The sequence below is a fragment of the Sander vitreus genome, chromosome 21, assembly GCF_031162955.1.
Source record: "Sander vitreus isolate 19-12246 chromosome 21, sanVit1, whole genome shotgun sequence".
In the NCBI taxonomy this organism is placed as follows: Eukaryota; Metazoa; Chordata; class Actinopteri; order Perciformes; family Percidae; genus Sander; species Sander vitreus.
Genome location: NC_135875.1, coordinates 23,003,863 through 23,075,951, shown reverse-complemented (window position 1 = coordinate 23,075,951; position 72,089 = coordinate 23,003,863). Strand labels below are relative to the sequence as shown.

Below are 72,089 nucleotides of genomic sequence, written 5' to 3'. Positions count from 1 at the left end.
GTTTTGCCTGTAAAACTACGCTACCGCTCTGCAAAAGGCAGATTAGTGAACATCCGGGCACCCACTGCCAGCGGACTGTTCGGAAATGAATTAAACCACACTACTTCTGTTGAAGCTGCCTGTGAACATCCTAGTTCAGGTCGTGGGCAATTTACATTGAAATCAACCCTAGTCCACCCTGATCAAACCCACCTGGCAACCTGGGTCGCGAAGCCGAGTAGATTGAGGAGGGTTACCCCCTTCAAACAAACAGTCAACCTGGGTATAACCCTGATTGAGCCATTGGTGTGAAAGGGGTATCAGTAAGTATTTTTACTCAAGTACTGCACTTGTCAAAATACCAAAAGAAATACTCAGACATGGAAATCAGCATTCCCTAGAAAATAATGTGGGGAACTGCAGGGATAAATCAATGTTTTGTGAAGCTCAGTCCAGTAAGGTCTTATGACTGGGCACTCCCAAATATATGCCAGTGGTTGGCCTCCTGCCAACGATGTTTGTACTCTCACTGTCTTCTGGTATCCCCTAAATCCTTAAATTCTCCCTCCTTGCTCAACCCTCCTGGTCTATCTCCTGGTTTCATTTATTATTTCTGTGCCTGGTCTAGTCGTATGTTTGATCTCTTCAGCTCTTTTTTATTGTCGGATAGCTGTACCGTGTTATCTTTTCTGAACTTCTGTAGTTCATTAAAAATACATTGTAAGCTAACGTTGGGGTTAGTTCGAAGAGCTGCTTCGGCTGCCTTGCCTCGGAATCATTTTCTAACATGTTCATCGTTATCCCACCTAGTCTAGTAGTAACCCCCTTTGTCATTATTTTGAGGGTTATTTCACAAAACTGTCAGGGAGCTCGAGAATTAGGCTGTCATCCTTTCAGTAACGGAACCGGAAACCTCCGCAAAATTGGTATTGTAACTGAAATTTACCTAACCTAATCGGAAATGTAATCGAATCGTGAGCTTGTGAATTGGAATTGAATCGATTTGGGAAATCATTGGCAAAACCCAGCCATCTAAAGTATATTATCGCACTGTACACCAAGTTATGGACTTACTATTGTAGCAAACTTTCAGATTTTAAGATTGAATCATGTTAACAAAACAAAATATTTATCGCTTTGTGCAGCATCGTACAGTCCAAAAAGAGCATGTGTAGTTGGTTAAGCAGAACCAAAATTTTTCTTTTATTTTAATTTGGAACCGGATTTTGGTTCCCGACCCTACTACCTTTAGTGATGAAGGTGACTTACCAGCCACTGTTGGCCAGAGAAATGGAGATGGAGCTGAGAAGCAGATTGCATTTGGACTCGCTGATGATTGCCTCGCAGTTGGTTCCAGGGTTGATGACCACAAACTCTCGTATACCATACCTGTTACCAGAGACACAGTTACAGCAGAACATTGCAACTAGTTTGAATCTCTTAAGCGTGGTATATGTCAATATTAGGGACGCACCGAATCCAGGACTCGGACGATTATTGGGCTTTTTAACATGGTTTCGGTTAAAATTTCCCCCGGAACTGAACCCTACGCTTGCATGCGCAACGCTGGTTGACGTAATGACGCCACCATTGATTATGGGAAGGTGTTTACGTAGGTGCACCGTTAAATGCCGTAGGCTGTGAGAAAGAGAAAATGGAACTTGTGAGTAGAAAAAGTATTGTTTGGCAGTCAAAAGAAGGTGATTCAAGTCGAGCTACATGTTCAATTTGCAATGCCGATTTGTCTCGTGGTGGCAAGGACTTTAAACAATACACAATATCGCAGCTGTTAAAACATTTGCGTATGAAACATCCGAAAGAATACGAGTTGTGCATGAAGGAATCTACAGACTACGGCCGGCTGCTGCCCGCTAACATTAGCTTTCTAATTTCACCCACCCAACATGCCTTCATCATACACATTGTCACTCATCTGGCGATAGCGATGTGCTTTCCTACAATGTAAAAAGAGCGTGTGAATTCAACATTAAGTTGTTACATTTAACTATTTTACAGGCTGTGGACGTTGTTTACTTCATTAATGCGTTTACTGTTTAATGGACTGAGGATGGAAGTAGGATTCGGTATTCGGATTCGGCAGAATCTTAACCAGTGGATTCGGTATTCGGCCAAACCCCAAATATCTGGATTCGGTGCATCTCTAGTCAATTGTCAGTCATAGTTGACATTAGCTTAATACAGTATTTCATGATACATTTGATGTACTAATCACAAGCCATTGTTTTAATGTGCATGTAGGGGAAAAATAACTTGATAATTACATTGAAATACCATCCCATTTAACGTAATTCATTCAGTTTGAAAACAGTGTTCATGTTAGCCATTTTTTGATTGGAAGGGGGGTTATTTTGTTTTGTCCTAGGCAATCAGTAGTGAATGACATATCCATTCCACTAATTTCCTACTTAAACGACACTGAAGCTGTAATAACACTGCTAGGAGCAGTTTGTACAACATTGTATGGGGCATCCTGGTGGTTGAATGGGTAAGCTATGTTCTAAGTTCCATTCTTGTCGTAAGTCACCTGCCTTTTTTCCCTCTCGTGTTTTTCCTTTCTCTTTACAGTTCAGTACAAAACAAACATCAAAAATATATGCATCAATTAAATGTTGTTCCTTTAAGCTGACTCCCCTTGTCCATATATTCCGTTCATTTTCATGGCTATGTCTCTGTTGCGATTTATTTGGCCTCGCCATAATTAATCTTGCCAACAAAGCACTGATTGAGTGTGCGTACTATTTATTAAGGCTCAGTCCTTACCACAGCGATTCCAACCTTTGGCCCTTTGCTGCATGTACCCCTCTCTCTCTCTCCCTTTTCCTGTGTTCAGCTTTCCAATCCAAAAAAGCCCCCCAAAACATGATCTTCAAAATCAGTAAGCCATGCCCTAAAATAAAGTTGAGGTAAGAGTCACATCTGATTACTGATATGCTGCATTTGAATGATTTTACAGCCACCAGGATTGAATGTAATTAAGAAGGGCTGTAACAGTATGTGCATTCGACTCAAACTGTTTTGGTACAGGACTTTCAGTATGCCACGTCTAAATAAAAGCATATGGTCAAAGTGCTTGAGCTCCGTTACATGTGCCTTTATGTACGCATTTTAGTCAGTCCACTGTGTAGGGTTGGGCACCGAGCTCTGTACTTTTTTTGGGTACCGACCAAATTACGTGGGTATTACAGAGGACAGATTCCCGTTAAGCGAAACGGCGCCAAATTTCGGCACCTGAGAGCGCACAAGTACGGGCTTATCTGTCCTCTCTGCACGTTAAAGGAGAGCAGGGCTCCGACACACACACGCACTCGAAAATGTTGTTCTAAGTAAATAGGATAAATAGGTTTGGCATTATTATATATTACAACTGAAATTATTTATTTGTTATTACAGTGGGAAAGTAGAAAAAAAAAGGTACCATTGAGTACCGGAACTGAATTTAAGGTACAGGTATCGGTACCGATAAACATGTGCATGTGCCTGGCCTGTATAAAAGAGCAAGCTACTCAGAATTATCGACAGGTCAGAGTTAGAAGTGAAAAAGATTAACTGTCAATTCTGTTCTTGGACGCAAGCACACCTGGCTGTAGATAATTAAAAAAAATGTATATATCTTATAATTCTTTAATTTTTCTTTAACTTGGTTTTAATTTTAAATTATTATGCTTCGTTTTATGTCTGCAACCATGTTATTTGTGCCGCTGTCTGTCTTGGCCACTCTTTCAATGAGTCTTTATTCTTTGTTAGATAAAAGGTTAAATTTAATTTAAAAAATTTAAAAAACAGTAGGGCATTACTAACATTGGTTATATTTCAGTGTCTTAACTGTTACAGTAAGAATTATGGCCAATAAATAAATTAATGTTACATTACAAATATACATTTTCTGCATTTTTTTGTTGTACCGAAAACATACCAAACTGTGAATTCTGTTATGGTCAAACCCCCATTTTCTGCGTAACCTGATTTTTCTTTGCATGAAACATATAAATGGCCGAACTCACCATCTGACAAGGCAGTGGGCTCGAGGAGGAAAATCATTGTTCATACACAGAAGGTCCTGCATTGCCAAGGGAAAGGTATCTGGACACAAGAACAAGAGTTATGTCAAACACTTATTGTTAGAGGGATGACTTGTGTGTATTTTCTCACCTGTTAACTTTTGCCTATTATTGTTATTAAAAACAGTCAACATTCACTCTAATATAAGCATGAGGTAAATAAGAAAAGCAAGGAGGCTAACAGGGAATGTTGTGTGAGGAAAATAGTGAACTGTGTGCTGAAACCAAATAATGAAACTAAGGAGTTTTTAAAAAAGGAAGGAAAGTAAAAAACTGTAAAAAGTTCTTTATTTCTCATTACACTCCATTAGAATGACTAACAAGCAGTAGTATTATTGATGTAGCTAGGTATATTTTTGACTCGTCTGAAATCCTTTTTCACCATAAGAAAAAGAACATGAGAATACACAACCATAAACATTAAGATAAAGTGCAACTGCTAAAACACTGCCAATAGCTTGTCATCAGGTAAGCTACATATAATGGCACATTCAGACATAACTGTACCTTCCTCAAGCTTGTCCTTCCCATTGTCCTTCTCACATTCTTGTTTCAGGAAGTAATGAGTTATGTAGAACTTAAAGTCAGCAAAATTAATATCCTGAGACTTCTCCTCCCAGGTGCCACTAGTGTATTCACCCTGTGTTCAAATAATGAAGCATCATAACAGTTAAGAACGTACTGGCAGCATACTGCTCACTGGTGTTATTCAGCTGAATATTTGAGGCTTAATGACAGTAGAATACCTTCTCAGGGGCCAAATGTCCTGAAGAGTTCCCAATCAGCTTCCAGTCATTTATCACTTCCTCGACTCTGGACACAAAGCTTCAAGTAGACAAAATTAGTTTAGCTGTCAGCAGCAGGCAGTGTTCATATATATATAAAAAATATAATCTATATGTTTTATGTAATATATATGTATATGAAATGTCATGAAGTAGCAATTACAAGACTCTGCAGAGCGGTCTACTTTACTGAATTCAAGCGAACAGTCATCCACTCTCTCTCCCCTTTGAGAGTGCAAATGTAACAGTAATTGACAACCAAATAACGTAGTACAGCATTTTCTCCTCATGCAGAGCAGAATGACAAATAAGAGCGAAAGCCTTGACGGTGGACTTTCCATGGAAACCACAGTCCTGTAAAATGACAGTAGCCTTGAAAATAGAAGAAGCTTATGCACCCTTTGGTCCGTCTGCTTCACTCCCCACTGCAGGAGATGTTGTATTCACGTAACACACCGTCATTGTCCCACTAACATTTTTCCTCCATTAGCCCACTAGCCAGTAGATCAGAGTTTTAGTGGCCCCATGTATAATTTTACTGGCCTGGAAAAAGTGGGGACAAATCTAAGTTTAGTCAGTTTAGTTGGAATTGCACTCTAATAATTCCTAGTTATTATACAGTAATGCTATTATACAGTTAATTTAGGTGTAAGGCCAGAATTAGGCTATATTTACACTGTGTCAAGGCCATGACACTGCTGCCTTTACTCACTCTTTGTAAACTCACAATGTGATTAATCGCAAATGAATCAAACCTTTTTTAATCCGTTCTAAATGTATTTAAAAAAGGGATACATTTTTGAGTTTTTATAAGGTGAACTGTATTTTGTGTGTATACTAGGACATGTTTTCATGCTTTAATGTTCAAAAAACACTATCTTTCTCATACTGCCCATGGCTGCTGCACCTGTATTCACCCTCTGAGATGCTCTGTTGGAGTGCCTGTCTCTTTAAGCCCCCTCCCTAAAAAGCCCAGTCTGCTCTGATTGGCCAGTGTGTTTCCTGGAATCTCCACTCCAGTTTGGTTTGACTAGTAGCAGCTGGAGCTACTGCAAGGGAGTATATAGCAGGCTATAGACTTTGTACTGTGAAAAATAATAAAGGCTTCTAAACCAAATACTACACAAACTGACATGTCCCAGCAGTAATGTGACCCAAAATTGGGGAGAAATGACCAACATTGGCTGCCAAGATGACATCTTATACAGCATGTAGCTACTGTAGTTAGCAGTGGACACTAATATAGCAGCACTTTCTACAGTCACACAGATATAGGCTTTTAAACCAAGTACTTTATAATTGAAAATGTTTCAGAAATACTGGTGCTAAACTATTGCATATACATGCATACTTCAGCTGTGCGTACATGGATATTTCACTTGTGCATACATATATACTTCACTTGCACACGCATGCATAACATATGAGTATGTGTTTAAGTATGTGTACTGTATGTGCATTGGGTTGTACTTATTTATCCCAACTTTGTGACGTTAACTTGAAGTTTGTACAACAAGGTGCCAATAACATTAATAAAGAAGTTGAGACAGGTGGAGGCAAAATGCATTATGGCAGCCAATAATGCAGCTCAGGTAAAGACGTCTCAGGAGTTATGAGCAAGCAAAGAAACAGCTTTACCTGAGCTGCATTGACTGCCATAATGGACTGCCTCCTGAGTCCTATGTTTATGCATTGCACAGTTATGCAAGTAATAAACACAGGTAAGTAATTAATAAATAAGTCACTATGTCAGCAAATTTACCAATGGTCTTGGACGAAAAAAGGTTTTTTTCTCGAACACGGCATGTAATTTTGTCGACGATCCCGTTGATGAAGAAGCTGTATTACTTCGCAGATAGTTAAACACACGTCAGGTTGTTTTTTTTTTACAACATTGGTGAGCATATTAGTACAGCCACTGTATACAGAGCCGTCATAAAAGTGTGCCTCGCTCTGAATTATTATTATTATTTTTTTTTTTTTTTTTTTAAAGGTTTTTGTAGCGTTCCCTGGACACAAACCAGCCATTAAAAAAAAAATACATGATTTCAAATTATAATTCTGTTAATGACATGGTGCTGCAACCTCAGAATGGGATTAGTAGCTTACTTCTTCGCCCGAAGGATTGCACCTTGATGAAATTACAGGTGTAATATAGGGCCCTATGATTTCCGCGATGCAGAAAACAGACGGAATCGCGGAATCTACACATGAAAATGGAATTCTGTTATACACGCGAAATCGCACGGAATTTGCATATATTTTAAACAATTTTTTATTTATTTTTTTACTTCCTTCTCATTTTTCAGTTTTAAACAACAAGCGTAGAAAGAATGACTTCAGTGCCGTTATCACACTCAACCATTTTAGTGTGAGATAATTCTGCAACACCACAACCTACACACACATTGACACACAGTCCTAAGACAAAGTTAGAGCTAGTTATCTAGACTTGCAGCCCAGTTATGGCCATTTAATTGAACTCATGTAACTTATTTTTGGCCAGAGATTTGTTGAAGGTTTGGCTGAATTTTGAATGTTCTTTGCTGAATATATTAACAGTTTAAATAAAAAAGCTGAATTGTGAGTTTGTGTCACTGAGTTTTTAATGGTCAATACTGCTTAGAAGTGGGGGAAAAAAAGCAAATCCAAATATTCCGAAAAAGCTAAAAATAAATCAGAAAAAACGGAATTTGAAAACAAAATAAAACGGATTGTCTTTGTTTCTCAAAGGCAGAGCAGGATACCCTGGTCTCGGTTTACACCTATCGCCATTTCTAGCCACTGGGGGACCATAGGCAGGCTGGGGGAACTCATATTAATGTTAAAAAACTGTTGACCTGCAGTGTTCATGCCATGGGACCTTTAACGAAATATGTTCAAACCAAGCCCCCAGGAAGAGCGCCATGTCTTAAAGCCACCATGGGCTTAGCGGATAAGGGTGGAACTGCACCCCATGGCCCAGAAATACTTTTCACATAGACTTTAGATAGCGAAAGAAACTTCTATATTTCAGCGAATGATTTTTTTTTGGGGTACATCAACTTACCAGCCCGAACACTTAAAAGGGTCCTTGTTTCCCATTTACATGCTGTGATTTGTATAGTCACAGCGTGTACAAATAACAAGGTCACATGAGACACAGCCATCTTCTAACCGTATATAAACTGGGAACTATAGTCTCAGAAAGGCGAAGCATTTCTACTCTCTGCTCGAGGCTTCTCAGGTGCTGCAAGCATATCACTCTGCCCAAGTAGCAGAAGTAGCTCCATTCATGCTGCCTCATTATAGTGGTGGTGCACAGCTTAACTCTGAGTCAACCTACTCTGAGTTGATTGAACCAACTCAAATCAGCTGTTCTGGAACGATAACTCCATCTCAGGGTAATATAAATCAACTTAGAGTTCAGGGTTAGACTCAGCGTTTGTTAAACCTCCTTCCTGAAACGGGGCCCTGAAGTTACCTCGGTAACCCCAAATCTTGCTTCGTAGTACGGGCCTCAGCTCGACGCGATCTTGCAATGATTATATTTTTTTACATTTCTTTTTTCGTAGATGGCTGTGATGTAGTGCTTACCATTATATTCATTCATTCATTCATTCATTATATTCGCCATAGTAGATATGAGATGCGACCTAAAAAATCACCAGTAATATGTTTATGAATGTGATTGTGTGACGAATCTGGTGACGGAGGCCACACCTGCTGCTGTTAGGTAAACACAACATACGGAAACCAGTTAGTTTGAAATCCAGCAGGAACACATCTCCGTACTAGCTGCTGTACTGATTACTCGTAATAATAAGTATAACTTATTGTGTATTTTAGCTTAAACTAGTAATTTTAGTTAACAGAATGACAAAAAATCTTACCGTTCCCAGTCCGACGCGGTGGTGAAATCGGTGATCTCAAACACCTCTGACTCGGGCTGCAAGAGAAAGAAACAGGTTAAGATTAAACATATATTCGGTTATGCGGTTATGAGATGCGCGTTTAGACAACAACGCTGACATCCTGCACCGAATTACTTAGCTAAATTAACTCACATCACTGTCGGCAGCCATGTCGATGTTTTGTTGTTGTTGTTCTTCTTCGTCCACTTCCTGCATCATTTTTCCGGCAGCTTAGCAAGCCCACAGGCACAGCGCCATGTATTAAAGCAACCATGGGCTTAGCGGCCAACTGTGGAATTGCAACCCTCTGGCCCAGATAGACTTTTTCCATAGACTTTGCATGGCGAAAGAAACGTCTATATTTCAGCGGATAAGCTGTGTGTGTGTGTGTGTGTGTGTGTGTGTGTGTGTGTGTGTGTGTGTGTGTGTGTGTGTGTGTGTGTGTGTGTGTGTGTGTGTGTGTGTGTGTGTGCTGGATGAAAACACAGTTTGAGGACTTGCCGCTTTTGCAGAGATGAGTAAGCTTTATATTTGCTTCATGAAATTGTTAATGAAATGTTGTATTGTTCTGTAAACTGAAGTAGAAGAAGAAACTGGCTTGTATTACTGTTTTTATGTGGAAAATAAACCTCAGTTTTTTATGTGCTAGTGGAAAATAAAACCCAGTTTGAGACCTTATTATATAGTTTTTTTTTTAAATAAAAACGTTGAATGTTAATTTATTGTGGTTTATAGTGATAATATAAATAGACTGTCAATGATAGTGACATATTCGCTAGCTTTTATTTTGAAGGCTGACTGCACTGAATAACAGTCCGATGAATTGTATTATGCTGCGTTCATGCTACCTGGGAATAACAGGGACCGCCCCCGTGATTACGTTGTTTTTCCGACTGCCAGCGTTCACATGGTCGGGATGCGTGTTCTTCTTCTTCTGTTATATTGGCGTTTGGCATTACAACTTGTTGCATGACTGCCACCAACTGTTGGCCGTAGCCTAGAGCGGGTGTGTGAAAACATGGAGGCCATAATAACAAAAGATTTGCTGCTGTTTTCTTATATAAGCATAGAAACAGCACATGGACAGGTGTTTGTTTGTGTTATCTGCAGGACAACCAACGGGAAAGGACACAGATAAGGTGTTGTTTTTTTATAAATGGGCCTATTTATGAATAATTTGAAACATGTTATGTTTCTTGGCAGAGGCATTTGTCCACAATAAACAGTTTATTGTCATTGAAATATGTTAAGTGAACCAAAGTCTCCTACATCAAACGTCAGTTGTCAACAACGCGTCACCAACTGGGAAACTCGGTTAGCAAAATCTGGCCCGAGTTTCCCACCTCTGATTCCCACAGGAAGGGACGTGAATGGTGACGTTTTCACTCGGAAAATGTTTTTCCGATGTCTATGAATGCAGCAACAATGCCCAAGTGTTGACGCCTGTGCAGTTTGCCCATATTGACTCATTATGCCCGTGATGACGTTGGTACGTCTAGCGGATCCAATCTAGCATCTACCCGTGGCAGTGGCGGAGCCCACGTGACACAGATACAGGAAACTACTCTGAGTGGGGTTCCAGCAGCAGTGGCAGCAAAAACTGTCCTGTCCTGATAGTAGTGTCCTGAGGAGTGTCCCAGGACAGTCAGACAGTCAGTGTCTGGGAGTCACAGGACAGTGTACAGGACAGTGTCTGACTGTCCCGGGACAGTCATGGGAGTCACAGGACAGTATCTGACTGTTCCGGGACAGTGTCTGACTGTCCCGGGACACTCCTCAGGACACTACTAACAGGACAGGACAGTTTTTGCTGCCACTGCTTCTCTGGTATCACTGCCCACTACGTTCTTCTTCTTCTTCTTCTTCTTCTTCTTCTTCTTCTTCTTCTTCTTTTTTCTAGGATTCCAGCAGTGTTGACGCTGCTAAGCGTATTACTGTAGCCTGACAAGCCAGACTCACATCAAGATGTTGGGTCTGGGAACTCACCATTGGCAGAGTGGGGCGAGATAAACGGTTGTCTTTCAAATTCCCTCTGCATGCAATAGAATAGCGCTACAACCAACCAGAGCAACGCTAGTTGATAGATTAAACTTTTGCCGTATCCAGTCGGCAAAACTCCGAACACATCTTCCTTTTTTAAGAATGACTTCAGTGCCGTTCTTTGTTCTTTTCTCAACAAAAAAGCTTAACTCCAAGTCTTCCAGAGTCGCAACCAAAGCCGATTCGAAAGACCACTGTTCGCCAGCAGCAGCAGCCATCTTCTTTGTTTTCAAGTAGCAGGGAATTCACGTGGAACCGTCGCAACTCTGCCGTCATTATGTTAAGCCCGCCCACCGACGTATACATGATGTGATTGGCCTGACTAAAGTTTGGTTTTTCCAGCTCGCAAGCCAACGAAGAGTTGCTAGACTGACCCTGGCTGCAAATTACATTTGCTGCCGCTAGGGTGCATCTAAATTTCTAGGCTAGTATTACTGCCCTCCACAGGTCAACGTTTGAACTAGATTCTTACATACATTCCTGCATCATGCAGGAATTGAAGAACAGCCTTGGATATCAGTTGGTGTTTCTCACTGTGACCAAATAAAGATAAAACAGAAAAAGCCTCAACACCAAGCCCTGTCAGTCTAACAAACAATACCTTTCTTTCTGCACTATACTTTTAACATTCTAGAAAAACATGCTTCACTGTCTCAAAACATCCACATTCACACAATCCAGAAACATGTTTTCCCACAATGCACAAATTATAATTTAACCCACAGTGACCCATCCTCAAACTACACAGTTTAACTGAGTCTTTACGGGACAGAGATGTACAGAAGCATATTTTCCTAAATTCAGGTTGTATAGAAAAGCAGTGGGTACCCCTGATTTCTTTTTCCCACCCTCTCTGCCATTCTTTTGTTACACCATCTTTAATTTTTTCTCTCAGTTCCAGTCTCCCCAAAGACAGATGAATATCCACTAATGTTCTTAAACTCTCCTTTGCAATGAGGTCCACCTGCTCATTCCCCCTCACCCCAGCGTGCTAGGGAACCCAATTCTAAAAAACACACACAAGAGATAATCATTTAGAATGTCTGGCTGTCTGGAGCAAAATCTACTGGAGAGTAGATTTTACTACTCTTAAAGTTTCTAGAGCAGCTGCAGAATCAAAACAGATGATGACTTCTCTGAGAACCTCAATCCAGTAGTGAGAACAGAGCTTCTATTAGAAATGCGTCAGCCAACCCAAACTGCTCCACACACACCCCAAACCCGGCTCTCCCACTAACTGGATCTATAGATCCATCTGTAAAAACAATCAAAGTGCTCTTACCAATTGACTTAAGATATTCCATTATTCTTGGAGTCATCTCCCGCTTATGTTTTTCCTGAAGAAAAGCAAGCTCTATATTCAATTCAGGCAGGACCCAATAGGGCATAGGTAGCCATCTTGTATGCTCTACAATACCTCCCTGTTCCATTTCCAGCTTCCTAGCCCACTGATTTATATTGACAAAACGTGTATTATATTTATTACCTTCAGCAAACTCTTTTAGCAGACAACTAGCTGGGAAGGTATGATTACACCCACTAAGTTTTACCCAGTACTGTAACCCTAACTTAATGCGCCTTAAGGGCATTTCTCCCATTTCAATAAGCAATGCAGGAATTGGGAATGTCCTGTAAGCACCACAATAGAGCCTCAGTGCCTTAGCCTGCAGGATAGCTATCTTCTTAAGCACTGACTGAGCAGCAGAACCATAAATAAAACACCAATAATCGTGGCCGGCTTTTTCTAGAGGGGACCCATACATTTGCAATCCTAAATTAGGTAACTTTCTTTTGTAACCAAAAATCATGAATTTAGACTTTTTTTTTTAGACTTTAAAGCCCCTTTTTTCTGCCCCAATTTTCTACAGAAACTAAAGCCTTTTGCATAAACTCGGCATTTCTACCTCGTTTCCAAATAGCTCCATCATTTGGTAATAGAGATTGCCCAAACCCTTTTCCAATGTTACTAAATATATAATTTAATTCTCTTCATTATCATTTTATAATTTCATAAGACTGGACTTATGACACTTTCTTGTGGAGTACAATTGTCCATTTTGACAGTTTTTGAGTTATGTCCACCCACTTGTACTTGTATTGTTCTATTCATAAAGATATATTTAATCCAATTAAACATTCTGCCTCTTATTTCCAGCTCCTACATTTTAATCATTAGTCCCTCCTTCCATAAACAATCATAACTTATCTCAATGTCCCAAAATACACTTACCACTATTTCTTTATTAATAAATGCCTTCTTAATGTCTTAATCTAAAACTGCTATTGACTGCATTGTTGATCTTCCATTTCTAAAACCATTTTGAAAGTCAGCAAATAGTCCTTTACTTTCTAAAAAGTAAACTTATCTATTTTTTAACATTCTTCATGATTTTACAAAACACTGATGTTGCAATGGGTCGATATGTGCTGGGATCAGATGCATCTTTGCCTGGTTTCAAAATAGGGATTATAACTGCATGTTTCCATTCTACTGGCAAACAACCTCTTTACATTGCTCTTGATTCCTAAATTATCGGAACTATGCACTGTTTGAAAAACCTCAACAAAATTGTCAAATTATACCTGTGAACCATCAAGGGAAACTGTATAATAATAAAAAACAAATGGGAAAACGAATTGGCATGCAACATATCTCCAGTGGGCTGGGAACAAATGTGCATAAATATCTATAAAACAACTAACTCAAACTGTTGGAAAGAATATGTGTGGAAGATTATAACTAGGTATTTTAAAACACCCCAAATTCAAAGTATGTACAAAGCAAACTCTCTCTTTTGGTTATGCAGGGTTATAAGTAGTTTCTGGGCAAATTCTATTAAAAACTGTCAAAAATATTTGACATTTCTATAAATAAAGACCCACTAATTGCCAATGATAAAGCAAATTACAAGGAACTGGATGAAAGATGACAACTTGATTAACTCAAAATAAAGGGATCTTGTAAATGAAATACATGGAATGGAAAAAATAACTATGAGAATTAGAAACCAAGTTCATGTCTTTGAAGAAGGATGGAAAAAATGGGTGAGGTACACAACGTACAGTTCTAATCATCTCTCTGTTAGTAGTGACAATTAAGAGAACAAGGGGTTATCAGTGGTATTGGTATCTTTCCCTTGCAGATAGAATGGGTGTGTAAATACATATGTAGGCATGTTTTACCACAGACTCACATGTATATGTATATACCTATGTGTAAGCGTAACTACACGTGAGTGTGGGTGTACAGTATATCCCTAAAACTGGGTAGCTGTTGTAAAAGTGTCCTTTGACTTGAACATAGCATGCTACCATATGCAGATTTTACAAAGTGATACCTAGGTAATCAGCTATTGATATTTATTTTATTTTAAGTACTGTTTATTTACTTATTTATTTATTTAATTAATGATTTTATGTCATTAAAATATATAAAATGTATGTCATTTATTGTTTCTGTATAATTTGTAACTTTTCAGGTAAGAATTGCTTCACACAAGACATTTTTCAGCTGCTTCAACCACAATTTTGATGTTATCGGATTTCCTAGATTTCCTCTACTAACTCTTTTAGCTGCCTCTGCATAGGAAACCTTGTGCTGTTCACTTACAGTCTGAACCTGTTGGGCCTGAACTAAATGTTTGCATCCTCTGAACGCTGCTGAATGATCCCACATCTACTTCACGTTTAGCCCGACAGAGCCCGCCACAAGTCCAAACTTCCGAGGACCCACCCTTTAATAGCATTCACACGCTACTATTGGCCAGGCGTCCATGCTTACGCAAGGTAACGGAACTCGATTTCTTCAGGTCCTATCCCCTGACCAGTTGGCTATCCTAACCAACTACTCGAGGTCAATGCCTAACACCAACCAATCGGGCTGCTTCGTAGGGTGGGACTTGCGTGGGATCTATTATAACGCCTGCCCCCCACAACTCAAAACCTTAAGTCAAGCTTTGTTCTTCTACTGATTTGCACAAACACATTTGCAGCGTGGGCAATAACCTGGCTGACAATAGCCTATTAACATTATTTTGTCTTAGAGGTAAATTTGGAGTACTTTATTTAAAAAGACTATTCTTTGAGAATTTGTTCAACTGTGGGATGGTATCTCAGTTGGTGTTTTTTTAGTTTGCCACTTAGTAACGGTAAATTTTTTTCATTTTATGTTATTTTTTTATTCAAGTATTGCAAAACATTGTGCACAGAAGTACAAATATCAGATGATCACATTGAAAAAATATCATTATAGCACTTAAAAATTCTAACAGATATGACAAAAAATAAGACAACTAACAAATATTTGCGCTTTGGGAAATAAGCAGACACGTTTGATGCCTAACCAGCGTCTCTGCCTCAGGGTAAAGCCCGAGGTGGTTGGATGCTGAAGTCCCTCGGGAGTATTGCTGGCTTGGTTTTCATCGTTGGTTTCGAAAATACATGTCTCCATACAAAGAAAGTGACAACAGTTTGACTGTCTCTGGGAGTCCGGTTGCAGCAGCTGTTTGGGCATCTTTCCCGGGGCGGTCAGATGCCCATGTCAGAGTCCCTCGGGCGTATTGCTGGCTGTCGGTTCACGCACCCAGGGAAAATAAGTTTCCAAATAAAAGTCGGCTATCAGACGGAAAAAGACACTTTCCTGCCGAACCGGTGTCTCTCTGCCTCGGGGATAAAGCAGATGCTGGAGTCCTTCGGCTGGCTTGTCGGTTTGCACGCCCAGGAAAAAATAAGTCCTGTGAAGCTGGCCGTTGGCAAAACATTACATTACATTACATTTCCCCAACATGAAAGTGAAACAAAGTGAAGTTGAGAAACCTGTTGCATAGCTCCCATAGTTCAAGATAACAGGCATGAGGTTCCAGTAGTTGCTGCTTACATTCTGCTGCTTACATTTGAGCTGTGAGTGACTGGTAACAACAACAACAAAAAAGTCCTGAGGCACTGAGTTAGTTGGTTGACGGCATACAGTGTTTCCCTCTTCCATTAAGAGCTTCGGGGAGAATTACATTGACAGAAAGGCAGAAGTGGCTGTTAGTTGGTTTAGCACACAGCAGTTAGCCTTCTGGTATCCACATGATATGGAAAGCCAGCAGGGACATATACTGTGGCTGTGGTATTTCTCTGTCTTTAGAAGATGGGCATGCATTGTGTTTGGGGAAAATATTCAACACTCTATATTGCCCGGGGAAAACCTTCAAACGTTACTGTTGCTGTTTTTTTTTTTAAAGAGAGCAAACAGATCCTTCTCTTTCAGAGGGAATGTGTCGAAAATGTGTTACAAGGCTTGAAACTGGTGGGGGCAGTGTTCGGGGTCCTGGCAGGTTCCTTTCCTCCCTCTATCTTTAGGCTTCAAAAAGCAGCTTCCCAGTTGCAGTGGCTGTCTCCCTCTCCAGCTTATTGCTTGCAGTCGTTGACGCGCCTCATGGGGCTCCTGCTGAGTGTAGACGTCATGTCAGCTAACAGGCAGAAGAGACACCTCCGACAGTCCTCCCTCCTCTATTTCTCCCTCAGCTCAGTGAGACCTATTGTGAAAGGGGGTAACCAGGGACCTCCGACAGAGCCCTTGTCCTGCCAGCAGCCTCTGCTTATGCCGCGCCTGCCTCTTCAGCTGGCACAGGTGACCGCCGCTGTGCACAGGAGATTTTTGCACAGTGGCCTTTCCAGGCATTTCAGGGGCTGTAAAGGGGTGTGGATCTCTGAACCTCGGCCAAAACTCAAGGTTGTGGCATGAGACCAGGAGGCCTCAGGCCCTGACTTAAAGCTGTGCGAGGACGCAGTAAGCTGCGCAGTAAGCTGCGCAGTAAGCCTATGGATGTAGTCCTATTCTGGATCTCAAGGGGCTCAAGCAAGTACCTTCACCTCCTGTGACACAAGATGTTGACGGCAATCCATCACGACAGGTGTTTGGTGTGCCACCATCCGGATGTTAAGTCTCAGGTTCTGCCTTTCACTGGCTCCCCGGACCTCACCGCTGTATGGAGGCAGTTATTGCACTCATAGGCAGCGAGGGCTCAGGATCCTCGGTCATCTCAATGGTTGGCTGATTGAGGGCCTCGAAGGGATGATGGCGCTTTGCCAGTTCCAGCCGCATTCTCAGGTTGTCTGGTGGCTAACTGGACTATGGTTGGTCTCGTAGAGGCACGGAGCCTTCTGCTGGTGGCTGACTTTGAAGCATAGCAAAGAAATGCGCTGTGACCAGTGATTTACCACCAGCTGGTCTCCACAGATGTGCCCCGGGCAGGTTGGGGTGCTGTCCACAAAGGCCGCGGGGTCAGGCCAGGCTGCTAACTCAGCAGCAGACATCGTGTTGTGAGGGGGACCGCACCTGATGGGAGTGGAGGCTCCACCCTTGGGTGTCTCTTCAGATAGGGACAAGAGGACAGACGGTGTCTACTCTTCTTCTCCCTAGGAATGTCCATCCGTCGCTGGGTTGGGACGCTCTGGCATGCAAGTAAAGTAAGGTGCATGTACCCTGTGTACTCATTCCCTGCCCCAGCGGCCCAGGTTCGATTCTTGCGGCCCTATGCTTCCACCTATGGCCTCAGGGTCTGCTTTACGCCTCTCCTCCTTCCGCCTGTCCTTCTTCCGCTTTCCTCCAGCCTCTTGTGTAAGTTCACCAGGTGGTTCCCTACTCTGCGACCGCAGCATGGCTTCCTGTTGTTTCTTGTTAAGGTTGCAACCCTGCAAGGAATTTTGGCAGTGGTCTAGGCAGTGTGTTTGTGCTTCCACACTGCATGAGCGTGACTGCTCCCTGTTTTCCTGGCTTCCTAAGGCTGGCGGTCATAAGTCCTGTCCTTTAGTCTCTCTTTGGGTTAGACCGTGGTCCTTGGAGCACTTCTGCATCCTTCCTGATCTGAAGTGGCTCTCCCTTCACACTGGGTTACTCTGGCATACCTTTGCCTGAAGAGTAGGCCAGCTCCATGACCTGCCTGTTCAAAAATAGCAGTTAAGGCAATAGGTTCTTGCAGGATGGGGCCAGTTTATCCTTTACCCCGATCCAACATTCATGAGAGCGGTTTCATTAGGGTTCCACTCACTCTCCTCTCCTGAAGAGGCTTGGATGGTAGAATGGCCCCAGTTCACATTTTAGGGCCCTAGCGGAATACATCAAGCGCATATGGGCTGGGGGTGCCACATTGATGGATTACTAAGCCTTGGTGGCTATGAGTTCATTTCACCGGTTTGTTGTCTCCCTGGTCAGCTGAGCTTTGCAGGCTGAACGGAGTAGCCTTTATGTTTAGGTGTCAGCCTTGAACAAAGAAAAGGTGCAGGCCTCTATGTGTTCCTTGGGTCGGTCTTGCATCTTGCAGCCTACTCCCAGCAGCCCCTTTGCCTCTCAGGCTTGGCCTTTGTGACTTACAGGGCCTTGACCTGGTTAATGGTTCATAGTGTTCTTTTAGAACAGTTCATTATAACTTGTTTTTCCACTATCTGGGCTTGGGCAGCACTGTCACAGGGTGTCTTAATGAGTTCCCCGTACATATGGAATATGAGATACGATAGAGAACGCTCGGTTACGTTGTAACCTTGGTTCTCTGAGTGAAGAAATTATCTCTCCAGCTGTAGGCCGCTCGGAGATGGTGCCGATCAAACTATCAGTGATTCCATAGATCTATCCCACCAATAAGAGTGTGGGAGTTTCTCTGCTCAAAGAACTATGTAATAATGTAATTTAAAAGACAAATTGTAATTGTGGTGATATACTTTTTATAACATTGTTATATTCTTTTTGAAAAATATTCACACCCTTATCCTGAACAATATCTACATAACTATAGAGGTTGCCTCTATCATCCCTTATCACCCTTATCAATCCATTCTTTTATTTAAATGGACTTGTTTCTGGACAATACATGCTGGTTGTTCCATATTATGCAGTGTAGAGAAAAATTACGATTGTAAGCAATCATCCAAGCTTCAAGAGCTTCTTTATGAAACTTGGCAAACTTGAGAGACACTTTATTATACTTATTATTACAAGATAACTGTCATGATGTCATCATGGCAGCCCGTTCTTCTCCTTGTTCTGTGTGTTTTGTTTGTTTCCCCTCATGTGTCTCCCTTCTGTGCTGATTACTGTGAGCTGTGGGCGCGGCTTAGCTGGCAGGTGGCACCAGGTAAAGCTCATTCCCTAATCATCCTCCTGCAGTACTTAAGGCCGGCTCTGTGATCCACTCGTCGCCAGATCATACAGTCTACTAGCGTGGTATAGTTGCACTCCTGGCTCCCTGTGTTCATCTGTGTTCCTGGTGTTTTAGCTTGTGTAGATAAACGTTTTCTGTGTTCTCTATTGTTGCAGCCTGCCTTGCTTGCTTGTGCTCATGCTTCCTATGTATCCTGCCTGCCTGCTTGCTCCTCCCGCCTGCTCCAATCCCTGTAAGGATTGGATTCAAGCCTCAATTGTTTGTTGGACTCTGGAAGAGGCCATACCACATGGTCATTGCCACCTATTCACTGGGCCCACTCTGGAGAGCGCACTGCACCCACCACTCACCACTGGATCCCCTCAACACAACCCCCCTTTGCCACCAACACAATTATTGTATATATATTCACGCATTAAATCACTTAATCTTATTTCTTGTGTTTGTCGTCTGCTTTTGGGTCCAACCTCCAGTGCCGTTCCGTAACAATAACAGCCACCAAATTGATCAAATAATAAATTAAGGATATAAAACTATTGACAATTATTTTTAGACAACTACTGCTTAATACAATTAAGGGATGCACTGATATGAACATTTTGGCCAATACCGATAACCAATATTAACATTGTTGTTATGGCCGACAACCAATATTTACAGATATTGATATGATCTATATAAAACAAGTTTCTATGATAGTTTTTTGTACATACTGAAAAACACGAGCAAACAATGTGAATATGGAAACTGAATGTCTTTGTTTATTTAAAACAAAATATCCTGTTTAGGTTTTATGACTAAGGGTTTTCCCTGGCTTGGCGAGGGAGAGATAACTAAAGCAAAACTTGAAGGACCAGCTTGTCAATAAAATGAGAACTAAAATGTAACTAATCATATGTTCATGTGTTGTAACTGTAGAGCATTCATCATAAATAACGGTTACAGATGAGTGGCCTGGATTTTTGAAAGAAAAAATAATCGTGTGTGTGTCCATGGTCTTTCTAGACCAGAACCATTCATCCTATCTCCAAACAGGTTAGTTTTGAACTGGCACTGCACTAGTTTAAACAAATTATCAATGCTGTCATTTTTCTGGTGAGAAACAGATGTGTCCCTTTCAACCAGAGAGGGCAGATTAACACTGCTTTCCAGCCTGCTGTTAAGTTAATTAATTAATTTTAAAGCAGATCTAGTAAGATAGTGCTTTTTTAGAAACATTATTAGCATTCAGACTCCAGAGAATGCAATTTGATTTCACCCAGGTGGAAAATCTAGGGCTATTTGCATTAGTACATTTAGCATATTTTTTATAAATATGTAGATGGAAATGGAATATATCTGTTACAAGAGAGCCAAATAGACTCTTAGACAATTACATTGGGGAGTAGCCCAAATTGGTTTTCAAGTAATTCCATCTGGTCAGTGGTTATTGTAAACCTATATAGAGAAGAGAAGTTTAGCTGCTGTTAATCTGTCAGGTCCATATAAAATAGGAGGAGAATAAAAACACAACACTAACAGTTTAACTGTTGTTTAATTTGTGCACATACATTGTCGTGAGACTACATGTACAAATGGTTTGATGGTTTTACCTGGACAACAATACCATTGATCCATTTTAAGCCTCATAAGAATAGAAAACTGTAAAACTTTCTGCACATAGAGCCTTTGCATTATTTACATTCAGACAAGAAATACATTGCATTTAATATAATAATAATATTTATAACTTTGTACATGTTAAATAAAACACAAATATGTGAAAAATGCTTTACACTGCTGTTACATTTGTATGAGGGTCACTGTAAGATGTACTGTGCATTTGAATAAAAACATACCTACAATTGTATGTAATTAATTGTATGTGTAACTGTAGAGCACTCATAATAAATAACTGCTAAAGATAAGTGGCCTGGACGTTTAAAAGAAGAAAACATAAAAAAACATTAAAACATTTATAGTGGTGGCCGGTTAGCTCAGTTGGTAGAGCGGGCGCACATATGCAGAGGTTTATTCCTCGACGCAGAAGGTCCAGGGTTTGAGTCCGAACTGTGACGGTTTTCCTTCCTACATGTCTTCCCCCCTTTCTCTCCCCTTTCATATCTCAGCTTTCCTCTCTAATAAAGGCAGAAATGCCAAAAAATAATTATTATACTGGAAAATGCCTGAATTTTTCAGTTTTAAGTCAAATTCTTTGTTAAAGCTACAGTAACAATGTATTTCTTCCTTCGTCTCAATAATCAGTCTGGTTTCTGTTCAAATGCAATTCATGCACTAAAAGTTGAAAAAACATTAAATTAATTTAGTTTTATTCAAGTGACCCAGTGGCCAGTGTTATAGAGAAACTCAGGAGCCGATTGACTTCTGGATACATAAAGGTTCGGGAGACTTTTATGACTTATACACAAGCATTTATTGATCTCGATCGAGTAGAGATTAAGGAAGAAGAAGGAAGAAGGTGCATTTCAGTGGCCCAAGCATGGTATCGTATATCTGGGTATCTTATTGCCTCCCCAGTTAAAGACCTAGTTAAGGTTAATTTGGATCCATTATTGAATTGGTTTGTGTTCCCAAGCTGAATTACCTTATCCAATCCCCTCCCCTATCATATTTTAAATGGTTAGACAGGATAACAAAGACATTTCTATGGGAAAAAAACAAACCCGGCTACATTTTAATAAATGAATTTACAAAGACCAATTTATAGAGGTTTTGGTTTACCAAAGCTGTTGTATTACTACTATGCTTTTAACTTAAGGCATCTGACCCACTGGTCACTTCCTCCTGAGAGAGCCCCACCCTGGTATTGTATTGAGCAATCTGTTCTTGCACCATTATCGCTCTTACAAAGCCTGTCTGTCATACTGTATTGTGAGACAGCTTGCTAAAACTAGCTCTTTAGGTTGTATGTGTTTAAACTACAAGGAGAAGCTTTTTTTGTAATGTAAACAATAATGAAGGTCAAGATTTTAACACAGGGCCCTCCACAGGACAGGGCCACAAGACCCAATTTAGTTGATTTTGCTCTTATAATCTAATAATATGCACTCATATTCCCTAACAAATTTGCTATTAAAGCTTTAGTGCAGCAACTATTCTATATTAATGAATGTCCGTTACATTCAAGCCATTGCCAAATAATTTGATACAAAGCTAAATCAGCTCCACAAAAGTATGGCTATGTTAACAAAATGCAGTATGCTCGAGTGATGCGTTTTACATCACCGATGAGGAAGGACAACAGCAGTTTTGAGCTTTGGAGACAAAAAGGACACAAAATTACAAGATAATAACAACGTCTGAAGAGTTCATCATGTTTTTTTTAATCCTCCGTGTCCTCCTTGATTTGACGGGATAAACGCTAACAATAACTGCATGGAGGAGGGTTGGTGCGCGATCACCGAAGGCTTCCGTCATGTGGATGCTCCGACAGTGTTTTTGTCATTACTTAGAATTCCTTATGGGGGCAGCAGAAACTACGCACTATAGCTTTAATCAAATTTCCACAAACCAACTAACACAAACCTGGGGCTTTTGGGGCAATTGCCACCTTTGCCCGGTTGGTAATCCATCTCTGGAATTTTTTTTGTCTTACTATTTATTTATACCCTAATGTTTGTCAGTAACACTTTCCATGTTAGTTGATAAAAGTACCAACAAGCTACAGGTGATCAGAACTCGCTTTCCTCCAGAATCTCCTCCATGGTTTCCCCGAGTGTCATATCTCCATCACTACTGGACAGGCTCTTCCTGGTGAGAAAGTCAAGCCCTGTTGTGTCACAGCCCTTCAACCCCTGACCTTTAACCTCTCCTAGTCCAAGCCCCACGTGTTGTTCATGAACAGCCACCTGAAGCAAGTGCGGATGTGTTGTAGAGGTGCCACCCTCATTGTAGGAGTCACTCTGTGGAGAGCACTGTGGGTGGTGTCCTCGAGTGCACTTCCACAGGCGCTTGAGGGGCACACCCTGAAAACAGCTCCTGACCTGGAAGTGGTTGGTGAACAGGAAAAGCTGCCAACGCTTCTTCAGTTCAGCTTGAACCTAAATTTCAGTATAAATAAAAGTGTCACCAGTTATACCACTACATAAAAGCCCTATTCGCACGGGACTAGTATTACCTAGGGACCTCTTGTAATTTGTGTCTTTAGAGTCTTTCCGGGATATCTTATCCCAGAGGACTCCGGAGGCAGTTGCAGGGTACCGAGGGGCCCGAAGGGCTGCAGCCTCTGCCGTGAAAGAGGCAAAGCAGCGGGTGTGGGAGAAGTTCGGAGAAGACATGGAGAAGGACTTTCGGTCGGCACCAAGGTGCTTCTGGAAAACCACCAGTCACCACCTCAGGAGGGGGAAGCGGAGAACCATCTAAGCTGTGTACAGTAAGGATGGGACGCTGTTGACTTCAACTGAGGAGGTAATAGGGCGGTGGAAGGAGCACTTTGAGGAACTCCTAAATCCAACTAATACGCCCTCTATGTTAGAGGCAGAGCTGGAGGATGATGGGGGATTGTCGTCAATTTCCCAGGTGGAAGTCACTGCGGTAGTCAAACAATTCCACAGTGGCAGAGCCCCGGGGATTGATGAGATCCGTCCAGAAATGCTGAAAGCTCTGGGTGTGGAGGGGCTGTCTTGAATGACATGCCTCTTCAACATTGCGAGGAGGTCTGGGACAGTGCCAAAGGAGTGGCGGACTGGGGTGGTGGTTCACCTGTCCAAAAAGGGGGACCAGAGGTTGTGTGCCAATTATAGGGGTATCACACTTCTCAGCCTCCCTGGTAAAGTCTACTTCAAGGTACTGGATAGGAGGGTTCGGCTGATTGTCGAACCTCGGGTTGAAGAGGAACAATGCGGATTCCGTCCTGGTCGTGGAACAACGGACCAGATCTTCACTCTCGCAAGGATCCTGGAGGGAGCCTGGGAGTATGCCCATCTGGTCTACATGTGTTTTGTGGATCTGGAGAAGGCGTATGACCGGGTGCCCCGGGAGATACTGTGGGAGGTGCTGCGGGAGTATGGGGTGAGGGGGTCCCTTCTCAGGGCCATCCAATCTCTGTATGACCAAAGCAAGAGCTGCGTCCGGGTTCTCGGCAGTAAGTCGGACTTGTTTCAGGTGAGGGTTGGCCTCCGCCAGGGCTGCACTTTGTCACCAATCCTGTTTGTAATATTTATGGACAAGATATCGAGGCGTAGTCGGGGTGGGAAGGGGATGCAGTTCGGTGGGCTGGGGATCTCATTGCTGCTCTTTGCAGATGATGTGGTCCTGATGGCATCATCGGCCTGTGACCTTCAGCACTCACTGGATCGGTTCGCAGCCGAGTGTGAAGTGGCTGGGATGAGGATCAGCACCTCTAAATCTGAGGCCATGGTTCTCAGCAGGAAACCAATGGAGTGCCTACTCTGGGTAGGGAATGAGTCCTTACCCCAAGTGAAGGAGTTCAAATACCTTGGGGTCGATACCTTGTTCGCGAGTGAGGGGACAATGGAGCGGGAGATTGGTCGGAGAATCGGTGCAGCGGGGGTGGTATTACATTCAATTTATCACACTGTTGTGACGAAAAGAGAGCTGAGCCAGAAGGCAAAGCTCTCAATCTACCGGTCAGTTTTTGTTCCCACCATCACCTATGGTCATGAAGGCTAGGTCATGACCGAAAGAACAAGATCCAGGGTACAAGGGGCCGAAATGGGTTTTCTCAGGAAGGCGGCTGGCGTCTCCCTTAGAGATAGGGTGAGAAGCTCAGTCATCCATGAGGAGCTAGGAGTAGAGCCGCTGCTCCTTTGCTTCAAAAAGGATCCAGTTGAGGGGGTCCGGACATCTGGTAAGGATGCCCCCTGGGCGCCTCCCTATTGTAAGTGTTCCAGACACATCCAGCTGGGAAGAGGCCTCGGGGAAGACCCAGGACTAGGTGGAGGGATTATATCTCCAACTGGGCCTGGGAACGCCTCAGGATCCCAGTCAGAGCTGGTTAATGTGGCTCGGGAAAGGGAAGTTTGGGGTCCCTTGCTGGAGCTGCTGCCCCCGTGACCCGACCCTGGATAAGCAGATGAAGATGGATGGATGGATGGAGCCTTGACATTATATGTCGGGTCAATAAATTTGCACAGGATTAAGATCACATACAACCTCCGTAATTATTACAAATGACTAGAGTTTACCAGGTAATACTAATCCCGTACAAATAGAGGTTAAGTGTATACTGTAGGCATACGACTGGACAACATGGCCACCTAATGACTTTAGTCCAATATTTACTCTTCAACCCTTGTCTAAAATGTTGCTAAAAACTAACAAATGATCACTATTTTTGTCAGGTCAGGTAGCATTCATTGGGTTTATCAAAACGTTTTTTGCTGAAAACAGCTGCCGGCTGCTTTGGCATCCACCACCTCAGGAGAAAAATATCTCAATATTTAGCTGCTACTGTATATGCTCCACTATGTTCACTAGGTAGATGCTTGTCTGTTTCCCATTTGGTGCTGGTCAGGCAGCATACTGTTGGTTTATAGGAACGTTTTTGCCAAAAGCAACTGTTTGCTGCTGCTGGAAATTAGGTTTATTGAACCATTGTTAATATATAGAATATGAAATGGTGCAGCTTTAAAGTCTTAAACCAACAAATGACAACAAGAAATAACTTATTTACCTTGTTCCTAGGTGTCCAGTTCATTATATCCATTATTATGTTCCTAAAACATCCATTAAAAAAATCTGAGTATAAACAGAATACATTTACCTCTCCATTAGCAAAACAGTACAGCACAGCAACCAAGAATCCCTGAAAAATGTTACACATACAAATTAAGATTAATGTTTGTTTAGAACAAAATTACTTGATATGTACGTAATCAACATCACAAGTGTTACCTGAAATGAGCTGAGAGTAAGGTTAATGAAGTTCCTGGCATAGCGACTGCTGCCCTCCACACATTCATCTATCAGCACAGTGAAGACCACTTCATGGATTCCCAGCAGAGGAATGAGTACCAGTGTTGCTCTGGCCAAGCTGAAGGGCATAAACAAAAAAATACAGTGGTGCATAATTATAGACTGTTAGGGATATTCAGGGAAAAGGTTAATACAATTTATACTGGCACATGACTCAAAGAGCAAAGGACAAAATAGAAGACAAAGTAAAGCTTTGTAAATTTATGCATGAGCTTTCCTCCAGTGGTGACATTTATGGTAAAGAGGACAGAGCTTAAAGGCGTTACATTTGAATGTGTGCTGTATATGGGAGTGACTGACATTTAATGTTTAACCAGCAACATAAAGTACAGTTTAAAGACACCAAAAGCCGTTAGTGAGTTTGGGCAGGGAAAAATACTACCTGTATCTGTAGTCTGTAAATTTCACCTGATCTGCTTTCAGCTTGGACAGCAGCAGCATCAGAATCTTGATGAATATGAAGAAAATGATCTGCAACACACATCCAGGGTAGATTTAAAGGAAATGCATCCGAAAATACTGCTAACTTAATGGTTGACAAGACTAAATGTGCATGAAGACATGCAAATAAGAACATCTGTCAATTACAAATGTTTACACTAAGAAATTAGTAATCAGTGATGCTTGTGACTACTACACTATACAACAGCTTCTATATCACATGTCCTCCCAAGACAGGAAACATTAAACACAGTATGACAGCAGAACTTACCAGCACAGATAAAGTAATCGGGCCCCTTATTATCCACCACAACCATTTGTTTACAATTGACCAGCACCTGAGCAATAAGTTTTAAAAGTCAAGTGGAGAACGGAGAACATTTTAATTAATTTTGTTAATAAGTTGTGAAATATGTATGAAAAACTCACTCTGTGTTTTCATATAAAATCTTTACCACTGTCCATGGTGTTACAAACAAAATAGGTGTTCCTAAAAAGAGAAATGCATATAAGCATAAGATTCAACATTTTACCCCAAACACACACACACACACACACACACACACACCAAGGTTATAATCGTTAACAAAAATGAACACACACACACACACACACACACACACACACACACACACACACACACACACACACACACACACACACACACACTTTATTCACGGTTTACCCCATCCTAGCAGCATGTATTTCTTCAGCAGACTTCCCTTAGTCAGCACAGCTGTGAAGAGCAATGTATGAAGGAAAATGGCCTCCACCAAGAGCCAGAAGTAGTTACAGGCCACAAAGTATTCCATGCACACTTTGGAGAATTTACACATCAACGCTATCTGTTGAGAAATATGTTAAATTAGTGTTACAAATTGTTTGGCTGATTTAAACTAATTTGGTTATTTCACATATGCTTTGCTGTAAACCAATACGTGAATAATAAGGCAGTATTTTTTATACCGCAGAGCTTGAGTAGGAGTTCCATCCAGGGTCGTCCTTGGGTAGTTTGGAATACATGATGTATAATATGATTTCCTTAGCGATGATAGCCATGGCTCTCAGGATGAATGACACAAACAGATTCATGTGAATGTAGTTCCTGGTACAGTGGAGCTTCCTGTTAAGTATAGATACAGGAGCAATTTGAGGAGGGCATTGATCTATACTTTTTTTAGATCAACTTTTTATTGTTTTTATAATTTTGAACATACAGAACAGACAAATACAATTGAACAAGAACAAAAGCCCTCTCCCACCCCCCACCCTCTATTGATCCATACTTCTTGTACAACTGAAAAAAAAAACATTACTGTATGTCATGACATAAGAGGGAATGAAAAATGATCAAGGTACATGCAACTACATGGAAATGCTTTCTGATTAATCATCCTCACAGTCTTGTAAACATTTCTTAATGCCTCTTCTTTCTAGTGGGATGTCTCCAAGACTGTGGGACACATATGTGTGCATATCATTAGTATAGTAAAAGCAGGTGAATATGTCCCATACCTGATTGTCTATCAGAATGACTAAAAGAAGCTGCACCATGACAAGTGAAGGACAAATAGTGGTTTAATTGTCAGCATTTGCACTCCAGGCCAGTGAGGGCCAAAAACATGATACAGACTACATAACAGAAATGACGAGCTGTGCAAATAAGATCCAACTTGTATTAAAGTAGCAAATTATCCTTTATCTGTCCTTTATCCACACAAAATGTACTATTTTAATTGCATGCCATCAGAAACCCATCTACCCCCTGCCACTGACCTCAACATGCCCATCAGGAGAGTAGCCAATGCGAGAGATGACAAGGACAGGGAATAGCCAATGACAGAGATGAGTCTAAGGGCTGTCTGGCGAAGCATTTCATCCTCCTGGACACACACAGGCATGCACACACACACACACACACACACACACACACACACACACACACACACACAGGCATTACAAAAAAAACAATAACTAACTAAAACTGTATTGTCTGTTTGCAAAACTAAAATAAAATAAAATTATAGAGTAAATGTCCTTGGTTTTCGTCTTTGTCAATGTCTTCCATAGAACAAATATATCTTTCAGAGTTGACATTTCCGACCATAGACATATATACAGTTTCCGGGAACCCATAAATTCCGACATTCCATGGCAAATTGAACACAGCATAGTCCATGGCGTCATGGCGTCAAAGCGTCCTATTTGATTATGACTTATGTGTGTCAGACAAAAGAAAGTGCCTTGCAATGGAAGGTGGTAAAATATGTGGAAAATGTATTAAAGCGAAAAATCCCACAAATTTGAAAGTACATTTGAGAAGTACGCACAAGGAGGCTAACCTCCCTCGAAACAGAAGCTAACCCCGGTAACATTACAGGGCCAGGCAGCATGACAGAGGCAACTGTAGGATAGAGAACACTACAGAAGTGCTTTCACCGGCGATCTGATAGCTGCTAGTTAGTACATACGCAAGAACACCACAAGCGGGAGGAAGCGTGGGTTAATATTTTTATTGATACTGGAATGTCTCAACTGTGTGAGTCGATGGACTTAAAAAGGTTCGCCACTCTACTCGAACCAAAGTTCAAAACACCTATTCATGTATGTCTTCTTTAATCTATGTTTATTTAGTTTTTTTCCTGGCACACGTCACTTATACATTTTGCACTTGTGGCAGCGTCTTGTGTAGACTGTTTACATATTTATGACCACATGTATATTTTATGTACCGGTGTTGTTGTTGAATACATATTTCTAAAATTGTATAATGTTTTTGTTGATTTATTATTACACAATACTTTTCTGACCTTATTGAATCTTGAACCTGACAAATAACCCATATTACAAAAAAGACTAAAACTAAGCATTTTCAACAAAAAAACAAAAAAAAACTAAACTAGCAAACCCGCTTTTAAAACTAAACTGAATTAGAAAACAAAAAGTCAAAACGAAATAAAAACAAAAACTAATGAAAAATGCAAAACTATAATAACCTTGACACACACACACACACACACACACACACACACACACACACACATACAGTACGTCAGTGATGCCATAATAGATCCATGTCTAATCGATGTAGCCTTCAAACTGATGGAGAAAACAACACCTCTTCAAATGTCTCAAATAAAGAGAGACATTTTCAGCTCCAACACTTAGGGTGAGCAGAACCTATGTATTTTACACCCACCTTGTCTTTGAAATAATGGTCCTCCTTACATTCTGAGTCATCCCTCCAGGGCTCAGAGGAATTCTCCCTCTGTCGCCATCTCCCATTTTCTAAGCATTCTTGGTGTGCCCTCCTGGAGGTGTCTGCAGATAATTTAAAGACACATTGAAATGCATGTTTTTTTTTCTGTCAAATGCAGTCAGATGAGAGGAGAGAAATAATTTTAACCTGTGCTGGGAAATGTTGTGTTGTTGCTTTTACATTATTATACAACTAAATCCTAAATTGATTAATTAAAACTAGGGTTGGGCAATATATCGTTATTATATCGACATCGATATACAGGACCGGTTTGGTTACAGTTTTTCCCAATTGTTTGCACATCAAAATTGGAACTTGAAATGCAATCACTGAAACCTTAAACTCATGTACCAAATCCCTAAACTAAGTCTGCAAAATTGCAAGCACAATTCTTGCATTACACTCAGTGTCCAATTCTGTATCACACTTTTTGCAAAACACCACACACAGTTCTCTACATTAGGCACAACATTCAAAATTAAAATCTCTGTAGTCCCTTTGGAAAGCAATACCAATCACAATGCCAAGCTCTATACACCAATTGGCAACACCCACTCCTCACAGGTGTAAACATTAGTTGTAGCTTTAGCACTATAAGACCACAGATAAGCATTTGGTGAAGTTGATGTGGGGGGCGCCCTGCTGTTTAGCCAGGGAGAACATCGCTTGTGATGTAGATGAGGTGCTGTGGCCAGACCAAAATAGGAGGCGGGATGCACCCTGATTTCTTCTGTCCTACATTTTGCATGTGTTTTTGTCTTTTTGTGATTAGAGTTTTGAAAGAATAGTCACTTTCATTTGTAATTTTTGGACAGTAAAACCTTTATATTATTGCATGTTTTCCTGGTTTTCTCCTCTTGGAAATAGAAAGTGGTACATGTAAAACACAAGTGTTCAAAAATACTGCATTTTGGAAATAAATGGCAATGTTTTTGTTACTGTATTGCATTTGTGTGTTTGTTCATTTATATTTGAGTAGGTATACCTTACTGTAGTTTATATCCTTCGCGTTTCACTTCAGGGATTGCTCCGGTGCTGCAGGAAATTCCACCTGATACATGTGTTTTCCACTTCCTTCCGCTTTCTTTGTGTTGGAATTTTAAGTTATTAGTTGGCTTTATGAGGACTATTGTCACCTGCTCCTCAGATCTCTGCATGGTAAATTGAGACAGCTAGCTAGAATACAGTCAGGTCCATAAATATTGGGACATCGACACAATTCTAATCTTTTTGGCTCTATACACCACCACAATGGAGTTGAAATGAAACGAACAAGATGTGCTTTAACTGCAGACTTTCAGCTTTAATTTGAGGGTATTTACATCCAAATCAGGTGAACGGTGTAGGAATTACAACAGTTTGTATATGTGCCTCCCACTTTTTAAGGGACCAAAAGTAATGGGACAGATTAACAATCATAAATCAAACTTTCACGTTTTAATACTTGGTTGCAAATCCTTTGCATTCAATTCCAGCCTGAAGTCTGGAACGCATAGACATCACCAGACGCTGGGTTTCATCCCTGGTGATGCTCTGCCAGGCCTCTACTGCAACTGTCTTCAGTTCCTGCTTGTTCTTGAGGCATTTTCCCTTCAGTTTTGTCTTCAGCAAGTGAAATGCATGCTCAATTGGATTCAGGTCAGGTGATTGACTTGGCCATTGCATAACATTCCACTTCTTTCCCTTAAAAAAACTCTTTGGTTGCTTTTCGCAGTATGCTTCGGGTCATTGTCCATCTGCACTGTGAGGCGCCGTCCAATGAGTTCTGAAGCATTTGGCTGAATATGAGCAGATAATATTGCCCGAAACACTTCAGAATTCATCCTGCTGCTTTTGTCAGCAGTCACATCATCAATAAATACAAGAGAACCAGTTCCATTGGCAGCCATACATGCCCACGCCATGACACTACCACCACCATACTGATGAGGCGGTATGCTTTGGATCATGAGCAGTTCCTTTCCTTCTCCATACTCTTCTCTTCCCATCACTCTGGTACAAGTTGATCTTTGTCTCATCTGTCCATAGGATGTTGTTCCAGAAATGTGAAGGCTTTTTTAGATGTTGTTTGGCAAACTCTAATCTGGCCTTCCTGTTTTTGAGGCTCACCAATGGTTTACATCTTGTAGTGAACCCTCTGTATTCACTCTGGTGAAGTCTTGATTGATTGTTGACTTTGACACACATACACCTACCTCCTGGAGAGTGTTCTTGATCTGGCCAACTGTTGTGAAGGGTGTTTTCTTCAACAGGGAAAGTATTCTTCGGTCATCCACCACAGTTGTTTTCCGTGGTCTTCCGGGTCTTTTGGTGTTGCTGAGCTCACCGGTGCGTTCTTTCTTTTTAAGAATGTTCCAAACAGTTGATTTGGCCACACCTAATGTTTTTGCTATCTCTCTGATGGGTTTGTTTAGATTTTTCAGCCTAATGATGGCTTGCTTCACTGATAGTGACAGCTCTTTGGATCTCATATTGAGAGTTGACAGCAACAGATTCCAAATGCAAATAGCACACTTGAAATGAACTCTGGACCTTTTATCTGCTCCTTGTAAATGGGATAATGAGGGAATAACACACACCTGGCCATGGAACAGCTGAGCAGCCAATTGTCCCATTACTTTTGGTCCCTTAAAAAGTGGGAGGCACATATACAAACTGTTGTAATTCCTACACCGTTCACCTGATTTGGATGTAAATACCCTTAAATTAAAGCTGATAGTCTGCAGTTAAAGCACATCTTGTTCGTTTCATTTCAACTCCATTGTGGTGGTGTATAGAGCCAAAAAGATTAGAATTGTGTCGATGTCCCAATATTTATGGACCTGACTGTATCTGTCCAATCTGAGTTTTCTCTTGCACGACTATTTTGCAGCGGCTCTGTGCGGAGTTTAGCACTGCCCATGACGATTCTGATTGGTTTAAAGAAATGCGATTAAACCAGAGCACGTTTTCCCCCCATCCCCGAATGCTATGTGGAGTAGCCAGACCTTCAGCACGCTTTGGAGGAGGGTCTGGCAAAGCGAGACTAACCTTACTGTGACAACCGGCTACAGCGTAACACTGAGAATGCAAAAGGCATAATCCTACTGATGGGATATTCATAGTAGTGTTTTGTGTTGAGCACATCAGTGTGCTGTTGGTTGGTAGAAAGATCTACTCATTTGACGTGTGTGTGTCATTTTGATGCAAAAATCCATTTTGGAAAGAGATGTAACAATTTTGAATGCAGTGTTTGCTTTTGCAAGTGACTTGTAGAGTTTACAATTTTGTGTTTGTGGTTTTGTGTTGTGACGACCCCTCCCAATCTGCCTGCCTGTCATGTTCTGCTCCTTTGTTTGCAGGTACTGGGAGTGGGTAGTTGGAGCTGGGAGGGTCATCTGTACCTGGCCATCTGGGCGTGGCTTACAGAAGGCATAAAGGACTTCCCCCCTGGGAGTCTCATTCTCTCTCAGCAGGTCTTACTGCATCCATCCACCATTTTGTTCTTTGTTTGGATTGCTGCACCTTACAACACACACGCCATTCATTCAGTCATCCACACGTGGCAAACACGACTGATGTCTTCTACACTTACACACCCCACCATTACACTTAGGTTGAGTTAAGTTGTGTTATTAGTCTACATAGTTAAATAAACTACTTTCTGACTAATCTATCTGTGTGTGACCTCCCTTTTGTTGCCGGCCTTGAGCCAGACGGTAACAAATGGGGGCTCGTCCGGGTTTGTTAGTACTGGGAAACTTGTAAATGTTAAAAGAAAAACAGAAAAAATAAGAAAAAAAATATAATAATTTGGGGAGGTTTTCACACATATGTTTGACTTGCTCTGGTATCTGTAGGTGTTAACAGGTTGACTTTATGTTGCTGGACTAGTTATATTCCAGTAGGTGTTTTTCTGTGTCTTTGGCCTGTTAATGTTTTCCTATACTGCTAGGCAGAGTTGAGGGCTGGTAAGTCATTTGGAACCTTTATTCCTGATAGGCATAAGCAATGAGGGGCACCCGTCCCCATTGACCTTTTTTTTGTTTTAGTTTGTTATTTTTGTGCAGCAGGTGGTTAGAGTGGTTCCAGGAGCTGCTCGGGTGCACTCTATAGCTGTCTAGGTGATTTTTAGCATGCTGAAAGTTAACTGGGTTACTGGGCTTGTGCCTAATTTATCCAGCTGCTAGCCTGCATGAAGAGTAGGGTTGAGTAAGAGAGATAGTATTGGTTAGCCAGAGGAAGGGTTCCATAATTAAAGCAGCCTGTCATCCTTGTCTGGTGGTGGTGAAAATTTGTTTCTAGTGGTGTTCTTGCCTACCTGTAGTGTGTTGGTACAGTATTTGTTGCTGAGAGAAGGTTTTCTGTCTGGAAAAATGGCTTCAATTGAGAACTTTGTTCAGAGTCCAAGTGAAGATTTGCTTAATTCTTACAAAAAAGAAAAGCTCTTTAGAGTGGCTGACCATTACAGCGTAGATCTCTCCAAGAAGTTAACAGACCTGCCAACCTGTACGCATTTTGCGTAGTAGATACGCATATCGACATCAAAATACGGTGATACGATTTGTCACTTTAAACTACTCGAAAATCAGGTGACTGCTTTTGAGTTCACTTGTTGACGTGCAGTAGCCATCTCAGTCTAACACTTGATGGTAGTAGGCTTAAACAGCGTAGCAGCCATAAGCATGCTGGGAAAAAAAAACTAAAGAAGAAGAGTTCCACCAATCACAGTGTCGGGTTCCTTCCTCTTAAATGTCAAGCGGGGATATTGGCTACTGTACTGATAGCAAAACAAAAGCATCAAATGCAAGTGTTATTCCTCTCTCATTCCCGTTTAGTTTGGTTGGTTTCCCCAAGGGAGGACGGTGCTTGCAAAGGTAAGCGGGTTTGATGTAGAAAGGTAAAATTGTGAAATCAATTAATTTACGTAGCCTACCTGTCAACTTTGGAGAAATATTTAACGCGAATAACGATAACCTAGTTCCGTTAGGCTACCTAATTTCCTAAACAGCTTGCTTGTTTACCAGGCGTTTAAATGGGCGTAACGTTAACGTTACACAATTTTTTTGTCTATGGTAAAAACTTGAGCTAAAATACATCCCAGGATGAAAAATAGTCTACCAGCGTTTCCTACTTATATTGTTTGTGTTTTTTGTTAAACGTGATTTTTTCATTGTAGCCTAGTAGGGTTGGGTACCGAGACCCTGTGCTAATACGGCACTGGTACCTTAACGACGGCGGGGCGGCCATTTTGTGCGTTTCGCCATCAAAACAGGAAGTGGGTGTAACTTGAGTATACATTGTCCAATTGGCTCGAAACTTTTCAGGATTCATAAGAGTCCAACCCTGAGGACAAATAAAGGCCGCTATTTACTTAAAGTCATAGTGCCCCCTAGTGGCAACAGGAAGTAGGCCTAAAAGTCAAGGTGCTATACTTTAACGAACTCCTCCTAGAGATTTCATCCGGCGGACTTCAAATTTGGTCTGTACCATCTCAACACCTTAAAGATGAAAAGTTTAAATTAATTAATTAAAAGAAAAACTTTTCGTCAAACGGTGTGGGCGTGGCGTAGCGGCCATTTTAAGTGTTTAGCGACGAACAAAGAAATTGTTGTAACTTGAGTGTACGTTGTCGTATCTGCCCGAAATTTCTCACGATTGACAAGGGTCCAGGTCTGAGGACATCTACAGGCCAATATTTACTTTTGGTCATAGCGCCCCCCGCTGGCAACAGGAAATGCGACTCATATGACAAACATCACACGATTTACATGAAACTTATAATGTGTGGTCGACATGTGATACTTAGCCGCCCCCTATAATTTAACCACGACCACTTACTCAGGCCACGCCCCCTTTCATAATATTTGAACCGTTTAAGGTAGAGTCTTCTGTGAGGTGTCATTGAACTCAGCAGAGAGTTCCTTCTTCATTGGTGATGGCTTGGCCCGCCCCCTATGCTTAAGCCACGCCCCTTTCATAACATTTGAACCATTTAAGGTAGACCCTTGTGTGAGGTATCATTGAACTCAGCAGAGACTTCCTTCTTCATTGATGATGGTTTGGCCCGCCCCCCTATGTTTAAGCCACGCCCCCTTTCATGAATGCTGACCCATCTAAGGTAGAGTCTTGTGTGAGGTGTCATTGAACTCAGCAGAGAGTTCCTTTTTAATTGGTGATGGTTTGACCTGCCCCCTATGCTTTAGCCATGCCCCTTTTCACAGCTAATGAACTGTATGACGTAGAGTCTTGTGTGAAGTATCGTTGAACTCAGCAGGGAGTTCCCTTATCATTGGTGAAGATTTGCAGTGTCTGAGTGCCGCAAATGCACGGTCGCAAGGAGCGGAGTCCGCCAGTAACCCCGATGCGCGCAGAGGCGCGAGGGCTCGTCCATCGCTGCTTGCAGCTTTAATATTGATTTAGAATTGGAGGGATTTTAACTGTTATTTGTCTGATTTAAAGGCTTATTCTGTACAAACCACATGTTGTGTGGCTGGTAGTTACGTTTAGAAGTCAAAGAGACTAAATCCGTTCAGATTACGGCTCATCTACAGTGTGTTAATTAAAATCAGCATCAGCTCGCATGTAGAGCATTTTGACAGTTACTCTGTCATAATAAAAACAACTGGAGACTGTGTACAAGCTGATATATGGATCTGATAACATTTTATTAAATCGGAATCGGCCCACAGTGTTTCTGTCACTTCCTGTTCAGCCTGAAGGCTGCTGGAAACGGCTGGAAACTGTCTGACTTGACAGCGGATTTTTGTTACCGCCCCCTGCTGCTGCTGCCTGCTCTCATGCACTTTACAGGCGAGGCGCAGTTCATCTCGAACAAGCCTAATATCATATCACAGTGAATGGTGTCTGAAGTTTTGAAAAACTGTAACCACACTTGAAACCACTTTATCAGCATTGCTGTGACTCACTGTGACTTCAACAAAACTGCAGAGTAGTAGTTATGCTCCATCCGCACCTCTGCATGTGCGTGTGTGTGTGGGTGTGTGTGTGTGTGTTTATGCTGTTTTTGTCACTTGTTGCGCAAAATGTTAACCCTCTTCTGGTGTATGATCGCCAGGCACTAATGGACATTCAACTCTCTGCCAAAGACCTAGTAAAGTCAGAGTATGGATATAAAATTCTGCCACCACTTCTATCGGGGATCCCATCCTACCTGTGCCGACCCACAGCGGCCTAAGTGCCACTTCCCCAGCGGAAACGCTACTGCCGCAAGACGGCTGGTGAGGATAAAGGCCCGCCTCGACACAACTTCCTGGAGTGAATACCATGTGGTCTCTCGCCTCTCCACCTGGTTGGTACCTATTGTCGGTCTGTTTTGGGGTGTTACCAGGGTGCGAACTACGGGGGAGCTAGGGGGAGCTCGGCTCCCCTTAATAAGACATGGGCTCCCCTGAAAACGTGATTTGTGAAATTTTGGGGGGTCTCTAAAAATATTGACAATGTGTCACTTTGACGTGCAATTTCAGTTTTGTGTAATGTGATCATCGTGGATTATAATGTGTAAAATTGCAAAAATATCATTAATTCATGCATGATGGCGATTTAAACCTAATTCACTTCAATAAAGATAACTATGCTATTCGTGTCATGAGCATCAAGGCGTGGCAGCTCGTCAGATGCCGGTCACCATCCTAACCCCTCTTGCTCATCTCTCCCGTTAAATTGGAATAGCCAGCAGTGGAGAGACTGGAAGAGGCCATATACATGGTTGTTTGTTAAGGATGGAAGCTTGGGGTGCGTCGCTTCATTGAAAGGAGGAATTATGGTATTCTTCGGTAGCCTGAGTAACTTTAACCGCTGTTCATGTGAAATCTCAAAGACAGCCTGATACTTTGTTTATAGACTATTTGTGGGTGGCTGTTTGACCTATCTATTCCTGTTGATAAAGTATAATAGGGTAAATCCTGTAATTGTAGCTGTTTGCAAGTCATTGTAAGTGCACACGTAGGGCTCCCCCGAAGGCCACGGTATAGTTCAAACACTGGGTGTTACAGCCCCGCGGCCCCCGCTCTCCTCGTCCCCGTTGGCGTGGGGTGAATTTGCGAAACCTGCGGCCCTTGTGTCAGGTTCCCAGGGCAGTCACAGCCACAGACCTGCCAGCTCCTGCCAGGTTCGGCCTGGTCAACACTAGATCGCTAGCGAAAAAAACTTATCCTGAATGATTTCTTCACGTCCCGTGGATTGGATTTCTTTTTTATGACAGAGACTTGGATGACTGTTGGTGAGTCTAGTTTTTTCTCTGAATTATTGCCGCATGACTGTTATTTTAACTCCCCACGGATATTGGGCCAAGGAGGAGGAATAGTGACTGTCTACAAGAATGACTATAAATGTAAACAGCTATCGCTAGAATCCACGCACACAAGCTTTGAACTCAGTTTATTCGAGCTGGGTTGCTCTCACACAGTGCTGTGTGCAGTGGTCTATCGGCCTCCCAAATATAATAAGGATTTTATAAATCACTTTGCCGGTCTTTTGGCCGGTTTATTTTAGCTTAAATATGACCGTGTCGTTATTGTTGGGGATTTTAATATCCATGTGTGCTGTCCTGACAAGTCAATGGCAAAAGACTTCTTAATCTTATTGACTCTTTTAATCTCTGCAATATGTGTCTGGCCCCACACATGAACGCGGGCACACACCTGACCTTGTCTTATCCTTTGGTTTGCCTGTTATTAACTTAGAGATCTGCGATGCAGTGTTTTCTGACCACATGCCTGTATTATTTGAGTCTGTTCTTGCGTGTAATACATTTAAACCTTGCGCTGCTGCTAGGTACTGTCGGATAATTAACCCTTCCACTGCTGTTCAGTTCTCATCTGTCTTCAGTCAGAATAGTGCCATACCAGACTCTATTTGTGATGATCCAGAGGAGCTCAGCTCATGGCTTAACTCCACTTGTCAAATGGTTACAGGGTAGCTCCATTGAAGAGCAGGCAGCCTAAAGCAAAAGCGGAGCCCTGGTTTAATGACATAGTTACTTACACGTGCTGTAAGACGTGAGTGCCGTAAAGCTGAGCGCAAATGGAAGGACAAACTGCGTGTGTCGTTTCAAATAGTACGAGATTGCTGGCGTCATTATCAGACAACTTTGAAAGAAGCAAAAAGGCAATATCTATCTGAAATTATTCTGTCTAACTTTAACAACCCTCGTATGTTGTTCAAAACTATTGACTCTGTTCTTAATGGCCAGCAAATTGCCTGTGACGCCTCTCATGCTGTGTGTGAACAATTTCTTCAATTTTTTACTGAGAAGGTCACTTCTATTAGGGCTAAAATGACACGTTCTACTTATGATTCCTCCATCTCTGTTATCTGTTTGAACCTGTTACTCAGTCTGCACTACAAAAGATTGTTGGTCACTTGAAGCCCTCAGGTTCTCCAAGTGACAGTGTCCCTCCTCGACTTGTTTGGGCATCAAGAGCGTAGCTCTCAGCTGGTTCAGGTCCTATTTGGAAGGTCGCACTTTCTGTGTCAGCTGTGGTGACTCAGTGTCCTCCTCTGCTCCTCTCTTGTGTGGGGTCCCACAGGGCTCAGCTTTAGGCCCTCTTCTTTTCTTTCTCTATCTGCTCCTGCTTGGTTCCATACTTAGGAAGCATGGCATTCTATTCCACTGCTATGCTGATGACAGCCAGATCTATGTGCCCCTTAAAAAGAGCAACTCTCTCAGACCACTGATCGAATGCCTGGATGAAACCACTTGGCTTCTAACTTTTTAAGTTTTAATGAAACAAAAACGGAAGTGATGGTTTTTGGTGTCCACACTGGGACCCCCTTTGTCGACCTGGGTCCCTTGGCTCAATATGTGAAGCCAACCGTTACCAATTGACTCCAATATTAAGCTTGACAAACCGATTGGGGCAGTGGTTGAAGCAGCCTTTTTCCAACTACGGCAGTTAGCCAAAATAAAGCCGATTCTTACTAGGCAGCACTTTGAGACAGTCCTTTGTGACCACTCGGTTGGATTACTGTAACGCCCTATATGTAGGCATCAGTGCCACATCTGTTGGTCCAGATGGTGCAAAACGCTGCGGCACGTCTTTTAACTGGAGCATGTAAATATGAGCACATTACCCCCGTTTTAGCTTAACTCCACTGGCTGCCCGTATATTTTAGGATCCATTTTAAAATTAATTTACTTGTGTTTAAATCCTTAAATGGTTTTGCCCCATCCTACGTGTCCGAGTTGCTTCACCCCTACACACCGACCCGCTCACTCAGGTCAACTGAACAACTGAGCCTGAGTGTCCCTAAAACGAAGCGGAAACTTAAAGGGTATCGTGCTTTTGCTGTGGCAGCTCCAAAAATATGGAATGACCTACCTCTGCCTATTAGACAGGCTTCTTCACTGTTTTTTTTTAAAATCTCTTCTTAAAACCCACCTTTTTTCCTTGGCCTTTCCCAACTGAGGCTGACAGTTTTGTCATTTTTGACATTTTTTTACTGCGATACTGTTTCATGTTTTAAATGTTAAATGTTTTAAATGTTTTAAATGACTTCTAATTTGTTCTGTGCAGCATCTTGTGCAACGTTGGTTGCTTTTTAAAGTGCTTTATAAATACATTTTAATCGATTGATTGAGAGAGGACAGATAAGCTTGCGCTTACGCGCTCTCAGGTACCGAAATTTGGCAGCGTTTGATTTTACGTGAACCAATATTCGGTAATACCGATGTGATTCGGTCGGTACCGGTAAAAATACAGGGTTCGGTACCCAACCCTAATGACAACACGTCCATCATGAAATTAACGGGAACCTGTGGTTTTCAGAGTTAAACTCAACGAATGCCTTCCGTCTTAAACAAGCTCGCTGGCCAGCGGTCACACTCACGCACACGGCCACAGAGCAGCAGGCAGAGGCGGGGGAGAGAGCAGCGTATGACAGGGCAGAGAGATATCCGTTTCTCTTAAGAGACTTCTTTAAATTATGACATGTATATACATTAGAGTTTTAGTTATTACGTTCATACTTAATGTTTGGTGTGTTTTTTTCTGAATAAAAAATAATAATAAAAATTTTAGAAGTTGAGTTTCAGTCTGTATGGTAAATAAACAGTTGCTATGGCATGTTATTTAGACTTAAGGGGAGACACCAACGTTTATAATTTTTATTGCTAATGTCCATCTGTTGTCCCTGAGCATATACAGTGCACTATGTAAGGGATAATGTAGAGGGAGGCGGTTGTTATAGCGAATACAACCCTGAAAGGGTGATCAGGACCCCAACACGAAGTTGTATTAATTATCGTTTTATAATCCAGCTAACTACTAATTGTTGCACTGAAATGTCAGGGCTGAAGCTGTCACTCAAACATACTCCAAAAACTCATTAGCCAATGGGGACGCACTCCTTTAAGACCCGCCCACGTAAGAGGTTTGTGCTAGAATTGCAAAGTGCAAATAAGAAAGCTGGGAGCACAACTGCAAATGTGATGGAGTGAGTGTCAGGAATCCTGCTTCCTAGGTTCACTTTCTGCCTCAGTTTCTGTTTTCACCTGTGAGTCTGTGTTTTTCTGAGTTCCTGAACGCATCCTGTCTAGTTGCCTGGCGACTAAGCAAGGCGAGAGAATCTGCAATCACACTCACCTGTATCTCATCTGCAATCTGCACACCTGGTCCTGATCATCACCTCTCCACCATTTAAGCCGTGAACTGACATCCATTCCCTGCCGGATCGTTATCCTCACCATTTTGGAACCTGGAAGATTCTCTCCATCACCGTCTGGTCGTCTGCATCACCTTTATTACTGAGTCTGTACTAATCCGTCAGCCGACTCAATTCCACCCGCTGCCTCACCAGCTGGATTCCCCCTGCGTACCAAAACCAAATATATAAATACTTATTTTTTTCCACTCAACTTACCTTGTCCTTGTCTGCTTTTGGGTTCCTGTCCTAGTGAAGCGTGACAGAACGATCCGGCCAAGATGAACCCAGCGGACCTGGACTCTGTTCGCCATGCCATTACCCAACAGGAAAGGATGTTGGGGCAGCACAGCATAGTGCTTAAGGAGATGGAGTCATCTGTGAGTAACCTGTCTGCCTCTCTGATGGAAATGAAGGCTCAGCTCGGGGTTTCGGCAGATAATCCACCACTTGTTTCTCTATCCACGCCTGCTATTCCTGGAGCTGTTTTGTTCTGTGAGCCCAAAATACCAACGCCCGATAAGTACGAAGGAGATTTGGGAAAATGTTGTTCATTCCTCATGCAGTGTGGACTGGTTTTTGACTTGTAGCCCAATTCCTACGCCACAGACAAGGCTAAGATAGCCTTTGTGATTGAATTGCTGCGTGGGAAGGCTCTGGAGTGGGCTTCTGCCGTTTGGGAGGGACAAGATCCCTGCATGTTTTCGTACCAGAGATTCATGGCTGAGATGAGGAAGCTTTTTGATCACCCCGTCCGAGGTAAGGACGCATCTAAAAGACTGTGTTCACTCCGCCAGGAGTTATTGAATTCAGGACATTGGCAGTGGAGAGTGGGTGGAATGAGGAGTCATTACAGGCTGTTTTTCATCAGGGATTATCTGAACGACTCAAGGATGAATTAATTTCTTATCCCAAGCCTAAGGACCTTGACGAACTGGTGGCGTTGTCCATTCGGGTGGATAACCGATACCGGGAGAGAAGGCAAGAGAAACGAGGAGGATTTGCCTACCATTCACCGGTTCGGTTACCATCCAGGTTCGGACACAGACGGGATTTCACCGGCCGTTCGACGTCCCACGAGATTCAAGGAGAGTGTCAGTCATCTGATCCGGAACCCATGCAGGTGGGACGTCACGGGTTGTCTGTGGAGGAGCGCCAGCGTAGACGTGAGTCCAACAGCGGTCTTTACTGCGGTAAAATGGATCATTACATCTCCTCATGTCCACAGCGCCCGTTAAACACCTAGGCTCGCTAAGTGTGGGAGGCTTCTTAGCGAGCCAACCTCAGTCTCCCAAGAATCCAGTCAGACCCAGTTTTCCTGTCACACTCAAACACTAACCTGTCCGTTGAGATAAATGCTTTGGTCGATTCAGGGGCAGATGACAGTTTTATGGATGCCGACCTGGTGGAACAGCTGGGGCTCTCCAAGGAACCACTCCCGGAAGCCACTGAAGCTACCACTCTTAACGGCAGACTTCTTGCACGCATAACCATGAGGACTGAACCTGTGAAGATGCTGTTGTCTGGTAATCACTCGGAGATCATGTCTTTTTTCATTTTGCCCTCACCTCGCGCTCCACTGGTTCTGGGTTATCCCTGGTTGAGAGAACACAACCCCACATTTGATTGGGTGACAGGAAGGATAACCAAATGGAGTATTGATTGCCATGCTAATTGCCTTAAGTCTGCTTGTTCCCCTTCTGTGTCCAGTCAGGAATCCAACCATGATCCCCCGGATTTGTCCCAAGTTCCTGAAGTTTATCACGGTCTTGGTGAGGTCTTCAGCAAGCAGAAGGCACTTTCCCTTCCTCCTCACAGACCGTATGACTGTGCCATAAACCTGATCCCTGGAGCTACTTATCCTAAGGGGCGTCTCTACCGCATCTCTCGACCTGAACGCGAGGCTATGGAGACCTATTTGAAGGATTCTCTTGCTGCTGGCCTCATTCGTCCCGCCTCGTCACCCCTGGGAGCGGGGTTCTTCTTTGTTGGTAAGAAAGACGGATCCCTTCGGCCTTGTATTGACTACCGTGGGTTAAACGATATCACCATCAAAAACAAGTATCCTCTGCCGTTGATGAACTCTGCGTTTGATTCTCTGCAGGGTTCAACTGTTTTCACTAAGCTCGACTTACGCAATGCATATCATCTCGTCCGGATCAGAGAGGGGGACGAATGGCTCACGGGATTCAATACACCCATGGGTCATTTTGAGTATTTGGTCATGCCTTTTGGACTCACCAATGCCCCAGCTGTATTCCAAAGTATGGTAAACGATGTTCTGAGAGATATGGTCGGTCAGTTTGTGTTTGTTTACCTGGATGATATTCTCGTGTTTTCTAAGGATCTTTCCAGCCATGTCCAGCATGTTAAACAAGTCCTACAATGACTACTGGAGAACCGCCTTTTCGTTAAGGCTGAGAAATGTGATTTTCACGCCCATACCACTTCCTTCCTCGGGTACATCATCTCTGAAGGTCAAGTTAAGATGGATCAAGAGAAGGTTAGAGTGGTGATTGATTGGCCTCAGCCCGGTACTCGGTTGCAACTCCAGAGATTTCTGGGATTTGCCAACTTCTACCGACGATTCATCCAGGACTACAGTCGGGTGGCTGCTCCATTAACTGCTTTAACTTCAAGCAACAGAGCGTTTTGCTGGACTCCTGAGGCGGACAAGGCTTTTGTGGATCTTAAGCAGCGTTTCACTAACGCTCCCATCCTCGCTCAGCCTGATACCTCTCGTTTGTTGTGGAAGTGGATGCTTCGGATGTTGGAGTTGGAGCCATTTTGTCCCAGCGTAGTTCCTCTGATAATAAACTTCACCCCTGTGCTTTCTATTCTCGTCGTCTTTCTCCAGCAGAAAGAAACTATGATGTGGGGAACCGGGAGCTGCTCGCTGTCAAGCTCGCCTTGGAGGAGTGGCGCCACTGGCTGGAGGGGGCTGTTCACCCGTTTGTTGTTTGGACGGACCATAAGAATCTTGCATACATGCAATCCGCCAGACGTCTCAACTCCCGTCAAGCCAGGTGGGTGTTGTTTTTTGGACGATTTAACTTTTCTCTTACCTTTCGACCAGGCTCGAAGAATGGCAAGGCAGACGCTCTGTCCCGGATGTTTTCTAAGATGGAGGAGAACTGTACCAGATCTGATACCATTCTTCCTCGGGAACTCGTCGTGGGAGCTGTCTCTTGGAAGATTGAGGAGGAGGTTATGACGGCCCTTCGGACGCAGCCGGATCCAGGGAACGGGCCGCCCGGTCGTCTGTTTGTGCCTGAGTCGGTCCGCTCTGCTGTGCTCCAGTGGGCACACGCCAACAAGATGACGTGCCACCCAGGTGTGGCTCGGACTATGGCGTTACTTCGTAGACGGTTTTGGTGGCCTGCCATGGGAGAGGAGACCCGAAGTTTTGTTGCTGCCTGTCCTGTCTGTGCGCAGAATAAGGGATCCAATCGACCCAGCTCTGGACTGCTTCACCCCCCTGCCCATTCCCCGGCGACCATGGTCGCATCTGGCCCTGGACTTTGTTACCGGTTTGCCCTCTTCTGAGGGGAACACGGTTATTCTGACTGTTGTGGACAGGTTCAGCAAGTTTGCTCACTTTCTGCCCCTTCCGAAGCTTCCCTCTGCCACTGAGACAGCCGACATCCTTGTCAAGGAGATTTTTAGAATCCACGGTCTACCCTGTGACATTGTTTCCGACCGTGGTCCTCAGTTCACCTCAGCTCTGGAAGGCCTTTTGCTTGGCCATTGGAGCCACGGTCAGTCTCACGTCTGGATTCCACCCCCAATCTAATGGTCAAGCCGAGAGGGCCAACCAGAAGATGGAGTCCGCGCTTCGCTGCCTGGTCTCTTCCAATCCCACCTCCTGGTCATCTCAGCTGCCATGGGTCGTGTTGCCCATAACACACTTCCAACATCCGCCACTGGGATGTCCCCCTTTCAGTGTCTGTACGGTTACCAGCCGCCTCTGTTCCCATCCCAGGAAAAAGATCTTTCAGTCCCCTCCGTCCAAGCTCACATTCGTCGTTGCCACCGGACCTGGCATCGTGCCAGGGAAGCCCTTCTGAGAGTTTCTGACCGGTATCAGCTCCAAGCCAACTGTCGCCGTATTCCGGCGCCCACTTATGCTGTTGGGGATAAGGTCTGGTTGGCAACCCGAGACCTTCCTTTACGGACGGACTCAAAGAAACTGTCTCCCAAATTCATTGGCCCCTTTGTGGTGGATAAAATCATCAATTCTGCTGTGGTCCGCCTGAAGCTTCCTAAAACTCTCAAGGTCCATCCTGCTTTCCATGTCTCCTGCATTAAACCTGTTCTCCTCAGTCCGTTGTTACCTCCTCCTCCTCCTCCTCGGATGATTGGAGGTGGTCCCGTCTACACTGTACATCGCATTATGGACTCCAGAAGGCGTGGTCGGGGATTCCAGTACCTGGTGGATTGGGAGGGCTATGGTCCTGAGGAGAGATGCTGGATTCCTCGGCGTCAGATTCTTGACGAGGACCTGCTCCATGACTTTTACCACCTCCATCCTGGTGCTCCGGGTTGTCCGCCCGGTGGCGTCCGTCGGAGGGGGAGTACTGTCAGGAATCCTGCTTCCTAGGTTCACTTTCTGCCTCAGTTTCTGTTTTCACCTGTGAGTCTGTGTTTTTCTGAGTTCCTGAACGCATCCTGTCTAGTTGCCTGGCGACTAAGCAAGGCGAGAGAATCTGCAATCACACTCACCTGTATCTCATCTGCAATCTGCACACCTGGTCCTGATCATCACCTCTCCACCATTTAAGCCGTGAACTGACATCCATTCCCTGCCGGATCGTTATCCTCACCATTTTGGAACCTGGAAGATTCTCTCCATCACCGTCTGGTCGTCTGCATCACCTTTATTACTGAGTCTGCACTAATCCGTCAGCCGACTCAATTCCACCCACTGCCTCACCAGCTGGATTCCCCCTGCTTCCACGTACCAAAACCAAATAAATAAATACTTATTTTTTTCCACTCAACTTACCTTGTCCTTGTCTGCTTTTGGGTTCCTGTCCTAGTGAAGCGTGACAGTGAGCAAAAGACTTATCATTGAGACAGAAACAGAGGGAACTGTAAACAAATGGACATATTATCAAAGAAATAAAAGACCAATAGTTTACGACTACACAAATGTTTTGTTTGCAAGTTTTAAGTTTTACCTCCTGAGATGACAATTATTTTGCTTGAGTTACTGATTTTTGTTTGAAACTTGAGAAGTTTTGCTTGGAATTAAAGGCACAAAAATAATCCCATAGAAATCCTGTGTCCATAGCAACGTAAACTCTGTAGCTAATCCAACCCTCCATCTTTCCCTCAACATCTTCCCCTCTTGCAGCGAATACATTTCTGGCAAAAGCCACTGGCCCAGGGGCATTTTATCCATCTTACAAGCTGTGGTAGTAGCCGTATATTTTATTAGTCGGGTGCTGCCGTGCTATCGCTAGCTATAGATGGACAACATTAGCTGAGGCGTTGTTAAGTGAGCTAGCGGGCTATCAGCTGCTCTAATTCACATTAAACTGAATATTTCCGTTGATGATGAAGTGAGACAAGGTGAATGGGACTTCTTTGGGAATATTTATGTTAACGTTTCTGTCCTCATTCATCTTGTTTCCTTCTTGCACAGCCGCTGCAGTTGACACACCTGTAAACACGATGTTGCAATGTAACATTAACTAATTAACGTTGTCCCTACAGCTTAAGTTACTGTGTAGCGATCATAGACCATATATAAAGATGTAGCGATCATAGATCGTATATAAAGATGTAGCATCACTGTGTCCACGTTCGGACACCACTCGCTGCTATTGGCTATTCGGACACTTCCGACCTGACGCACTTTCCGGTCTTTTCGCGGTACTTTACGTTTACGATCATCACCAAAAATGTTTATTTATTTATGTGTTTAATTAGTATATGAAAGTGACGGCTAACTTGAGTACTTTAACCGGCTCTTGTAAAGTAAAAGCTAATACGATATACCGTTACAAAGGTAAGAAGTAATACTTTAGTTTTGCACCATTAAATTAACTAAAAACATTACAAGATAATTTATATTCGTATTTGAACAGATATTTTGATAGAACGTTAGCCAAAAAGTGTCCGAACGTAGACACAGTGAAGCTAGCGATAGGTGCTCATCAGATCTGCTGTTATTGTCGGACTAATAATAATAAAATAATAAAAAAATCATAATTCCACATAACACTAATAGGGACACCTAGAACATGCCAGTGCATATCTATTCAAAGAGGCATGCTTTTTTTATTTTTTTTTATTTAAACTGACTAAAACTAATACACTAATATTAGTAGTGATAGCATTCCACTGTTTTGAATAAATAATGGGGGGGTTTAGCTAAACCATAACCGAAAAAATAAAAGCTCAATAAGTTTTATTTTTTCAATATTATTGCAATAGTGGAGAAAAGAGCTTGTTTAGGGGCGGCATCTAGCTCACCCATTAAGAGCGTGTGCCCCATGTAGGCTGAGGTCTTTGCAGCAGCCCAGGTTCAAGTCCGACCTGCGGCCCTTTGCTGCGTGTCACCTTTCCTGACTATCCACTGTCACTCTGAAATATAGGGAAAAAAGAAAAAAAGAGCTTGTTATATAAAGTGGTTATATTGTTGTGGTTTTTATTTCTAGCTGTTATTTTACTGCAGTACTGCAGGCCATCTCTGTGCTAGGGGTCTCAATCTCTAAAGCGAAAGAACAACCAGCAAAGACGTGTGCAGTGGGCATTTTTACAGGATTACAGCAGCTATAGATGATTAACTTTTTCACTCTTTTTTTATTTTTATTTTTTAGAGCCCATTTTTTAGAGCCCATAGTTATTTAGTGTCCTTCTGTGGAACACGTACATCATCGACACCTCTGTGCAGAAGGGGGGAGTCCCAAAGATGCCAGGATGCGTCAAGCATACAGGAGTTGTCACCCAGCTGTTACGTGTGGCACGTGAAGGTAAAGGGGATCTGGCAGTCCTATGGCTCAAAGTTCGCCAATGCCTACGGGTCAATCCTGCATAGGCTGGTAGAAACCTCACTTGACCGACACCACGTTCCAGACAAGATCAAGAACCTCATACTGGACTATTACAATTCTTTCAGTTTGAGAGTCACCTCTGGAGCGGAAACATCTGCATTTCATCGGTTTGAGAAGGGCAGTATCACTGGATGCACTATTTCTGTGATATTGTTTGCCTTGGTCTTCTCCAGGAACCATCACCTTATCGTGGTGGAGAGGTTTGTGTGTCCCTATGAACCTGAGGGCTGTGTTGTCTGGAGCTTTGTGCTCCTGGTAGGGTCTCCCAAGGCAAAGTGGTCTCAGGTGAGGGGCCAGACAAAGAATGGTTCAAAAATCCTATGAAAAATCGAGGAAGGGATGAAGTGACCCTGCCCGGAGGAAGCCCGGGGCCCCCGTCTGGAGCCAGGACCAGATGGAGGGCTCGTCAGCGAGCGTCTGGTGGCCGGGTTTGCCACGGAGCCCGGTCGGGCACAGCCCGAAAAAGCTACGTGGCGGACATCTCTCCATCCCATGGGCCCATCACCTGTGGGAGGAACCGCTGGGTTCGGGTGCGCTGCCACATGGGTGGCAGTGAAGGTCAGGGGGCCTCGACGGACCAGACCCGGGCAGCAGAGGCTGGCTCTGGGGGACGTGGAATGTCACCTCTCTGTGGGGGAAGGAGCCGGAACTTGTGCGGGAGGTGGAGCGCCACCGGTTAGATCTGGTGGGGCTTACCTCTACGCACAGTCTTGGTTCTGGAACCATACTTCTGGATAGGGGTTGGACTCTTTTCTTCTCCGGAGTTGCCCAGGGTGTGAGGCGCCGGGCGGGTGTGGGGATACTCACAAGCCCCCGGCTGAGCGCCGCTACGTTGGAGTTTAACCCGGTGGACGAGAGGGTCGCCTCCCCTACGCCTGCGGGTTGTGGGGGGGGAAAACTCTGACTGTTGTTTGTGCATATGCACCAAACAAGAGTTCAGAGTATTCGGCCTTCTTGGAGACCTTGAGTGGAGTCCTGCATGGGGCTCCAGTCGGGGACTCCATAGTTCTGCTGGGGGGACTTCAACGCGCACGTGCAATGATGGAGACACATGGAGAGGCGTGATTGGGAGGAACGGCCTCCCTGATCTAAACCAGAGTGGTTGTTTGTTGTTGGACTTCTGTGCTAGTCATGGATTGTCTATAACGAACACCATGTTCGAACATAGGGATGCTCATAAGTGTACTTGGTACCAGAGCACCCTAGGCCAAAGGTCAATGATCGATTTTATAATCGCTTTCATCTGATCTGAGGCCATATGTTTTGGACACTCGGGTGAAGAGAGGGGCGGAGCTGTCAACCGATCACCATCTGGTGGTGAGTTGGGTCAGGGGGTGGGGGAAGACTCTGGACAGACCTGGTAAGCCCAAACGGGTAGTGCGGGTAAATTGGGAACGTCTGAGGAGGCCCCTGTCCGACAGACTTTCAACTCACACCTCCGGGCGGAGCTTTTCGTGCATCCCTGTGGAGGCTGGGGGCATTGAACCTGAGTGGACAATGTTCAAAGTTTCCATTGCTGAAGCTGCGGTGAGGAGCTGTGGTCTTAGGGTCTTAGGTGCCTCAAGGGGCGGTAACCCACGAACACCGTGGTGGACACCGGTGGTCAGGGAAGCCGTCCGACTGAAGAAGGAGTCTTTCCGGGATATGTTATCCCAGACGACTCCGGAGGCAGTTGCAAGGTACCGAAGGGGCCCTGAAGGGCTGCAGCCTCTGCCGTGAAAGAGGCAAAGCAGCGTGTGTGGGAGAAGTTCGAGAAGACATGGAGAAGGACTTTCGGTCGGCACCAAGGTACTTCTGGAAAACCGTTCGCCACCTCAGGAGGGGGAAGCGGGGAACCATCCAAGCTGTGTACAGTAAGGATGGGACGCTGTTGACCTCAACTGAGGAGGTAATAGGGCGGTGGAAGGAGCACTTTGAGGAACTCCTAAATCCGACTAATACGCCCTCTATGGTAGAGGCAGAGCTGGAGGATGAGGGGGGGATTGGCATCAATTTCCTGGTGGAGGTTGCTGAGGTAGTTAAACAACTCCACAGTGGCAAAGCCCCAGGAATTGATGAGATCCGTCCCAGAAATGCTTAAAGCTCTGGGTGTGGAGGGGTTGTCTTGGTTGACACGCCTCTTCAACATTGCGTGGAAGTCTGGGACGGTGCCTAAGGAGTGGCAGACCGGGGTGGTGGTTCCCTTTTAAAAAAGGGGGGACCAGAGGGTGTGTGCCAATTACAGGGGTATCACACTTCTCAGCCTCCCGGTAAAGTCTACTCCAAGGTGCTGGAAAGGAGGGTTCTGGCCGATAGTCGAATCTCAGGTTGAAGAGGAACAATGCGGATTCCGTCCTGGTCGTGGAACAACGGAACAGATCTTTACTCTCGCAAGGATCCTGGAGGGAGCCTGGGAGTATGCCCAACCAGTCTACATGTGTTTTGTGGATCTGGAGAAGGCGTATGACCGGGTGCCCCGGGAGATACTGTGGGAGGTGCTGCGGGAGTACAGGGTGAGGGGGTCCCTTCTCAGGGCCATCCAATCTCTGTACGACCAAAGCGAGAGCTGTGTCCGGGTTCTCGGCAGTAAGTCGGACTCAAGCTTTCAGGTGAGAGTTGGCCTCCGCCAGGGCTGCGCTTTGTCACCAATCCTGTTTGTAGTATTTATGGACAGGATATCGAGGCGTAGTCGGGGTGGAGAGGGGTTGCAGTTCGGTGGGCTGGGGATCTCATCGCTGCTTTTTTGCAGATGATGTGGTCCTGATGGCATCATCGGCCTGTGACCTTCAGCACTCACTGGATCGGTTCGCAGCCGAGTGTGAAGCGGCTGGGATGAGGATCAGCACCTCTAAATCGGAGGCCATGGTTCTCAGCAGGAAACCGATGGAGTGCCTTCTCCAGGTAGGGAATGAGTCCTTACCCCAAGTGAAGGAGTTCAAGTACCTTGGGGGTCTTGTTCGCGAGTGAGGGGACAATGGAGCGGAGATTGGTCGGAGAATCGGCACAGCAGGTGCGGTATTACATTCAATTTATCGCACCGCTAGACTTTAAAAGAGAGCTGAGCCAGAAGGCAAAGCTCTCAATCTACCGGTCAGTTTTTTGTTCCTACCCTCACCTATGGTCATGAAGGCTGGGTCATGACCGAAAGAACAAGATCCAGGGTACAAGCGGCCGAAATGGGTTTCCTCAGGAGGGTAGCTGGCGTCTCCCTTAGAGATAGGGTGAGAAGCTCAGTTATCCGTGAGGAGCTCGGAGTAGAGCCGCTGCTCCTTTGCGTCGAAAGGAGCCAGTTGAGGTGGTTCGGGCATCTGGTAAGGATGCCCCCTGGGCGCCTCCCTAGGGAGGTGTTCCAGGCACGTCCAGCTGGGAGGAGGCCTCGGGGGAGACCCAGGACTAGGTGGAGGGATTATATCTCTAACCTGGCCTGGGAACGCCTCGGGATCCCCCAGTCGGAGCTGGTTAATGTGGCCCGGGAAAGGGAAGTTTGGGGTCCCCTGCTGGAGCTGCTACCCCCGCGACCCGACCCCGGATAAGCGGATGAAGATGGATGGATGGATGGATGTTTGCCTTGGTGATGAATATGCTGGTTAACAGAGGTGGAGTGCAGAGGCCCCCTCCCCAAGTCAGGCATACGGCAGCCCCCCATCAGAGCATTTATGGATTATCTGATGGTGATCACAACATCGGTTCCCGGGTGCAGATGGATCCTCCAAAGGCTCGAGCATCTCATCAACTGCTTCCCGAGCTTTCCATCCAACCTCTTCGGCTGGAGCCTGGCAGACACACTACAGTGCCCACTCTGCCAGAGAGGAGGTTCATTGGAGCACATCTTGAGCTGTTGCCCAAAAGCACTGGGAAATGGGCGCTACTGTTGGCGCCACGACCAAGTGCTGAGAGTCATTGCAGAGGTCATCAGCACTGGGATCGCTTGCAGTAGAAACCAGCAACCAGCAAGACAGAACATTGCCTGGCTGCTCGCAACAGCACGGGACTGGCAGCTGAAGGTCGACCTAGGGAGACAGCTCAAATTCCCAGAAAACATCGCAGTGACCACGCTTAGGCCAGACACTGTCCTGGTGTCAGAAATAACAAGGCAAGTGGTCTTGCTGGAGTTGACTGTTCCCTAGGAAGACAGGATGGTGGAGGCTTTCGAGAGGAAGAGGGCCAAGTACGAGGAGCTGGCAGGCGAATGCCGAAGCAAGAGGTGGAGGACCCGGGGCAATCCCATCGAGGTCGGGTGCAGAGGATTCGTCGGCCAGTCACTCATCAGGGCCCTCAAGATGCTTGGAGGGAAATCCGTCAAGAACATCACAGACGCTGCCGAAAAGGCGTCAAGATGGCTGTGGATCAAGCGGGGCGATCCGTGGATCATACAAGTTACTCAGACACAAGCCAGGGCCTGATCAATCCTGGCTGGGTCGCCTGGGCGAGGGTGTATGATGTTGTGAGACCCGAAACACCCAATGAACCCAGGATACATCACTGATGATGTGTCTGAGTTGCACCAGAGGTGTATGTTAAGAACTAGTTGTCGGGGTGTACAGACCATTTCAAACAATATATAAAAAAATTGTATATTGGAAATATTTATCAACCCTGCCTTTAAGTAACATTGTTCACATTCATAATGGTGGACTTAACTTCATATGAATATTATGAAACTTTTGTCCCATTTGCTGATTGTTGCAGATGAAAGTGCGTCGACAATTCTGTGGATCATTGATAGTTGTCCGTGGTGAATCTTGCAGGCTTAGCGAACAATATTCCATTTTCCAAACTGCGCAACCAGAAACTGGCATACATTGATGTATGTCTTAATTTATATTAATTAATAATAAATAATAGTTGTAGATGTAATCTTAGCCCCCTGCCCCTCACATACTTAGCTACGTCCCTGCATCAAGGCAAAGACTGGAGCGACTAAGCCCCCGAGCCTCTATAGGTGAAGTCAGTTTCCCCAGGTGGAGTTTAAACACACATTTAATTTAAAGTTACATTTTTAATAAATGTAATGTATGCTGAAGGCGACTCAGCATCATAGACAGTATATAAGAATGGACCAACAGATCCTGTTGCTCTGGACGGAGACCAGTGAAGGCCATTAGAAGCACTTTTCCGGTGAGCGCCGAGCGTTACTGCGCAGCCTCCAACTGAGAGAGACGACGTAAATGTGACGTGAGCAACCTGTCTGAAAGTTGTAAGCCTTCTGGTAGCTGTGCCAAGAGAAATCTCAATCATTCCCAATCTTGCAGAGACGGAGAGCGTAGGTATATGTAAGGAGATAACAGGGACACAGACTAATTATTGCTAACTAAAATGCTAGTTAACATTAGTAATTAAACTTAAACAGCTAATGTAAGTCGAAACTGTCTGCAAGCTTCTCCTGTACTATACGGTAATTCCTCTACTATGCGACAGTAAGTCCCGTGGTTATGACACAATCGTTGGCCTATTTTTACAAAAACGTCTGCTATGGAGCCATAACGTGAGGTACAAGGTAATGGAGCCTTTTATACATTGTTGTGTTTCTTTAGAAATAAACATTGGACAAATAGTCTTTAAACGCTTCAGATGTAAAGTTATTCGCTGTCAAAGTGACGTCAAAATGAATGGCAGTCAATGGAATGCTAACGGTGGGTGAGTGCTTATTACCATCAAAATGGCACCATAGGAGGTTCGGGTAGTGAGTACCCCCTTGCTCAGCATCAACAACAGTGTTTAGCCAAAAAACGTTAGCCAAAAGTCAAATTGAGCATTCTGCCCTTTGATTAGTTTTGATTTTAGTAAAGACAAGAACAGCATAATACAAAATATTATAAGCTGGCATGTTTGAATTAATAAAGTTTACAGAAGGTCGCCGTTTCAGTGGCGTTACGTTACAACACACTTGTTGCTCACAGTGCTTGCTGAAAAATCCACTTCCTCTCACATATCACGGCAATAAGGCTGCACAAATTAAACCAGGTGACATCCTTTACTGTCAAACTGGGAAAACAACAAATAAAATGGAATTAAGAAGTCTAAACTGTTATAAATCCCTTCTGATTTTATGTTTGTTAGGCTATTTATTAGCTACAAGGCCAGGGCCCTACAGTGTAATGTAATACAAGGATAACCTGAGCTTTTCACATCTTGACTTTTGCAGGCCAGAGTAGCTGGAGATATTAGCTGAAGCGTAAAAGTGGGGATATTGCCAGCTAAGAAAATTCTGAGTAGTGCACAGGAGAAAGAGGAGGGAAATGAAGGAGTAGGCAGTAAACTGGAGAGATCAGGCGGGTCAGAGCAGAGTAGGTCTAGACCACACTCTATAATTTACAAAGACCCAACAATTCCCCCAAGAGCAAGCATTTGGTGCAACAGTGGCAAGGAAAAACTTCCTTTTGGGCAGAAACCTCAGACAGACCCAGGCTCTTGGTGGGCAGCCATCTGCTGCTGCCGGTTGGGACAAAGAGACAGATACTGATATACAGATATAGAAAATTATCATTGATAATAATTATAGCAGTTGGTATGATGAACGGTGGCAATTATAGTAACAATAAAGATAATGGAACTATGACTAGAAATAATAGTTTTAGCAGTTCAGGGCGTAGCAGGGTGTTATAGTAGGGCTTAGCAGTACATATGGTGGTTCCCATGTACCGTCTTCCCCTGCCACCCTGCCAAAATCTCTCGCTACCCCTTTGCCAACCCATGTAAAATTTTCTAAATCCGCCACTGCAGAGACCCAACAATTGCCCTTACAAGCAAGCATTTGGTGCGACAGCGGCGAGGAAAACTTCCTCACCGCGAGATAAAGTATAATTAGGTTTCACAGAAATCCATCCGATAGTTGTTAAGATATTAAATTTAAGATATTGAATTCTTTACCAAAGCAGTGGACAAATGACCAATCAACACTGATGTTGATTGCTGAGTGAGCACACCTGTGTTCAGCTCCCTGGATAAAGAAGGGAGGAGACCCAGCCACTTGGCCGTTCTACTGCTCTCTATTTCTTTGTTGTGCTGGCTGGCAGCAGACAGTGCTGTCCAGAGCATGTGCAAGTAGGTTTTACTCATTTTTTCTCAAAAAGAGGGTGTTTATTTTGTGCTGTGGCTTTGTTAGGAATTTAATCTTGGCTTTGTCATTAACTAATGCTGTTGTTCTGTTTTATTGTAGATAGGCCTCTGCCTGACCGTGGTAAGCTCGCTTTTGTTTGCGGTTTTCATCTTCCTTGGAGCAGTGTCTCACATTTTCTGTTTGTATTGTTAATAAATTATACAGATAATTTTGTTACAAGCACCTCCCATCCTTCCTTTGGTTACTCTGATTTCTAGGAATGTAACACACTTGATCCTGTGACAAGCTTATACAGCAATCAGAGTTAATCACAAGACATATTCACTAAGTGATTTAATTCAAAATAATGTGGTAAAACAAAACATTTAGGGGTCGGGGAAAAACTCGATAAAGCATAGTATCGCAATATTTTCCTTGGCCATACTGTATTGATACACAGACGCCAAGTATTGATCTATTATTATATGTGTTGGTCAGTTTGTCTGCTTGACAATTCCATTTTGCAGCAAAAAAAACGAGAAAATAAGATGGACAAAAATATTGTATGGTGACATAAGTATCGCAATTATGTCGTATCATGAGGCCTCTGGTGATTCCCACCCCTAGTAACATTACCCTTGCTGATCCATGGTAAGTAAGAAGGACAGGGGACCGTCACATTCCCAGGAGATGAATGGGGCCAACACACAAACATGTCAAACGTTCCTTTACAGTAGATTTCTGTGAAACAAGAAAAAATTTGATTTTTACAGAGGTCATAACAATCAAGAAAATTAACATTAGAACACTTGACAGGAGGTTCACAAGTCTGGTCTATTACCGCATGCATCTTTGGCAGGCAGTAATGGGTCACGGCTACACTGGCCCGCCCACTTTACCTACTGGCCCGTCCAGCCAAGTTTGATCGTTTTGTTATGAAAAATATCCATATGTATGTATGAATGCACAAGGGATATGTTACATGTGCGATTTCTGTCTGATGTATGCTATGTCATGCCGTATGTTAACACATTCTCTGTTGTTTGGGTTTATGTTCAGCTGCCACTTTGTGCAATAAAATGGTTATTATTAACATTGCTGTGCACTGTAGGGCCGATGCTGCTGGTTCTACCAGTGCAAATATATTTTAGCCTGAATAGGAATAGACAGGTTTTGTCTATACTGTGCCCAAGCCACTGTCACAAGGTGGTAACAAATACCTGTGCAAGCGAGTGATCATGAGGTAAAGGGTCAGAGAGCACAGGCAGCCATAGCAAGGAGCAATCATTATTTTACTTCAAAAGGGCAAACAGCCATGGTTCTCTTTATATGCTAGAAGCAACAAGACTACAAAGCTGATTCTAAATTTGCTGCGTTAATCATGATCGATCACTGTGACAGCAAGGTGACTTTTAAGCTGAAATATTGAGTGGATTGGCCATGCTTTTTCAATCAGCAATATAGGAATAACACACAGGAAAAACAGGTGTATTTTCCCAACTTTCTGTCTTTTTGGGTTCGGGTACGAATTTTTGGAACCTAAAGGCCTCTACTCACCAGTTTCTGAGAGTGCGCCTGTTGCCAGAGTTCTGTTGCAGTTCTCCCAGTATTCGGTCCGTTTTGCTATAAGACTTTCAAGTACTGAGCCTTTTGCCTGCATGTTGATATAAAAAGTGAGAGTAAAGTTTGATTTCATTATCAAATGCTTATATGATGGTGTCATGAATAATATCTTTGACCTCCTTGAAATCAAAGTGGAACCATTTGGACTTAAGATGTCTTAAAAACCAGTTTGACGACAGTAAATGCAGTACCGAGGTGATTTATTGAGTTTATATAATAAAGTAATATGCTCTAGACTTGAAAATGTAATAAGAAGCAAGGTTGATGCATGATATGAAATAAGGATGCTATTGTACCAGCATTTTGAAATTTTGAAATTGGCATCAGATTGACTGAGAACAAAAAATAATAAATTCTAGAAAAGCTGTAGTAGCCATAAATGCTGGAGTAGCAGGGAAATGTTAGCTGGTTAGAGTGTTTGCTTCTCCATGCATCTACCAGATTAAAATATTGTGTGCAGCCAGGGAGTGAGCGGTGTCAACCCCAGATGATCTATCTAATTTGGGTCGGAGTTTACAGTTGAAGTCCCCACCTATGATAAATTCACCAGGCAAAGCAGCTAGCACCAAAAAAAGTGAGTTTGAGGTAAAAGAGGCTTAGAACATCTGACTGGGCCATCTTCTCCTCATCCTAATCACATCCTCTGGAGTCAAATGAAAAAGTCTCCTGTAGAAAAGTTATTTTGGCTTTTAGCTGCCTGAGCCTATTTATAAACTGTTTTAGCGTAACAATCTTATTTAGTCCTCTCACGTTCCAGGACGTAAACTGGAGATCAGAAGCCATAGATAAAAAATGTCACATCATTAATGCCCTAATGGATAAATAAGAAATGGCTGTAAACGTAAAAACACACATAGGATTAAACCAAAAGAGTAAGTAAAACCACACACAATGCTAAAGAAACACAGAAAAACAGAGTGTACTTCCCCAACTGAAATACACCCAACCATCCCAAGTACATACGTCCAAAGGGGCTCAGAACTAAGCCTAATTACGGAACTGCGCCTCTCCACCTGAACAGCCATCTTGGGAGGAACAGCATCCCTAAGGCCGTTTCACATTGTATGCGGCATGCGCTGCGCTCGCCGCTTGGTTGTCCTATTCCCAACTATATTTGTTGTGCTCGCCGCCGGGCTCAGCGCAAGTTTACGTCATACATGCGCCAATATTTGAATGCACGTCAAGTCTGCGTCCGGTGTTTACATCAGACGTGCAGTACATGCGACATTGTGTAGTGATTTGGTGGTCTGTCTTTGAAACAAAAGAAAGCCTTGGCACTTGCCCTGGTTGTGAGGAGAAGACAGAGGAAGGCAGCAGGAAGAAGAGTGTGGGTGCACGAGACCCTCAGGTCCAGAGAGCAGTTGGGGGAATTCCGGCTGGTGAAGGAGCTCCGCTTTCACTGTGACCGGTTCCAGGGGTACTTTCGGCTCAACAGGGAGCAATTTAACAGTCAGCTGACGACGGGCCTACGATTTCCCGGATGCGAACAACATTCCGAAAGCCCATTTCTACAACGGAGCGTCTGGCTATTTGTCTCTCCCTGACGTGTGGCTCCAGACAAGACAGTATGGAAAAGTACTTCCAAGTCTGCCTCTGCGCCACTTTTTTGTCTCCTCTCCTTTATGTACCTGTCCCTTAGGTTCGTCCAGCTTTTCTTACACTCCTCCTCTAAATAGATGAAGACGTGTGGATTATTTCTAAATAAAATGTTGCATTTCAACACTGTGTCATTGCATGTTTATATACTAAAGTAAGAGGTCTGCAGTCATTGCAGTTGGGTATAATAAAACTAAGATATGAGCCTACATTCATACATGCATGATTCATTCTCTGGAAAACACTTTGTTTAATGCATATGTGCAATTTATTCCTCCAAAACTGGAGCTTACACATTTGGAAATGGGTAGTTATTCTGTGTAAAGGCCATATACCTACCTATATACCTAAATGTATATAGGTAGGTTCTTCAATGAAAATGAACATGACTTGTGTCAATCAGTCCAAACATATTTTACATCATATAAAACATACAAATAAAATATTATTATTGTGTAATAACAACTGAGTGTAAATTGTAATTTCCCCATTGGGGATCAATAAAGAGTATAAATTATAATTTTTTTTATAAAAAATACAAATATATCCTACAAATACCTGTATGGAGCTGTATAATCAACTTGGTATTTGGTTTTCGCAGCTCACAACAGTAGGCTACAGTTCTTCTCAGTTGCTTTGGCGCATTTCTCAGATCAGAGATGACAATAATGTGTAACTTTGTCACATAGGGAATAGTGCTACCTTTCATGTGCATTGTTCATTAGACTATACTTACAGAGTGAAATGTTAAATATGGACAACACAAAGCAGTTTCACTATCTTGGTATAAACAATGGCATAAGGACTTGTCAGTTTGATTCATTGGTATAAATACTTGCTTTGGACACAAACAAAAGATTTCCAGCAAGATGCACCATTTTTCAGGTCAGTCACTATGCGGTGCAGTTTACACCAATTGTTTTAAGAAATGCACTCACTGTTGTGCAAATGCAATTATGATTTGACAAATGCACCAAAGTAACTGAGAAAAAATGTAACATAGGATTGTATTTCAGTGGCGACATATATGTTGATTTCACATGGCTAAAACAAACCTGAATGATTTAAATTAAGAGGCTACAATAATCTACACAGCTGGCATTTATGGTGAAATATGCTTCTACAGCATAGTTTTGCGTCCGAGGTCTCTGTACGACCTCGAACTTGTGTCGTAGCCTATACAGCTCTGGGAGATCGCTGACGGCCAAAATCAACCTCTCGTCCATGTTCCGTATGTGGATCCACGTGTATTCTGTGTTTTTTGTTTGTTTTTCAGACACTTGAATGCACGTCACAGCGCACTGCGGCCGCTCTTACGCGTGCCGCCGTCAAAGTTCAACATGGCTTCGGCCAGCCGCAAAATGCTGCTTGCGCTGCGCTTTGTCTGCCCCGCCCTAATGTCTTTCACCTGTTCCTCAGCCCTTGTGTCACCTGTCCCTTTTTCACCCTCGTTTACTTGTGTATTTAGTCTGTGTGCTTTCTGTGTCTGTTGCTGGTTTGGCATCTGTCTTTTGTGAAGAGGGCTGTCCTGTGTGGTGCTGTGTTTTTGTGCTCCTCGATTTTTTTTTTTCTCCCGTCCCTTCCGTGTTCCTTTTTCTTTTAGATTATTTTCTCCTGCTTACACGTTTGTAAGTCTCTTTGTGTTTCATTAAACTATTATTTATTCAAACTGCTGCTCACTCCTCGCCTTCCTGCACTTGGGTCCAAGCCTCCATCCTGACAGTCCTGACAGTATTAAGGTTCATTACAAGAGCAGGCAACAGCAAAGGAAACTATGCCACACTGTGCATGTTTTCTATGCTACTAGTTTGACGTATATATTTAGAATAACTAACTGCACCAAGGAGACGAAAATAGTTCCAAATGGCAATAAATCATTGTAATTCTTTTTATGTTATTAGAATGAAAAACACCAGTCTTCACACTCAACTGAAAAGGGCTGTTGCTGCAAAAAATACTGATACTGCAAAAAACAATGAAAAACCACTAAGGGAGGGCTTTCTCTATCATTTAAAGATCTACCAGCATTCACAATCTTAATGGATAGTTATTAAATGAGGAGCCTATGATCAAAATTATGAAGTTATTGTTTAAGGCAGGACACTTTTTCTGTTTTTCATGGTTGTCGCAGTCAATTTTGAGATGTTGGACTACTTTGCTTCCATGCTTTCTTTTACTTTAATGGAAAGAAAACTTCCAAAATATACATTTAGATGATGTTTGTTTTAGGCCTACTACCCTCCATCTGTTTGAATCTGTAGCTTTCTTCTAAATTAACTAAACAAGCTAATCTGCATTTTGAAACATTTCAACATTTCAGGGGAAAAGACTCTTAATGTAAGTCATTACCTGGGTGTTCTGTGGTGATGTATTTATTTTCTTTATCCTATTTACCTGCAGTGCCTTGTCAAAAGTATGCAAATTAGCGCATTTTAATTAGTAAATGCCTAATTTGCATATCAATGTGGTGATTTTGATAATTGTGATATTTTGATTTTTTTCATTCAATAAATATTTGTTTGACAGGAAAGCTGTGCGCAAACAGGAATATATATTCATTTATTTAAAAAAATTTAAAAACACCCCAGCACCTTCTCTCGAGGAAGACAAAGAGCAGCTGCTCAATCCCCCATTGATTTGTCTGTGTACACGTGCCTGGTTACTATAAACATTTTCCCTTAAGTTACAAGACCAAACTCATACCTTTATTCATAACAACATAATTTATGGCATCAAGGCAACATCTTATATATCATAATTATTATTATTACATGAGGGATGTTTAGGGGGAGATAGCAGGTCAACAGTAGATCCCACATGTAATTAGTATAAAGCATCTGAAGGCTAAACCTGAAGATTAATTTGGAATGCAGTTCAGCACTGTGTCAAGTTTTTCTAGTCATAAATCATCATTTGTCTAATAAGTTGCAGCAGTCTTTGGGTTGATATCACTTGTTACACAGATTTGTTGCACAATTTAACTATTTTTTGATATTTGTCAAAAGCCGCTCAAAAATTCCACATTTAGACACTAAGACATTGAGGAACATCATAGATATCATAGTGTGATTTGGTATCAAAAACCTTTGCCATTTGGAGATTTTTATAAGAATTGCATTTTTCAGCAATTAGATAGTGAGCACTTCTGTGGTATCTATAAAACCCATTTTTATTAAGATATCTTAAAGTGCGAGGTCAAGGGACAAAAGGGCCATGGCAGTTTTTCCTTTACCAAAATTGAGCCTGCTACAGCCTTTGAAAGACAAAAAGTTGGCCAGACCTGCCGGCAGGCTGTAGGAGTGTTAGGTTAATGATGTACAAAGTGGATTTAATCAAATAATTATAGGATTTTACTGTAAACCACTATTTCACTACATTTGCAGCCTCTGAATGGATGATGATGTGTAATGGATGTTGCAATATTTGCCTCCGTGTGGTGGGAGCATTTAATAAGGAGCACCTTTATTTACAGAGAGGACATTTTTTCCTGTGTGCATACAGTAATTAATACAGTTAATTAATCAACCTGGCTTTCTGCGTTAGTGTCATGTCCACAGCAATGCAAACACACCTTTTTCATTAATCTTGATAAGTCTGTGGGTGCGTCTTTGACTAAAGGTTGTTGTAATTGGCAGCTATTATTAATTTAAGATCAGTCATGAATTATGATTCTTACTTAATTTGCTGTCATTAGTAAGGCAAATCATCTCTGTCTGTCAGCTGCCATCTTTGTCATTTATAATTCAGTGTCAGGGCAAAGGACAATAGCTTTCCTATTTTGGACATATACTCCCAATATTCACACCCCTAAACTCTGCAACCTCTGTGTGTCTGTTTGGCTGCCTGGTGGCTCATCGGCCACCTGTGTCACAAAGACTTTTTATGGGAGCCAGCTGACAAGGGACGCTTTAATTTGCGGAGGCTTATCTTGTCAAGACTGTCCAGAGCGGTACTACCAATGAAGGAATGACAGGAGGTGCTGTCTCCCTATCTTATCTGTTGTCTCCCATGAGACTAAATTTGCTTAAAATGCAGCCATAGACTCTTAATTTACTTGTTAATTCACTGTAGTAAGTTGAAAATAAAAGAGAATTTGCACAAAACTAATAAGTACTCTGGGATTTTGTTTTATTTTTTGTGTTTCTTTCATCCCTTGAGAAAAACATCCCTCCCATTGGATTTCCAAAACTGCAAAACTGCAACTTTCAGGCAATGATCTTAGAAGTAGATACTCTAGAAAATGCAAATGAGCAGTAGGACCTCCTGTAGCCCAAACTTCATATAAAAAAGACTAATTTAAGATATTAAAAAAAGAAAAGAAAAATCCACTAAATGCTGTTTTTTAATGTTGATTTCCCCATAGCCATCTGTCACTAGGGTCTTTGCTGTGTTTTATGAGAAATACGATGTGTTATATTGCCACATACAGTAAATCAGATGGAGAATTCTTTTGTGAAGCCAAGTGCTGTTGAAAAAATATTTATTTAAAATCAAAGGTTGAAGAGTTAGATACTTTAGACCATGTGGCATAAGTCTGTTTGTGTCAGACAGCACCAGTTAGTTGGTGACTGGCTGTAAAGTCCAAAGTTAAATAAGACATGAATGCATAATAATTTAAAAAGTTTGAATTTGTGTGTGCATACATGTGTACCTTAAGTAATAATTTACCTTGTGGTTGAGGATAACAAAGAAGAATGCAAGCAGGAATGTGTGTCCTGCTGTAGTCCAGGTCCTCTTGTGCCAAGTTGGCAGTAGGGTTGGCATGGTGCTGTGTGTTTACATTGAAAGCAGCAGGTTTCTGGTTTCCTTAGCTGGTTTGTCACTTCATACCTCACCACTGCACTCGCTAGGCCTCCCACTCATCCTTGTTTAATCTCGCTTAATCCACTCAGCACAGCTCTCCTTGCTTCGCCACACGAGAAAACTCCAGAATAATCAGAAAATATATGAATTTGGAGAATGGTTTGCAAGAAAAGAAATTGTTCTTCTACAGGTTTTGATGCTTACCACTGTTGGTATCCCACAGTTTCCCTAATTCCTCAAACTCTTCTAGATCTTTTCAAACTATTTTAGAATCCAAGCTCTTACGTTTTGGTTCTTTCAATAAACTGATCCTTGACTTGTCAAAAATGACTTGTTAATGAAAGATTTTGTGTAGTAGGTTGTTATGGTAAAGAAGTCCTTGGCTGCAGTTCCAGTCGTCCTGTCCATGAAGACTCTGAATGAGGTGGATCTATCTGTACTCTCTAGACACACTATACAACTGAGCGCGCCTGCAGATCCTCACTGAGAGATCGCCCCTCCAGCCCTGTCCTCCCACAACAAATCAAGATAAGGACTGAGGAGAGCCAGCTACAAATTGGATTTAAAGACATAAATAAATACAAGCACATACATTAAAAAGCCTAATATATATATATATATATATATATATATATATATATATATATATATATATATATATATATATACATATATATATATATATATATATATATATATATATATACACACACACACACACACACACACACACACACACACACACACACACACACCAGCAAGTACCACATGTACTGTAGACAGAAAACGCTGACCCTCCCTCCCTACTGTTTAGCTCTCTCACACATTAACTGAGCATCACCCAGCAGTTTTGAGACTAATGGGGACCTAGTGTAAACTAACAGCAAGCAAACGCAGCCAAGGAAATGGGAAAGCAGAGAGCAAAAGTTGCCTGCACAAGCCTATTGTGACCTGCATGATGCTGTCTAACTACATACTGTATTTCAGGCAAAACTATTTCATTGCTTGGATGCAAGGAATGGAAGTGTGAATAATAACAACATTATTAGTTGATTGTTGAATCTATTTGTTTTTTAAAGCAGCATAATTGTTTTGGCCACCTGTGGTGCTAAAAAAGCTTGTCTGACATTATCACCATGTGAAGTTGATATGTCTAACGTGATTAAGCCTATATAAAAGCTGCAGTATGTGATACTAATAGTAGGATTGTCATTACAAGCAACATATGTTACATTATACAGTCTATGTACATTACACATAGTGATTCAATGTAAAACTGGGATTGTGCAGCTCTAAGCCATTAGGCATTTACAGTAGAATTTTGTATTAGTAAAACGCATTTAAAAAAAGAATCATGGTCTAACAGTGAAAAGCAAATAGCAGCCAATATTTACACACATTTACACACCATTAAATCCGATTGACAAGGAAATTAGGGAAACAGGTTAAACACTTTCAAGACCATAGCAGCTCGCAGTATAAAGAGGCAGGTAAAATGAAAAGACTGAAGGCACAAACCTGAGCAAACATCATGTGGAATTGTAATTGTTTTTTTACAAATGGTGATATAGCTTTCAAATGTCCTTGTGGTATGGATGTGACAGAATCCATTGCTGAGAAAATATATAGTTTTATTATTGTGTTTCAGGAACACATAGTTGAGAATATACAGCTGTGACAGGGTCATACGTCCATATTCTGCGCCTAACTAAGAGGGTAAAGATAAGGTTTAAAGCAGAGAGAAAATACATACAGTATATAACAAAATTTCATTGTACTTTGAAAAGACTACTAAGATGGCACTAAATCATTTGAAGGGTTGGCCTTAGGGTTTTTGTAGGATTCACATTTATAGCTGGCTGTCGAGGAGGTAATGCGATAGTTCAAATGTGCCCATTTGAAACCCACATAATGGTTTTGATAGTCGAAACCTAACCCAGGGTTCATGTTTTCTTATGAAAGGTTATATTCATCAGACCCTAATTAGATAGAAACACAAAAGCCTACAGCTCAATCATAGCAGATTGGAAGTCCAAGCATTTGAACGGTAATCTTTAAAACTGAGTTATCAATATTTTCATATTAGCAAATTACTGTGTAAATTACAGTGTTTATCCTGTAAAAGGGTAGACTGGGTAAACCCAGCCCGGTCTGCCAGCGATTTGATTTCGCCCTGCAGCTCAGGCTGGAAACCTGTACGTTTATCTATTATTAAGTAGCCGTCCTAGACTAGCAATCCAGGCTTTTAGGATACTGGCTAGTGCAATGTTAGGTTAGCTCTACTGCCGAGCGCACAACTTAAATTATGTTGTACCAAAAATTCTTGCTCCTTAACATTTCAGTTGTTTGTGATTAGCTTGTTCAATAGGGCTATGAGTTCAATAACGCCGGCGTTCCGCTTTAAGGAAGACATGCTAGTTGGCGAAACTACTCCCTTTATGATTAAGTTTTCCATACATTTTTAAATGTTTCAAGTACTTTAAAACTAGACTATACTCCCTTGCTTTACAACATACTTATTACAACTACAACAGCTAGCTGCAACAGCTTATTTGCATAAAAACATGACCGGACCTCAAGAAATGTAAACAAATTTAGGTTATCAACATTCACATCAAAGAGCTCTTGTGATTCTGAAATGTGAGATTATTGTGTTTACAATGAATATAACCTAAAATTTTGTCCGAAATTAATAAAAATGTCTAAATCTATCCAAATTTGTTGTAGATTTACCATTTTGAAGTCTGAAAGTGCCAGAATTGAATTCAACATCCTCTAAAACCTCTTAAACCACTCTAAAAACTGATCACACAGTGAAAAATCTATTGGACGGTCAATCTGGACGATTCTGCTAATGATGCTAATTGTGCTAATTATGCAAATTGCTCAACATACAAAAATTAGCATCCCGCAGTTTTCTGTATGCTGTGGACCCATATTTCACATTTCTGCATTAAAACTTTGGTGTACTTAACATTTCCGGGTTCTCAATGGGGGTGTATGGGCTGGCTTCTAGACTATATCCTGCTTCCGTTACAGTTTTGCGGGGACCAATCACAAACTGGCTTATCCACCTGGCACGCTATTGGCAGGTTTAACATGATGACGATAGAGAAGCGACCAAGCAGCTTCTTGTTTACATTCAACATAGCGGCCTCCGAAGTGCACCCGTTGATGACGCTGTCGCTGCCATGTCACCCAGATCGTTGGTCTGATTGGTTGAAGGACTATCCAATTGCGTACAGAGTCATTTGAACTATGCCCGTTGATCACGCCTCTTGTGCAGTAGAAAATACAGAGCAGACTCCCCAGACTAATGTTCAATCTTAAAAGATTGAGCTTGGTGTGGTGATAGCCAGACTTGTAAAATTGGTCACTCATGAGAAACCCACAGAGAAGTAGCACCTGAATCTGCAGTTGCCTTTAACTCTACAATGTTTTAGCATATTTCAGGTCATTGTTTTGGTTTCTCACCATTCTCATTAAACTCGTTTCCAGCCGCAGCAGGCAGCTGTTTTCAGCAGATACAGATGTTACTAGTACAGCCACTTCAAGGTGTTACCGCGGCGACAGTAGGCGGGTGATTAAATGTTTAACAACAGTTTGTTTTGAGTTTTTCAAAGCAGCACCGCTCTTCTCCGGGAACCATCACCTTATCGTGGTGGAGAGGTTTGTGTGTCCCTATGAACCTGAGGGCTGTGTTGTCTGGAGCTTTGTGCTCCTGGTAGGGTCTCCCAAGGCAAAGTGGTCTCAGGTGAGGGGCCAGACAAAGAATGGTTCAAAAATCCTATGAAAAATCGAGGAAGGGATGAAGTGACCCTGCCCGGAGGAAGCCCGGGGCCCCCGTCTGGAGCCAGGCCCAGATGGAGGGCTCGTCAGCGAGCGTCTGGTGGCCGGGTTTGCCACGGAGCCCGGTCGGGCACAGCCCGAAAAAGCTATGTGGCGGACATCCCTCCATCCCATGGGCCCACCACCTGTGGGAGGAACCGCTGGGGTCGGGTGCGCTGCCACATGGGTGGCAGTGAAGGTCAGGGGCCTCGACGGACCAGACCCGGGCAGCAGAGGCTGGCTCTGGGGGACGTGGAATGTCACCTCTCTGTGGGGGAAGGAGCCGGAACTTGTGCGGGAGGTGGAGCGCTACTGGTTAGATCTGGTGGGGCTTACCTCTACGCACAGTCTTGGTTCTGGAACCATACTCCTGGATAGGGGTTGGACTCTTTTCTTCTCCGGAGTTGCCCAGGGTGTGAGGCGCCGGGCGGGTGTGGGGATACTCACAAGCCCCCGGCTGAGCGCCGCTACGTTGGAGTTTAACCCGGTGGACGAGAGGGTCGCCTCCCTACGCCTGCGGGTTGTGGGGGGGAAAAACTCTGACTGTTGTTTGTGCATATGCACCAAACAAGAGTTCAGAGTATTCGGCCTTCTTGGAGACCTTGAGTGGAGTCCTGCATGGGGCTCCAGTTGGGGACTCCATAGTTCTGCTGGGGGGACTTCAACGCGCACGTGGGTAATGATGGAGACACATGGAGAGGCGTGATTGGGAGGAACGGCCTCCCTGATCTAAACCAGAGTGGTTGTTTGTTGTTGGACTTCTGTGCTAGTCATGGATTGTCTATAACGAACACCATGTTCGAACATAGGGATGCTCATAAGTGTACTTGGTACCAGAGCACCCTAGGCCAAAGGTCAATGATCGATTTTATAATCGTTTCATCTGATCTGAGGCCATATGTTTTGGACACTCGGGTGAAGAGAGGGGCGGAGCTGTCAACCGATCACCATCTGGTGGTGAGTTGGGTCAGGGGGTGGGGGAAGACTCTGGACAGACCTGGTAAGCCCAAAGCGGGTAGTGCGGGTAAATTGGGAACGTCTGGAGGAGGCCCCTGTCCGACAGACTTTCAACTCACACCTCCGGCGGAGCTTTTTCGTGCATCCCTGTGGAGGCTGGGGGCATTGAACCCGAGTGGACAATGTTCAAAGTTTCCATTGCTGAAGCTGCGGTGAGGAGCTGTGGTCTTAGGGTCTTAGGTGCCTCAAGGGGCGGTAACCCACGAACACCGTGGTGGACACCGGTGGTCAGGGAAGCCGTCCGACTGAAGAAGGAGTCTTTCCGGGATATGTTATCCCAGACGACTCCGGAGGCAGTTGCAAGGTACCGAAGGGCCCGAAGGGCTGCAGCCTCTGCCGTGAAAGAGGCAAAGCAGCGTGTGTGGGAGAAGTTCGGAGAAGACATGGAGAAGGACTTTCGGTCGGCACCAAGGTGCTTCTGGAAAACCGTTCGCCACCTCAGGAGGGGGAAGCGGGGAACCATCCAAGCTGTGTACAGTAAGGATGGGACGCTGTTGACCTCAACTGAGGAGGTAATAGGGCGGTGGAAGGAGCACTTTGAGGAACTCCTAAATCCGACTAATACGCCCTCTATGGTAGAGGCAGAGCTGGAGGATGAGGGGGGATTGGCATCAATTTCCCTGGTGGAGGTTGCTGAGGTAGTTAAACAACTCCACAGTGGCAAAGCCCCAGGAATTGATGAGATCCGTCCAGAAATGCTTAAAGCTCTGGGTGTGGAGGGGTTGTCTTGGTTGACACGCCTCTTAAACATTGCGTGGAAGTCTGGGACGGTGCCTAAGGAGTGGCAGACCGGGGTGGTGGTTCCCCTTTTTTAAAGGGGGACCAGAGGGTGTGTGCCAATTACAGGGGTATCACACTTCTCAGCCTCCCCGGTAAAGTCTACTCGAAGGTGCTGGAAAGGAGGGTTCGGTCGATGAGTCGAATCTCAGGTTGAAGAGGAACAATGCGGATTCCGTCCTGGTCGTGGAACAACGGACCAGATCTTTACTCTCGCAAGGATCCTGGAGGGAGCCTGGGAGTATGCCCAACCAGTCTACATGTGTTTTGTGGATCTGGAGAAGGCGTATGACCGGGTGCCCCGGGGAGATACTGTGGGAGGTGCTGCGGGAGTACGGGGTGAGGGGGTCCCTTCTCAGGGCCATCCAATCTCTGTACGACCAAAGCGAGAGCTGTGTCCGGGTTCTCGGCAGTAAGTCGGACTCGTTTCAGGTGAGAGTTGGCCTCCGCCAGGGCTGCGCTTTGTCACCAATCCTGTTTGTAGTATTTATGGACAGGATATCGAGGCGTAGTCGGGGTGGAGAGGGGTTGCAGTTCGGTGGGCTGGGGATCTCATCGCTGCTTTTTGCAGATGATGTGGTCCTGATGGCATCATCGGCCTGTGACCTTCAGCACTCACTGGATCGGTTCGCAGCCGAGTGTGAAGCGGCTGGGATGAGGATCAGCACCTCTAAATCGGAGGCCATGGTTCTCAGCAGGAAACCGATGGAGTGCCTTCTCCAGGTAGGGAATGAGTCCTTACCCCAAGTGAAGGAGTTCAAGTACCTTGGGGGTCTTGTTCGCAGTGAGGGGACAATGGAGCGGGAGATTGGTCGGAGAATCGGCACAGCAGGTGCGGTATTACATTCAATTTATCGCACCGTTGTGACGAAAAGAGAGCTGAGCCAGAAGGCAAAGCTCTCAATCTACCGGTCAGTTTTTGTTCCTACCCTCACCTATGGTCATGAAGGCTGGGTCATGACCGAAAGAACAAGATCCAGGGTACAAGCGGCCGAAATGGGTTTCCTCAGGAGGGTAGCTGGCGTCTCCCTTAGAGATAGGGTGAGAAGCTCAGTTATCCGTGAGTAGAGCCGCTGCTCCTTTGCGTCGAAAGGAGCCAGTTGAGGTGGTTCGGGCATCTGGTAAGGATGCCCCCTGGGCGCCTCCCTAGGGAGGTGTTCCAGGCACGTCCAGCTGGGAGGAGGCCTCGGGGGAGACCCAGGACTAGGTGGAGGGATTATATCTCTAACCTGGCCTGGGAACGCCTCGGGATCCCCCAGTCGGAGCTGGTTAATGTGACCTGGGAAAGGGAAGTTTGGGGTCCCCTGCTGGAGCTGCTACCCCCGCGACCCGACCCCGGATAAGCGGATGAAGATGGATGGATGGATGGAGCACCGCTCGTTCATGGGCTTCTCTCTTGTGTTTATAGAAACAAGTATACGTGGAGAACTCGCCATTGTCTAAAATGTTCACTAACAATAAACATTGTTTTTCGTTGTTCCTGATTGTTTAATGCTTATCAAAATAAACGATGGATGTATTAAGAGAACCAAAGAGATGTAATCATTATGTTGTGCTACTAGCTACAGCTGTTAGCTACTAGCTGATAGCCAGCAGTTTGGGAACAGAGACGTTAATAACGTTACATCCATGTTACAGGCTTTACAGTATACAGCGCTAGGATGTATTATAAGAATGATAAGTTATGAATTGTAAATTTGTGTTGCTTACGTTACAACTAATAAAAAATTATTAAAATAGTTTAATTAATTTTTGTTATCGATTAGTTGGGTGTATGTTATTATGCATTTTACATATACTCCAGTGTCTCTTAGAGTCAGACCTCATTTCAGCTAGTTAGCGTTTTTGATTCATTTAAAAACAAACCTATAGATATGTAAATATGTTCCATCTGCGTTCTCTCTGTTTTATGATGGATCAATGTTGCTGTTATTTCTGTTGGCACAAAGACAGCGTAAGGTAACAGACATTTGGCCGAAAAGAGTGAAATCTATTGGAATTTCTGTCTGCAACGGAGCAATCCTGGAAGTGGAATGTCGTGGATATAGACTACTATTCAACCTCTCTTACCCACTCTAACGTTAAACTTGATCTGGCGTTATCTTGCCAGTTACCTAACGTTAGCCAGCATTAAGGTTTTAACATAAAGCAAAAACATGAATGATTGGTTAAGTATTGACTGTGATGTTTGCAAAGAGCACTTATACAACATATTTTTAAAACCTGTTTTCTGTTCTGATTTTGGTGTCTTGCCTTGTATTTTGTTCCATTTCTGTTGCCTGGTTTTGTATATTTCTGTTGTGTATATTTCTGTTTAGTTATCTCCCTGCGTATTGTGTTTACCCTGTCTTGACTGTTCTGTGTATTGTGTATTTCTGTTTCCTGTTTTATTTTGGTAGTCTGGTTTTCTGTCTTGTCATGTCCAGTTTTACTTTCTGTGTTTTCCCGCCTTTGTTGATTACCCTGTCTCTCCTAATGTGTTTCACCTGCTATGTCACCTGCCCCTCGTTAAAGGAAACACAAGGGCTAAATACACTGGGCAATGAGCCCAGTGTATTTAGCCCTTGTGTTTCCTTTGTCTCTTGTTGGATCGTTTTGCTTCCGTCCATGTCCTGTCAGTAGTGTTTTGTATTCCGTCAATTTTTTAGAGCCTGGTTGGAGCCCTTTGTTATGTATTCCTGCGTTATTTTGTGAGTTTTTCCTTGTGTGTTTTTTCCCCCCGTGTTTTTCCAGTCTCTGTACTGCCGCTTTTTGTTAAATTAAACCTCCAGCTCAAACCATCTCCTGTCTGCCTGTCTCTCCCTGCATTTGGGTCCTCTATCTCCCACAACCCATAACAGAACGATCCAACCATCATGGACCCAGCAGAGGTGTGCTTCGAACCATTTTTTCACCCCTTGGACTATGATGGGGAGAAGTTGCTGGGGATATTTCCCCGCTGAGCCCCGGCTAGCTAGCAGCCTTCCTGAGCCCCGGCTGGCTAGCAGCCCCCCTGATCCCCGGCTAGCTAGCAGCCCCCCTGATCCCCGGCTAGCTAGCAGCCCCCCTGATCCCCGGCTAGCTAGCAGCCCCCCTGATCCCCGGCTAGCTAGCAGCCCCTCTGATCCCCGGCTGGCTAGCAGCCCCCCTGATCCCCGGCTGGCTAGCAGCCCCCCTGATCCCCGGCT

General features: G+C 43.4%; 2 protein-coding genes across 3 annotated transcripts in view; both read right to left on the bottom strand.

Moving 5' to 3' along the window:
- rab3gap1 (RAB3 GTPase activating protein subunit 1) overlaps positions 1 to 8,977 on the bottom strand; it is a 96,013-nt gene extending 87,036 nt beyond the window's left edge. For both annotated transcript variants that reach the window (XM_078279720.1, XM_078279721.1), the window contains exons 1-6: positions 8,890 to 8,977; positions 8,716 to 8,771; positions 4,805 to 4,883; positions 4,566 to 4,698; positions 4,002 to 4,080; positions 1,249 to 1,368 (exon numbers count right to left, since the gene is read on the bottom strand). In XM_078279720.1, the coding sequence (XP_078135846.1) occupies positions 1,249 to 1,368; positions 4,002 to 4,080; positions 4,566 to 4,698; positions 4,805 to 4,883; positions 8,716 to 8,771; positions 8,890 to 8,955 (533 nt within the window). In that variant the 5' untranslated portion in view covers positions 8,956 to 8,977. The remainder of the gene's footprint in view (positions 1 to 1,248; positions 1,369 to 4,001; positions 4,081 to 4,565; positions 4,699 to 4,804; positions 4,884 to 8,715; positions 8,772 to 8,889) is intronic.
- A 13,614-nt stretch (positions 8,978 to 22,591) lies between these two features.
- Positions 22,592 to 63,261, bottom strand: glp2r (glucagon-like peptide 2 receptor). Its single transcript, XM_078280016.1, has 13 exons — positions 63,166 to 63,261; positions 56,836 to 56,932; positions 55,915 to 56,019; positions 29,497 to 29,618; positions 28,074 to 28,180; positions 27,264 to 27,420; positions 26,983 to 27,142; positions 26,727 to 26,787; positions 26,569 to 26,635; positions 26,239 to 26,327; positions 25,776 to 25,914; positions 25,645 to 25,686; positions 22,592 to 22,960 (listed from the first exon to the last, which is right to left on the bottom strand). The coding sequence occupies exons 1-13, from the start codon at positions 63,259 to 63,261 to the stop codon at positions 22,592 to 22,594; spliced, it is 1,611 nt and encodes a 536-aa protein (XP_078136142.1).
- Between the last annotated feature and the right edge of the window lie 8,828 nt (positions 63,262 to 72,089).

What these genes read in the sequence shown, in the direction of transcription:
- glp2r (XM_078280016.1), bottom strand. Translation starts at nt 63,261, where the DNA reads ATGCCAACCCTACTGCCAACTTGGCACAAGAGGACCTGGACTACAGCA. An exon ending in ACCATTATTTCAAAGACAAG is followed by an intron (nt 28,181 to 29,496) that starts GTGGGTGTAAAA and finishes GTGTGTGTCCAG; the next exon opens with GAGGATGAAATGCTTCGCCA. An exon ending in ATTTTATATGAAAACACAGA is followed by an intron (nt 26,636 to 26,726) that starts GTGAGTTTTTCA and finishes CTTATTGCTCAG; the next exon opens with GTGCTGGTCAATTGTAAACA.